Source organism: Leptodactylus fuscus, chromosome 1 (assembly GCF_031893055.1).
Source record: "Leptodactylus fuscus isolate aLepFus1 chromosome 1, aLepFus1.hap2, whole genome shotgun sequence".
Classification (NCBI taxonomy): domain Eukaryota; kingdom Metazoa; phylum Chordata; class Amphibia; order Anura; family Leptodactylidae; genus Leptodactylus; species Leptodactylus fuscus.
Window position 1 is genome coordinate 92910460 of NC_134265.1, and position 55391 is coordinate 92965850.

Sequence of the window (55391 nt, forward strand, 5' to 3'; positions counted from 1 at the left end):
GATTAAATGGTGTAATTATTATGTACAACTTGTCCTGCAAAAATTAAACGTTCATATGATCCTGTGAACCAAAAAATTAAACAGTATTTGTAAAGTGGAGAGGGAAGAAAGTTAAACAGAAAATCAATGTGGTTTAAGGGGTTAATTGACATCTTTTCCCAAGAACAGCAACACCCCCAATGCCCCCCCTACACCTGCTGCCCACAGGTAACATTCTGCTCCCCTCTGTATCCCTTAACATAATAATATCTGCACACGACGCATCGAGCTCACAACGCAACGTTATCTCTCCAGTATAAACCGCTGTGTGTGTTTCCAGCGCTGACCCCTAGGTGGCGATGCGGAAGGAAATCCAGCTCCACCCATCCATGTGGAGATTATCCCCGAGCACAGGGCTGTCACATGACCCGCTGGAGTTCAGGAGTCCTTGCAGTCCCGGCTCGCCCGCAGTCATGTCAGGCGGCGCTGGCTGCTGTGCTGGCTTCTGTGGCGAGGTCTACAGCTGTATATTTGACTACAATACCCCGCGGATTGCGCTTATTAAGAGCCGCAAGGTTGGACTTCTGAACAGAGTCATCCAGCTTGTTATCCTCGCCTATGTCATCGGGTATGGACTATTGTATATGTATTGTAGCTACTACTTGTAAGTCTTCACTGTGGACTCCAGCAGTCTTGTGAGGTGTCTGCGCTTCTCTTCTTACCATATGTTCAGTTACATGTCTGTCTATGTACTCAGGCAGGGCTCTACGTGCTGTGACTCTAGAACTATTACCTGTCAGGGCATGCTGGGAGTTGTAGTTTTACCACAGTTGTAGAGTCTGAAGATAACAGCATTTGCTGCGGGTTTTTTGAGCCAAAGCCAAGAATGGCTACAATACATTTATTATACATACATACATACATACATACATACATACATACATACATTTATTTATTTATTTTTTTTTGTGCATTGCTATTTACAGAAAGTCTGCAGAGGTTTTAGAAATTGCAGCATGTCCGCTTTCCATATTTTTCCGCAAGGTGTGGATGAGATTCGATGGAATTGCATTGACTGTAAAACGCCACATTTATTCAGTGTAAACGAACCCTAAGGCTAAGGCCCATGGGGCAATTTGCAGCGCTAAAGCGCTGCATGAAAAACCACGGCGGAAACACATTGCGGTCCTTCCTGCAGCGCTTTGAACAGTAAGCTCACTGAGTTTTCCTCTGCGGACTTTCTGTTACCATTATATCTACGGAAAAGCTGCTGGCATTTCTGTAGATATAATTGACATGCTGTGATTTCTAAAACCACGCCAGTTTTGGAAATCGCAGCATGTCCATGCTGTGGTTTGAAACACAAAGTGTGCATAGGATTTGCATGAAAAACGTCACAATTTTTCCCGTGGAGTTTCCGGCCCGCGGGGCCCCTATCTAAGAGTGGATTTACCAGAAGGGCAAAGCATAAGTGCTTCCGCTCTTGGCTTTAGCTTAAAACAAAATTAAAGATCTAGGAAAAAAAACAAAACTGTTTTTCTGAAACATGTGGCCTCACACCCAAACTAAGCTTGTATGTATAGAGTTAACTTATAAAAATGATGTCTAGGAGACTTCTCATGTCCCTGTATGTAGTTGCTAAAGTGGCAGCAGTATCTCATTATTTATAGCGATTTGCATAGCCCTATTTATCTGTGGTGGGATTTGCTTAGGGAGTATTGCATTATATTCTGTTATTTATATGTGAACAGTTACTAAGACAATAATCCATTTTATGACAAATCCTATTTACTTACAGATTTCTGTAAGGCGTACAAAGTTTTGATAGGAAAAATATTGTTGTACATGACGCTATTATTTCTATCAAAAAACAATCTGTGACAGAGGTTCCTATGCAGATCTGAACTGAGCCTACGTGTAGATTTAGTGCAAAATTAATTTGCTATCCTAAAATGGACCTTTCACCACCTCAACCAACTCCAGCTCTTTGAACCCTTTAAGAGGAGCGGATCCACAGATTCCAGCACATATAGAATTTTTTTTCTCTAACCCCCACCATTCCTTAGCAGTCAGTGCAGTTAGTTTTGGTACCTGATATGATAATTAGGATCTGTACTGTCAAGTGGGTTTTCTTGGGCAATGCATACAAAAGGGTATAATTCTGAGCTCTACCTCTATCTGCCTCTGATTGAGCAGTGTTAGAGTTCTGGATCACACCCCTCCCCACTCCCTTGTCTGCTCTGACCCAAGACCAACCTATTGAGAGTAGAGCAATTAAATAGAATATCCGACATCAAAACTAACTGCACCAATTGCCTGGGAATAGTAGGAGCTAGAGAAAAGATTCCCACTTCATTGGAATCCGTTGAGCAGTACCTTTTAAAGGATGCTGAGAACTAGAATTGATGGAGGTGGTGAAAACTCCTCTTTAAAACATTCAGAATCAACTGTTTAATCTCTATTTCCAGGTGGGTTTTTATCTGGGAAAAAGGCTATCAAGAGTTTGACAACGTAGTCAGCTCTGTAACATTGAAAGTGAAAGGAGTTGCAGCAACAAACACATCAGACCTTGGATTCAGGATCTGGGATGTTGCCGATTACATTATACCTGCTCAGGTGAGTTTTTTTTATAACGTGATCATAATGGCATAGATTTCCTAGCAACCGGAAAATACGTAAGCACTAAAAAGCCCACGAGTGCCACTCCCATTTTTATTACCACGATGGTAAAAAAAAAAGTTGTAACTTCTGTTTATGTAGCATTTAAATTGTGTTTCTAGTTCATACCATATTTTTCGGGCTATAAGACGCACCTAGGTTTTAGAGGAGGAAAATAGGGAAAAAAAATTTTGAAGCAAAAACTGGTAAAATATTTAATATATGGAAGTTGTAGTTTTGCAACAGCTGCAAGGCCACATTGACAGGTGACCCTGCAGCTGTACGGGGATGCATAGAGTGTTTTTTTTTTTTTTTGTGGGGCCAGAAGTACTTTTTAGTTATACCATTTTGGGGAATATCTATTTCTTAGATCACCTTTTATTGAAAAAAAAACCCTGGTGGTTTATGATATATGATTTTCTACTTTTATATATATATTCTAGGGACAGGAGGTGATTTAGAACTTTTATTTATTTCATATTTTTATTATATATTTTTAAAGCTTTTTATTTTTTTATTTTACTATTTTATTCCCCCCCCTCCGGGGGCTTGAACCTGCGGTCACTTGATTGCAAGTCCCATAGACGGCAATACAACTGTATTGCCGTCTATGGGACATTCTGTATATTAGTATTACGGCTGGTCCTAGGCCCAGCCGCAATACTAATATATAGCAGTGACAGGCCTGGGAGCCTCATTAGGCTCCCGGCTGTCACCTGAACAGGTCGGCTCCTGAGATATCGCCGCGCAGGAGCCAGCCTGCAACTTCACAGGTACGGGGCCGGTGGGGACCGGCCCCGGGGGAGAAGGGGCCACCGATACTGACCCGGCATCCGCTGTACTAGAGAGGCGGATGCCGGCGAGGGATAGACGCTGGCACAAGTGCCGGGGCCTGAGACATCGCTGCCCTGCCCTGCATGAAGCCAGCGGCGGGGGGACGGAGGAGCGGAATAGCATCGCCGCTGCTGGCTTCATGCAGGGCAGAGGAGCGCAGCGATGTCGCAGGCCCCGGCACCTGTGCCAGCGTCTATCACTTGCCGGCTTCCGCCTCTCTATTACAGCGGATGCCAGGCGCCACATTCGGACTATAAGACGCATTTGGGGGAAAAAATGTGCGTCTTATAGTCCAAAATACGGTAGGTACATACTGTACATCTTCTTATGTGTTCTAAAACTACTTCTTCTGAGCCACCCATTGACTACATATGTCCAGACAGTCCACTCTTAGCTATACATGGACATACCTGCACGTCATTGCAGAGTTAAGAAGCTGCAGAACATTGTGCTGCTGCAAAAGCAGGGAACTGGCTGTTACAATGGCTATACCTCCCATTAAAAGGCAGGGACGGTTTGTTACTGTAATGAAGAGAGAAAAAAAAGTTAAAAAATAAAAATCAGTAGCCATTTTGCCGTTTATAAAAAAAAAAAAAACTTGGGAAACAGATGTTTTCTTTTTTGTTTACATTTTCCTGGATATTTAAAATAAAAAAGCTGTATGTATCACCAAAAAATTACACAGAATAATGTTATAGTCCTCAAAATAGCATGTACAAAAAAATGCGCAAAACGGCCGATCCTGAAGTGATGAAAGTTCTATAGAGTGTTTAGACCACTATTTACACTGACCACACATTTTCAATACATAAAACAGATGTACAGGTCCATTTATACCAGCAGATGCAAGGACAGTGAAGCACTCATAGGCGATACAATATGTCCATGAGCACTAGGTTACTTTGGCCGTTTAGGGTAAGTTCACACAGGGTTTTTTGGTCCGAATTTTGACGCAGAATCCGCCTCAGAATCTGGCTCATAAAAATGCCTCCTATTGACTTCGATGAGAGCCGTTCACTTTTTTTTTTCCCATGAGCAGTTTCTTCCTGCTTGTGGAAAAAAGAAGCGAGCTGACCTATCTTGCCGCGGATTCTGCAGCGTGACACTCCCTCCCAACTAGGCCCTTTCATTTGGGCCTAATTCGGAGTGGAATGCCGCGACTGGATGCAGGTGCACTGCATAGGCATCCAGTCGCAGCTAGCCGTGGGAGGCATTTTTTGGTCTGGATTATGAGGCGGCAATATCCGGTCCAAAAAACACCATGTGATACTTAGAGTATAGAGACATAATATGGTGCTGGCTACATTCTACACTGTGCTTCTGGTGTTTTCACACATAGCGGCGGCCCTCAGTCAAAGAAAAGGTCTGTGTGAAGGCTGAATTTCCCAGACTTAACTCGGCCCGATAAATAGCAATATGTTATAACTAATTGGGATGCTGTGGCTCCACCGCACATGGCTCAGTTCAGTCTAGGTACTATGGTCCACACATGGAACTTTTCCACACAGGGTACTTGGTTCTGTGAAAGGGCCTTTAAACCTCTGTTGAGTGTTACCTTTAGTCTGTGAGCCGATTCATGTTGTTTGCAAGTTTTTCCAAATGGACCCATTGCAGTTTTAATGATAGCAATACTTGAGGCTTTGTTCAGACCCCTGGCTGCCATCAAGATGCATTGACACTGCCCAATTATAGCACAGGAGGTGATGCAAGGTGAAGTCAGGAACTCCTTAGATGCTTCGGTCAATGTTGACCAAAGCATCTAAGAGGATTAAACCCCTGCAGAGCTATCTTGAATTACAGTTGTGGCAGCAAGGTGTCAGCTCTATGCTTCAAATGATAGCTACTACTTATGCTCAGTAATCGTTTGATATAGTGCCGTATACCACTACTTGCCGTGAGGAATTACTAGCATCTCAAGCTAAAATAGAGCCGCCTACTGCCCTTTTTGGTTAATGGACATGCTCTATGTCTCCAGAGCCTGGGCAACTGCACCCCTTCAAGTTCCACTTGCTTTTCCCACAAAATTCTAGAGCATCAAAATACACTGCTCAAAAAAACTAAAGGGAACACTCAAATAACACATCCTACATCTGAATGAATGAAATATTCTCAATGAATACTTTGTTCTGTACAAAGTTGAATGCGATGACAACAAAATCACACAAAATTCATCAATGGAAACCAAATTTATTAACCAATAGAGGCCTAAATTTGGAGTGACCTGCAAAATTATGAGGCTCAGCAGTGTGTGTGGCCTCTACGTGCCTGTATGACCTCCCTACAACGCCTGGGCATGCTCCTGATGAGGTTGTGGATGGTCTCCTGAGGGATCTCCTCCCAGACCTGGACTAAAGCATCTGCCTACTCCTGGACAATCTGTGGTGCAACGTGACATTGGTGGATGGTGCAAGTCATGATGTTCCAGATGTGCTCAATCGGATTCAGGTTTGGGGAACGGGCGGGCCAGTCCATAGCTTCAATGCCTTCATCTTGCAGGAACTGCTGTCACACTCTAGCCACATGAGGTCCGGCATTGTCCTGCATTAGGAGGAACCCAGTGCCAACCGCACCAGCATATGGTCTCACAAGGGGTCTGAGGTTCTCATCTCGGCACCTAATGACAGTCAGGCTACCTCTGGTGAGCACATAGAGAGCTGTGCGTCCCTCCAAAGAAATGCCATCCCACACCATTACTGACCCACTGCCAAACCGGTCATGCTGAAGGATGTTGCAGGCAGCAGATCATTCTCCACACTATCTCCAGATTCTGTCACGTTCTCAGTGTGCACCTGCTTTCATCTGTGAAGTGCACAGGGCGCCAGTGGTGAAGTTTCCAATCCTGGTGTTATGTGGCGAATGCCAAGCATCCTGCACGGTGTTGGGCTGTGAGCACAATTCCCATCTGTGGACGTCGGGCCCTCATACCATCCTCATGGAGTCGGTTTCTATCCATTTGTGCAGACACATGCACATATTTTTGGCCTGATGAAGGTCATTTTGCAGGGCTCTGGAAGTGCTCCTCCTGTTCCTCCATGCACAAAGGCGGAGGTAGTGGTCCTGCTGCTGGGTTGTTGCCCTCCTACGGCCCCTCCACCTCTCCTGGTGTACTGGCCTGTCTCCTGGTAGCGCCTCCAGCCTCTGGACATTACGCTGACAGACACAGCAAATTTTCTTGCCACAGCTCGCATTGATGTGCCATCCTGTATGAGCTGCACTATACCTGAGCTACTTGTGTAGGTAGTAGAGTCCGTCTCATGCTACCACGAGTGTGAAAGCACAACCAACATTAAAAAGTAACCAAAACATCAGCCAGAAAGCATTGGTACTGAGATGTAGTTTGTGGTCCCCACCTGTAGAACCACTCCTTTATTGAGTGTGTCTCCATAATTACCAATAATTTCCATTTGTTGTCTAGTCCATTTGCACAACAGAATGTGAAATCGATGCTTGGAGTTACATTGTGTTGTTTAAGGGCTCGTTCACACGGAGTCTTTTGGCAGCGTATTTTGACGCGGAATCCGTCTCAAAATCCACTGCCAAAAATGGCTCCCATTGACTTCAATGGGAGCCGCTCGCTTCCATTTTCCACTAGCTAGTAGCGGAAAAAAGAAGCGAGATGCCCCTTTTTCCCATGGCTGATTAAGCCGTGGCATGAGGCTCCCTGCCGATTAGGCCCATTCATTTGGGCCTGATCCGGAGCGGAATTCCACAATGGGATGCCAGTGCACCGGAATGTTTACATGCAGAATTCATGTAACTCCATGTGAACTAGCCCTAAGTGTTTCCTTTATTTTTTTGAGCAGAGTATTATGAAGTAACCTCAGATTTTCAGAGCTCTGGAGTTGTAGTTGGTACCGACTCCAAATCGGCTTCAAAATAAAAATTTAAAAGTTCACCATTTTATAACTGGTGATATTGGTCATATAATTTTAATAAAACATAATCCTATCCTATCCTACTAATATTATAAATGTGAAAGTTTGTGTGTTTGTTCCTCAATCACACAAAAAAACGGCTGAACGGATTTGAATGAAATTTGGCACATAGTTTGTAACCTCGACTAAAACATAGACTAATTTTTTAACCCGGTAAATGACATGGCTTCACGACTGTTATGAATTTATGTTCATATACTATATTACACTGCTCTTATCTCAGCTTCTGAGAAAGCGTTTATCTCTCTGTGTAAACACACACTAACCTTCAGTGGTTTTTGTTCATGCACTTGCATTATTATCTGATGTGCTCCAGGCACTGCTGACACACTGACATGGGCAAACACCTTCAATCCAAATTGACAGTTTGCCAATTTTCAACATGCCTGGAAAAAGAAAATCTAATTTGTCGCAAACAAGGAGAGCTATGAAGGAGGCAGAAGTCACAGAGCTCTCTTCAAGCAGAACTGAGGGGGATCATCAACACCAACAACACGCTCATTTTATGGTGTCCCAGCGAGCTGCTGAGATACTGGAACAATCACAGGCCTAGCGTGAGAAATGCATTCAGCAGCAGGACATCTTGACAGCTGTTAAAACGCTGGAGCAGGCGGATCAGCAATACGTTCATTATATGGCATCCCAGCGAGCTGCTGAAATGCAAGAACAATCACAGGCGCGGTGTGAGGAACAAGGTCAGCAGCAGGACAGCTTGAGAGCTGTCGAAATGTCAGAGCAGGTAAACCATCGACGGCAGAAATTTGCTGAATATAGGTGGATCATCGACGCCAACAACCTGCAGACGAAGTCGCGGGCAGAGGCTAGTGTATCATTAATATTTAATATAAATATAACAGTAAATTTACTACTAAATATTATACATGGCTCATTTTCATATGAAAGAGTAACAGGTGTAAAAATAGAGGACTCAGATAAGGAAGTCTGATTTACCAACTATACAGCCCTGACTTCCTGATTAGATTGTCTAAATATACTAGCAGTTACCCGCAACTTCGTCTACAGGCCGAGACCTGTGTGCACTGAGCCAGCACACACAGCAGCAGAGGACAAAGACAAAGGTGAGTCATACTACACAGGGGGCCGATGTAGGGGGGGAACTGAAGCTGGGGAGACCGACCGGGGGACCCCCCCTCCCCCCCCCCCGCTGCACTGACCTGTATATGTTGAGTGGGGTGCAGCAGCCTCCTCCTTAGCCTCCGCAATGTGTGTAGGCAGCCTGGTATAGCTGCGGCTCCGGGACCCTGTGGGCGGCCGCCATGTTGTTCAGTGTGTCCCTGCTGAATCGACACGCCCACATTCAGCCCCCAGCCTATGGTACCGCAGCCCTGGCTCTATAGCCCGCCTGCAGCCTGCCATGCACCAATAGGAGGAGCATGGACAGACCAGCCCTGGCAGAATGCCAGCTTCTATAGCTGAGCCCAGAGGGGTCTTTGGAGGGTGACCCACATTTAAAGTAGCCTATTGTACCTTCCTGGGAAATATGTAGGTGTGTGTGAAATTTCACCAAAATCCGTTCAGCCGTTTGGCTGTGATTGAGGAACAAACATCCAAAAACACAAACTCACAAACATTCACCTTTATAATATTAATAGGATTTAATAAAAAAAAAAAAAAAAAAAAAAAAGTGAAGCGGCCAAATCCCCCATACACTTGTTGAGAGTTTGTACCAAGGTTGAAATGTCTGTCTTGTGTTCTAAAACAAACAAACAAACCTCAAAGGCTAGATCCCTATGGAGACTCCACTGCAGAATCTGCTTAAAATCAGCAGAGAGAAAAGTTCTGCAACCAGTGGAAATCCGGTGGACTATATTATAGTCTATGGGGCCAGCAGTAATATTTGTCATGCCATGCACACTATGGGTTTAAAGCATAACTAAACTTTTGGACAACTTGTGATTTTCTGGGAAGTATTTGTGTAATTAATACATTTTGTAATATACAATTTTTTTTCTTACTTTCTCCGAAGTATTTAGTCTATAAATGGGAAACAGGAACTACATGATGAGGAACTAAAATGCAAATTGTAGAACTTTTTATGAATCATGATAGTAGCCAATAGAATTTTGGTTTTCCTAATCTGGCATTGTCCGTTGTGTGCAGGCAAGAGATATGATGAATATCGTGTGGTTCTGCTTTTTTTTTTTTTCTTGAAAGTCTTGTATATCTCATTCAATCTAGTGTTTCTTTTATTTCCAGTTATTAAAATAGATGATCTTCTCAGTGACTCTGTGGACTAGTAGCTTTTCTAGAACATTCCTCATCCTTCTGTTGTAATAACAGAAGTTCATGCTCAGATCTTCTTAAAGGAAGTATTGTAATATATTTGTATATACATACATAACATTGCAGATGTTATCTTGACCAAGTGGTTCTCGTGTTATGAGTCTATGTACATTAGTTTTGTGTTTCGAACAAAGGTCGCACTAATTTTTTTCGAAAAGAGTAAAAAAATTTTTTATTGCTTTACAATAACAGAACAGTATTTCTTGCCACGGAGGAGTACAAAGTTCACAGCTTTGGAAATAAATGATATGTAGACCTATTAACGTTAAGAGGTTTTTTATTGAAGCAGAGAAACCATTACTATAACTGTGTTCCAGGTATAAATAGCAAATTTAGTGTTTTGGTTTTACAGTATTCACTTTGCGGTGAAAGGCATGTGCCATATTTTCTTTCGGTAGGCACGATCAAAATGATACCAAATTTATATCGTTTTGTCATGTTTTAATACTAAAACTTTGAAAAATGTAAAAAAAATATATATACCGTAATTTCTTTTATTTATTTTTTTTAACCATATTCTGACATCAGTAATGTTTGTTTCTGGTTATGGGGATGAGTAAGGGGTGTTTTTGTTTTTTGTTCGCCTCAGTGTTCACCATTTTATATTTTTATATTCTATATATTCTTTTTTGGATGGAGAGATACCCAATTTGTATTTTTTATTTGTGATCTAGGGAAAGGAGGATTTACATTTCTTATTTTTATTTAAAAAAAGGGGGGGTTATACTTTTTTTTTTTTTTTTTTTCTTTGTTCTATCCCCCACATGGGGCTTGAGCCTGCCTCCCAATACATTTTGTACCATAGACTGTAATACAACTATATTGCAATCTATGGCAGAGTGACTGTATAACTGTTGAAGCCGGCCACAAGCAGGCTCCCCTTCCCTCATCTCTTATGGGCCTCCTCATAGAGACTGGCGCTTCCTCAAACACAGGCTTCAGCATTGACTCCTGAGTACATGATGTCAACCAGGAGGCCGGAAGAAGACTGAGAGAGAAACGGACAGCACAAGAAGGTTTAGGGAGTAGGTGAGGGAAGGTGACACTGTAAATGTTTTTTGTTTTTTTTTCTTCCTTTTTTAACAGTCCCCCGGGCTTCCACCTATTACACTCTGGAGTTTGAAAGGCCTCCATAGCTTAATTTCACCTCCAGTTTGGGTGACGAATCCCCTCTCCCCCCCCCCCCCCCCCCAAAACCCTCCCAATTTTTTGTGTTCAAACAAAAACTTTTGGAAAATTTGGGTTGAATCCAGTTCAATCTAAAGCAGTTTTCTCTTCTCTATGTATGGCAAGCCTTCAGAAGGCTTCTAGCTGTCATACACAGCAGCATCCAAGAGCAGGTGTGTAAGCTGGGACCAGGAGGAAGGGGAGCTGGTGGAAAACCCGGCAGTTATGGTGCCCGCACTGCTTCTCAGTGGGTGTCATATTTAAAGCACCATACATCGTATTTGTACAATGTTTTTAAAAAAAAAAAAAAATCTATAATCCTTGTGGCATGGTAGTAATGCAGTTTTGTGAAAGTTAGCCTTAAAGGGTTTGCCTTCTACTAACAATTATCCCCTAGGCACAGGAGAATAACTTCAGATGTTACTGTTGGGAACACCAGCGAACATAAGAATGAGGTCCCTGAGTGCCCCATGCAATTGGAGTAGTGGTGCGCATGCCTGACACCTACTGTATTCACGACCTTCCAGTACTGTTAATTTGCACATCATCACTTCAATAAAACATATCAACAAGGACTCTCAGCACAACCAGGGTCTGACTGGCCACCGAAAAACCGATGGATCCAGCAGTGAACCCCTTGCCTTTGGTGGGCTTTACTGTACCCCCACTCCTTTTTTTTATTGGCCAGTGGAGGTCAGGTAGTAGGTGGCATAACAATTGCAGTTGCAGGAGGTGCGACCTTGATCAGAGTAACATGGGGCCTGCTGGAGATGTGAGGAGCCCTTCAGCAGCATGATTGTAATTGGGGAAAGCTTGGTTCCCCCACCGCTATACTTATTGGTAATGTAAAGGGGCCTGGCATTATGTGATGTCTGTACATGCCGGGCCTGTTTCCAATACTTGCTGGCCCAGGGGAGATGATTAAATATAACAAATATGTATACTTGCCTCTTCTGGGACTCTGACGGCTCTCAGCATCTTCTTTGGATCTCTTCTTCAAGCACCCCAGATGTCACTGCTGAGGTCTGTGATTAGGTCCCTGCAATCTAGTGGAGCATGCCAGTGTAATGGTGACGGCACAGGCCACGTGAACACTGAGGCCCATGCACAGGCCCCAGCAGTAATGACTATCGCCTGTGTTGTCTGACATGACACCAGTGTATAATAATAGTACTAAAACTAATCTGCGAACTGGACCTCATGAATATTCGTCGAATTTCTTGGGGTTTGCCTAAAGCGGCTTAAGGGGGAGTCTTGGGAGCATTTTATACTGTTTGAGGACACTGTGGGGAGCATATTATACTGTGTGGGGGCCTCCGTGGAAGAAATTGTACTGTGCAGAGCCCTAACATTATTTACATCACATGTGATGTTATTACAGGCTGCAATTACATTGCACGGTCACTATATATAATGAAAATCTGTGCAATGCAAATGGCAAAGTGGTGTAGGTGCTCATAATAGCATCACAGTCTCTTCAAACATTTGATTAGCAGGGGCCCTGGATGTTAGACCACCACTGATCTCTTAGGTCTTTTAGACTGTTAGGACCCTGCAGATCTGATGTTTCCCAGAGCACACAGCCCCCAGTATTGTTTCCATGCTGGGCGCTGCGCTGCTCACTCACCATATTCTTCACCGCAGTTGTGGTACTATAGTTAACAATTCCAGGAGCCACGCTGCTCACTTGCCATACATAGTGTAATGTGGGTTTAGGTAGTTCAGTGGTGCATCGTATGGTGGGTGTGCAGGATGGCATTGTTATTATCTGTAGTTGCGCTGTCAGTATAGCTGATCTGCAGGGGCCCTGGTGATGGGCCCCTAGAAACCATTCCACTGATGCCTGCAGATTGTAGTGTAATTTTGTGGTGACCAGTTCCCTGTAAGGTATAACTGGGGCAGTGATCTGGCTTTGCTAAGAGATACCTCTCCCTTGTAGTCAAAGCATTTAGTACAAGTGACCTTATTTTCCTAAGCCATATTTTACTACACTGTATCTGTTACAGGAAGAAAATGCCTTCTTTGTGATGACAAATGTAATCCTGACACCAAATCAAACACAGGGCCAATGTCCAGAGGTGAGTTGTACAGCGCTCTTTATTATATTGAACAATTTATTTTTATTTAAACTGTTCTTTAAAAATAAGTTGTCCTGCTGCTAGAACCCCAGCAACCAATAATCTGTAGTACCACAACATACAGTAAGTGTGATACAATGTCTGTTGAAAGACGGTCTGTTCCTATTACTTAAACACTTGTACATCATTATTTCTTGATTCTCAATTGTTTTGTTTTTTCTTTCCCCAGCTACCAGATACTTCCACAATATGTGTTTCCGACTACAACTGTACCCCAGGTTATGTAGGAACACACAGCAATGGTATGGCCTCATGTTGATGCTTTTGTTGTATATGTTTAAAACAACCTTTTCAGGTTCAAATGAAGTAGAACGCAGACATGCTAAGGGGGCGTTCACACTACCGTCTGTGTCCGACAGGTAGTGTCCGCTCCTAGTGTCCGTTCAAAACCTCGCACAGACATTAGGAGTGGACACTAGCTGTGTCCGTGACACTTGTCATTTATTTAAATGGTGATCGGGTGCGTTCTTTTGCACTCCGTGCCCTTCCTTCACTGTCCGCTTGTAAAGATGTCCGACTTTTCAAGCGGACAGAAAAAACCTACGTCAGGTTTTTCTATCCGCTTGAAAAGTCGGACATCTTTACATGCGGACAGTGAAGGAAGGGCACGGAGTGCAAAAGAACGCACCCGATCGCCATTTAAATGAATGACAAGTGTCACGGACACAGCTAGTGTCCACTCCTAATGTCTGTGCGAGGTTTTGAACGGACACTAGGAGCGGACACTACCTGTCGGACACTGACGGTAGTGTGAACGCCCCCTAAGAGGGGCCAGCTGTATTCTACCATCATGATGACCGCTTAGAGATGTACCTATATTTTTACAATTAACTTTAGTAATGTCGCCCATCTAGCCAGATTACTTGTCATGGAATTTCTGCTCAACTCTGACCTTGCAGGTCTACTAGCATGACTCAAATAATCAGAGGTTCCCCTTTCCTTAGACAGTGGATAGGAAATATATAGTGTTAGGGTAAAGCACTCTTGCAGAAAGACTTTCATCACACATACTAAACCCTGGACCTCTTGTATGTAAATTCTGTGCACTTTCATGGCAATTTACTTTTGAGCAAACACTATCTGGAATTTTAATTTCACCCTGCTTTCCCTACTTTGTTTCTATGCTACTAAATCCAATCCCCTTGCCCACTAGAGCCAATGCCATCTCTGCCTGCTGAGGAGAACAGTGTAATATGCTTACCTGTGTAATCTCATAAAGTAAAAATCCAATAAGTATATAGTCAGGCAGAGCTCCTATAGGCCAAACGTTGCATCTTAGAAAAACTAAACAAAAAAAATACTGCAATGAAAAAAAACATTCCCCCCACCGCCGATTAGAATAATTCTAAGTAACTTAAATGTGTCATAAAGAAATAGGGCAGATGGTTGGCAATATGGCTGCTGAATCTTAACCACACAAGGATTGTTTGTAGCCTGTTACTGTGAAAACATATAGTCAGCATAAACAAGGTGTAAATTCAAAACTACAAAAGATTATAGAATTAAGACTATTTGTAAACCGTGCCAGGTCCCACACCTCTTGGGGGCATTCAGTTTCCAAAATGAAACCAGACAGATTAAAGCACTCATGCACGGGTAATCGGAACTAGTGGGAGTTCAGATTTAGTAATTACTCGCCACTCTTTGGACTTTCCACCCCTTCCCTGCTTAGTCGCTGACAAGGCTATGTATGTGGGAGCAGAGACAAGGGACCTAAAATTGGTGAGTAATTACAAAATTACACCACGGGGGGTGGAGACGGGTAGAAGAGTCCTTTATACTGTACTAGCAGTTACCCTCGACTTCGTCTGCGGGTTGGCGGTGGTGCTGAACCGCTTATATTTCTTGTTCTCCCATGTCTGCCCCCAGTTTCTTGGCCCCCCATCTGTGCCTCCAGTTTCTTGTCCCCCCATCTCTGCCCCCAGTTTCTTGTCTCCCCATCTCTGCCCTCAGTTTCTTGTCCCTCCCTTCATCTGACCCCAGTTTCTTGTCCCTCCCTTCATCTGACCCCAGTTTCTTGTCCCTCCCTTCATCTGACCACAGTTTCTTGTCCCCCTATCTCTGCCCCCAGTTTCTTGGACCCCCATCTCTGCCCCCAGTTTGTTGTCCCTCCATCTCTGCATCCAGTTGCTTGTCCCCCCAGCTCTGCCTCCAGTTGCTTGTCCCCCCATCTCTGCCCCCAGTTTCTTGTCCCCCCATCTCTGCCCCCAGCTTCATGCTCCCCCGTCCCTCTCGCCGCTCGCTTGCTGCACATAGGTGTTGGGCGGCTGGCTGCATGTGGCGTATAGGAGGCAGAGCGAGGACCGGCGTCAGGTTGCTATGACAGCCGGAGCCTCGCGCTGCCTCCCTGGCCTGTCAGGCGTGCGGTTGTATTGTAGCCTAGGCAGGTAGACTGCAATACAGGCGCCGGTATTATACAGTGCATTGCCGAATACAGGCGCCTGTATTGCAGTGTACGTGCCATACACAGCCAACCACCCGACACCTATGTGCAGCGAGCGGAGAGAGCATCGGGGGAGCGTGGCAAGGTGAGTCCAACTATGCTGGGGCCGATGAAGGGTGGGGGGGACATGAAGCTGGGGTATGTGGTTGATCCCTGGGGACCCCGACGTAGGGACACGCCCCCCCCCCAACCCCCTGTACCCGCTGCACTTACCTGTGGTGCGTCGGCTGCAGCAGCCTCCTCCGTCCGCGAGCTGTGTAGGTGGGCTGGAACTGCTGCGGCGCCGGGACCATGTGAGCTGCCGCCAACTTCCTCAGTGTTTCCCTGCTGAATCGGCACGCCCACCTTCAGCCCCCAACCTATGGTGCCGCAGCCCTGGCTCCAGAGCCCGCCCACAGCCTGCCATGCACCAATAGGAGGTGCATGCACAGACCAGCGCTGGTGGAATGCTAGCTGCTACAGCCGAGCTGGAGGATTGTTTGGAGGGTCACGGTGGCGATTTGGGGTGAGTGACCCACATTTAAAGTAGCCTACTACCTTTTCCTGGCAAATATATATGTGTGTGTGTGTGCGCAAAATTTCCCCAAAATCCATTCAGCTATTTGGCTGTGATTGAGGAACAAACATCCAAACACACAAACCAACAAACATCCAAACTCACGAACTGTCACCATTATAATATTAATAGGATGAGTGCAATATATTGGTCCGCTATACTGAAAGGGAGCCTATTTTACTGTATGGGGGAATGTCAGTTATTGCTGCAGATTTCACCAATGGCTTTCATCCTTTACAAAAGCTTACAGTTATGGAGGATCTACAGCGATTCTACAGATGTGCCGCTGCAAAAAAAAAAAACCCAGCTATTTGTGTTTCTTGCTTTGGCAGGTTTTAGAGCAACATGATGCTGCTGTATGAGCTGGAAATGGCTCCCTTGTTGACCAAGGGTGCAAAGAAAAACCCTCTGAGCCAGCCATGTTTGCAAAGTTGCATAATTTTTCATTTTATAACAGAAATAAAAAGACCTTCTCTTTAAGTTGAATTGACAAGGGAAGAAAATAAACTAAGCAAAGGGTTATAAAGCCTGTGGTTGGTCTGGTCTGGACATATTTATAATGGTCATTTCTTACCATACTTTGCTTGTATCATGATTTTCTAATTGGAATTTATTCTGTTTGGGAATTGTTTAGAATAGTGTGTTTTTGTTTTTTGTTTTTTTTAAAAAGTGTCACTTGTGTTTCCTAGGAGTACAGACTGGACGCTGTGTGGCCTACAATAAATCAGTGAAGACATGTGAAGTAAAAGCATGGTGTCCAGTGGAAAATGATACATCTGTTCCCACGTGAGTGGTAAAATCCCTAGAGCTCATCTGACCTTATAAGTGTCATATATTCAGGATAATATATTCTGGATAACTACCTCGTGGACTTTTCTCTTGGAGTAAGGGCCCATTCACACAAATGTATTTAGGCTTTTTCACAACTACTGCTTCTATGATGTCCTGTGCTCATAGAATCATAGAGCTACATGGTAATTCTGAACCTTTACTGCATAAATCTGTATGATAATGTAAGTTGAAGACACACAAGAGCAGGATGAAATATATGACCACTATTCAGACTGTATTTCTCGTCCTGTATATGCCCGGGTAGCTGTTTCTAATATGGAAGCCTGTTAGTCTGTACTTCATGCTGCTCATAGGTAAGACAGTATGGATCTACTAACAGATTCCATGTAAAATGCATAAATCTACTAATATCATGTTGTTTTGTTATTTTGTAAGGACAATGTTTGGTTATTCTCTTGTGATATCCGGCTTTTTTTGTTCTTATATACATTTGATAAATGCTCCTTTTTCAGACCTGCTTTTCTTGGGGCTGCAGAAAATTTCACTGTACTTATAAAGAATAACATCTGGTACCCCAAATTCAATTTCTCCAAGTAAGTACTTAATACATTAAGATACAGAAAATAACACTACAAGAGAGGGATAGAGATTTTAGTTTTTGAAGTCCCATTCGTACATTGTTGTTGCAAGAGAGATTTTAAAACTTGCAATAATATACAAAATAATATACAACCAGATCAGCGATTGTGATAATTCTTTTCAGAAACCCTTATCACAATGTATTACCTGATACTACCTTGTGCTCCATGGAATTATTATGGCTTTGCTCCATACATTTTTTTTTATTAAAACAAAGACAATATTTCAATGTCATCTGAACTGATTTATTCTGTAATATGAGCTTGAAATATAATAGTACTCTACTGTATATGCCCAGAATTTTACTACTTAAAAAAGATAACCCCTGCCCATATACCATATTAGGACATATGGATGCCATAGAGGGCCAAGTGTCTCTGAGGTGAAACTAATGATTGCTTAAGTGGTTCTCATATTAAGAGATAAGATAAGATAATCCTTTAATAGTCCCACAGTGGAGAAATTTCAGTATGTTTCAGCTGCATAGTAATACAGATACATGGTAATACACAGTAAATATTACAGAAGTAGTAGACACACACATATGCTGAGAAAGATATACTAGGAGTCCATAGCAGCTTAGGAACAGAGAAGAAAGGAGGAGGACATTCATAATCATTAGTTCTCTGTGCGGAGTGATCTTTGCTTGGTCTGATGTAGATTATACAGCCTGGTCGCGGTTGGAAGGAAGGACTTGCGATAGCGCTCCTTCTCACACTTGGGGTGAAGCAGACGGTCACTTACAGTGCTGCCAAGTCCCATCAGGGTCCCATACATGGGGTGGGATTTGTTCTCCCGCATGGAGGTCACCACAGACAGTATCCTTCTGTCACCCACCACCTGTACTGGGTCCAAGGGGCTCCCCAGGACAGAGCTGGCCCTCCTGATCAGCCTGTCAAGTCTATTTCTGTCCCTGGTTGATATACTGCTCCCCCAGCAGGCTACACCGAAAAAGATGGCTGAGGCAACCACAGAGGAGGCCCTAAGAAGTGGCCCCTGGACTCCGAAGGCCCTCAGCCTCCTGAGCAGGTAGAGTCTGCTGTGGCCCTTTCTGTGCAGCGCCTCCAGGTGATCAGCCCAGTCTAGTTTATTATTGAGGAGCACACCCAGATACTTATAGGTCCTAACTATCTCAATGCATGTCCCCTGGATCTCCACCGGGGTCGGAGCACCTCTCCGTTTACTAAAGTCCACCACCATCTCCTTGGTCTTCCCATCATTAATCCTGAGCTGGTTCTGCTGGCACCATTCAACAAAATCCCGATTTAAGTCTCTGTATTCCCTATCGTTGCCATCAGTGATAAGGCCGACTATAGCAGAGTCATTGGAGTACTTCTGTAAGTAACAGCTGGAGGAGTTGTGCCTAAAGTCAGCAGTGTACAGTGTGAAGAGAAATGGGGCAAGAACTGTACCATGTGGTGCCCCCATACTACAGATCACAGTGTCAGACACACAGTCCTGGGCTCTCACATACTGAGGGCAGTTTGTCAAGTAGTCTAGGATCCAGTTGGACAGGTGATGATCCACTCCACCAAGGTTCAGCTTCTCCCTCAGTAGCCCTGGCTGAATGGTGTTGAACGCACTGGAGAAATCAAAGAACATTATTCTCACAGTGTTCCCTGGTTTCTCCAGGTGAGAGAGAGCTCTATGAAGAAGGTGGATGATGGCGTCATCTACCCCAATGCCCGGCCGGTAGGCAAACTGGAGGGGGTCCAGAGCGGAGCTCACTAGGGGGCGTAGGTGTGTCAGGACCAGTCTCTCTAGGACCTTCATCAGGTGGGATGTCAGTGCTACGGGTCGGTAGTCATTGTAGTCCATCGGGTTGGGTTTCTTTGGGACTGGTACCACACAAGATGTTTTCCACAGTTGAGGTACCACTCCCAGCTTTAGACTCATATTGTACATGTGCGTAATAATACCACATAGCTGGTCACTGCACATTTTAAGAACTCTTGCGCTTATCCCATCGGGTCCGCCGGCCTTGTCTGCCTTAATTCTCTTAATTTCCCGACATACCAGAGACTCCTTGAGGATCAGACATTCGGATTGCGATTTACTGCCAGTCGGTGGGGGTTGGGTCTTGGTGTGTGAGGGGAAGGGGGTTGCTTGTGAGGGGGGAGTTGGTTTGGAGTCGAATCTATTGAAGAATAGATTAAGCTCATTAAGCCACTTCCTGTCTCCTTCAATCTGATGAGCTGCCATTTGTTGTTGTTTGTGTCCGGATATCACCTTCAGGCTGTCCCAGACCTTTGAGACTCTACCGTCCCCCATCTGTAGTTCCATCTTCCGCCTGTAGTTGGCTTTCCCTTCTCTGATCAGTTGTCTTAGTTGTCTAAGTAGGTCCATGACTAGGGTTGAGCGATCGTGTTCGCATTCTGAGTGGAGTGTATACTCGGTGTGAAGGCTCCGCTGCGGTTCCATAGAAATAAATGGAAGCAGCCGACACACAGCCTTAACCCCCTGCACGCCGGCTGCGTCCATTCATTCTAATGGGAGACTAGCTAACATCTCTAGTAGCTACTCACCTGCAGAGATGGCTGGTCCGGTGCCCGGTGTTCTCGTTCTTAATCGCCTCGCTGCCCCCGCTTCCCAGGTTAGTGTTAAAGAGCTAGGAAGAAGGCGGGGCTTGCAGCTTAGGAGAGTGTGGGCGGGGAGATGTGACGTCTCCCCTCCCAGTACCTGCCCACACTCTCCTAACCTGGGAGGCAGGGGGCAGCGAGGAGAAGAAGAACGAGAACATCGGGCACCGGACCAGCCATCTCTGCAGGTAAGTGGACACCAGGGGGGACTAAGTAGCCAGAGGATTAAAAAAAAATCCTCTGACTACTTAGTGATTTAAAAAAAATCACTACACAGCGTGGATTCTAACAATTAAAGCGTTCAATTGTTAGATTCCATGCTGTATATTGAATAGGATTGTTTTTAAAATCCGATCTCCAATCAGTAAAAAAAAAAAATCCCATTGACTTGCATTGGGATCGAGTTCGAATGAAAAATGATCGGAAGTCGGATTTCAAAATCGATCCTGAAAAGTCAAGATCGGCTCAACCCTATCTATGATGTCATCGAAGGTTTTTAAAGTTTTTTCCAAGCTTATTAATATCCTGTCTTTAGCACAAGTGATCAATTGACAATTGAAAGGGTGTTAGACCTGGGATCTTAGCAAAGAGCTGTTTGAGGTGACTGCAACGTTTGGGTGAGCATTGCAGTCTCTTTATAGTCACTCAAACATACTGGTGTACGTTGTATAGTGTCTGTTCTTGGTATTGCAGCTCAGCTCATTTACTTGAATGGGTTGGAGCTGAGAACAGGCCAAATGGCTGACCTTCGTGGTTTTGGACCCTTACTGATCTAGAGAGGCCTCGTCAATTTACAAAGCCAAAAAAAAACCTTCTATGAGAGTGAGTTATCAGAAAAGTTATGTAGAAAATATTGGCAAAAAGTCCAGCACTCAGGAGTCCAATGTGGATTTATAAATAAAATGTGTATTCATTTATATATGAAAGACATTCCTGTGTCTCATGTGATGTGCAATTCTTCAATCAGCTTCTACTTTCGCCTAAATGCAGATGGGAGGTACCATTTTTTTGGCCCCTTTTTTTTAGTGTATATATACGTGACATCGTTTGTGAATCTTTATGCCATGACTAAGGTGCCATAAGCATCGAAACGCGTCGGTCATGCGGTAATCCACCTCTGCATTTGGACTCACGCTTTGTTACTTTTACTTATGGAGTATCGCTCCAACACAATGAAAGTGAAGTTTTATTTATAATTCCACATTGGACTCCTGAGTGCTGGACTTTTTGCCAGTATTTTCTACATACTCGTGGTCTCAGCCGGAGGAGATTCTGTTCCGCGCACTCCCAGTAAGGAATCCTTATATACACCAGTTTTTTTCTACGTTATATCATGAACTGTAAGTGACCAGTTTTTTCTTCGTTTCATGAAAAAGACTTTATTAGTGGGCTGAGTGCTGTATATATTTTATCAGAAAATTTCCAACTTTATTTCTTTATCAAGCTTCCCCCCGCCCATTGTGACTACTGCTTAGGTTAATTTGCAAATAGCTTTTAAGGCTTTAAAACATTTATAACTTTATTCACTTTGCTGCAACAGAAAAATTACAATGGGCACCAATGGAAAGGGAGTTACTTCATCCTGTACATGATGTCTTGTAGTTCACATATATTTCAGTTGTTATGCAATTCAGTTTTATTTTAATTATATCATAGGCGAAACATTTTACCAAACATCAGTGCAGAGTATCTGAAAACCTGCTTGTATGATCGGGTGAACCATCCATTCTGTCCTATATTCCGTTTGGGAAGTATCGTGACGGAGGCTGGAGAATCCTTCCAGGAGATGGCTGTATTGGTATGTGCAGGGTGTCATGTTGGAAGCTTTTAAAACAATGCTTTATAATAACTAAAGTGACTTACAGTCTTAAAACAATCATAATTTGACATATTATATTGTCATTTTGTTAATCCAGTATTTAGGAAAGAGTAATAAAAACTGCAATGCATCAGAGTTGGGGCTGAGTTTGCAGCAGGATACAGTTGGCTGAGGCTCAGAATGACATCTGAGTGTCCGCTAAGTACATTTCATTGTGTACTTACCTCTATGGCAGCTTCCAATCTGTTCTGTCCCAATTAAATGGAGCAGAATAGGACCTGCTCTGTTTTCGTTGGAACAGACCATGGGATTCCCCCTCGGATGGCGCACTCTGGTGTGCCCATACACCTGAGCTAATAACTTACAAGGACAGCTGTTGGTTCAGATCAGACACTGTGTATCCACCTAAGGGCCTCACTCAGCTTCACACCACTCTGTAGACACACAACCAAGATCAGTATACCTGTTGCAGTGATCAAGCCTTGGTGTGAACATCATGCATAAATATAAGGGGCGAAGTCTCCTCAAAATATCACAGAAGGACTTGGTGGTCTAAGAGGCAGTTATTGTTCACAGAACGATGCATATTCTTAAAAGATTGTAAATAAAGCTAGAATTCATGATAAGAATGGACAGAGCGTGGGTATGTTGTTCGCCTGAGGCTTTGTCATTGAAACGGATACACTGATCACAGATCTGCATTGCGTATATGCAATGTTATTTTCAGTGTTATTTGTGGCTGCACTAGGGCCATTTCTGCAAATGCTACACAGAAAATTTGCACAGTAGATATGAAAGTTATTTTTCTCAACTCCGTTTAGAAGCAGCAATAAAATTGTATGTGTATTTTAATAAATGTTATGAAAATTAGCACCCATGGCATACCCAAAGGATTGATGTGTGTATATATATATATATATATATATATATATATATATATATATATATATATATATATATATATTTTTTTTTAATTATTTTTTTTATTTCCACAGTGAGTGAATTCCCTTTTGAAAAGTTAAGCTCACCCCATACAAGAACATCCCTTGGTTTATTTGTAAAGCTTGCTGTATTAACTTTACAATGAATTGTTTTTAAAGGGTGGCGTTATGGGAGTTCAGATTAGTTGGAACTGTGACCTGGACAAGAAGCATAAATACTGCGTTCCAAAGTACTCGTTTCGACGTTTGGACAATAGAGATTTGGATCACAATGTTTCTCCCGGATACAATTTCAGGTAAGCAAACACGAAACTGCATATTACAGTCAAGTAGTTGTTCCTTTTATGAGACTTCTAATATTGTTTTATTAACCCATTAACACCCTATGAGGAGGAATATATATATATATATATATATATATATATATATATATATATATATATTTGTTTTTATGTTATCTAAATTATATATTATTGTGTGGCACAAGGGTCTTTCCTCTTATTACATTTTATTACAGGGGAAACGGGCAAAATTACTGGCAGTTTTGTGTGTTCCCATTAATATGGCCTAAATATACCAGTTTATTCCTTCACTAGTCCTTCATCTAGGACAAACTCTGAAGTCTTATTTCAGCAGCTATGTTACTTTTCGCTTTTGTACTTTTGGGAACAGGTGGTTAGGCTTTACTTGGTAGCATTGGGGTATTTCACTGGTATGAAATGACTATATTTTATGTCTCAAGAATTAGCTTTTTCTTATAGAACCCTCTTGTAGTACAGTTAGGGCCAGAAATATTTGGACAGTGACACAAGTTTTGTTATTTTAGCTGTTTACTAAAACATGTTCAGAAATACAATTATATATATAATATGGGCTGAAAGTGCACACTGAGAGTTTCCACATCCAAATCGGAGAAAGGGTTTAGGAATCATAGCTCTGTAATGCATAGCCTCCTCTTTTTCAAGGGACCAAAAGTAATTGGACAATGGACTCTAAGGGCTGCAATTAACTCTGAAGGCGTCTCCCTCGTAAACCTGTAATCAATGAAGTAGTTAAAAGGTCTGGGGTTGAGTCCAGGTGTGTGGTTTTGCATTTGGAAGCTGTTGCTGTGACCAGACAACATGCAGTCAAAGGAACTCTCAATTGAGGTGAAGCAGAACATCCTGAGACTGAAAAAAAAAGAAAAAATCCATCAGAGAGATAGCAGACATGCTTGGAGTAGCAAAATCAACAGTCGGGTACATTCTAAGAAAAAAGGAATTGACTGGTGAGCTTGGGAACTCAAAAAGGCCTGGGCGTCCACGGATGACAACAGTGGTGGATGATCGCCGCATACTTTCTTTGGTCAAGAAGAACCCGTTCACAACATCAACTGAAGTCCAGAACACTCTCAGTGAAGTAGGTGTATCTGTCTCTAAGTCAACAGTAAAGAGAAGACTCCATGAAAGTAAATACAAAGGGTTCACATCTAGATGCAAACCATTCATCAATTCCAAAAATAGACAGGCCAGAGTTAAATTTGCTGAAAAACACCTCAAGAAGCCAGCTCAGTTCTGGAAAAGTATTCTATGGACAGATGAGACAAAGATCAACCTGTACCAGAATGATGGGAAGAAAAAAGTTTGGAGAAGAAAGGGAACGGCACATGATCCAAGGCACACCACATCCTCTGTAAAACATGGTGGAGGCAACGTGATGGCATGGGCATGCATGGCTTTCAATGGCACTGGGTCACTTGTGTTTATTGATGACATAACAGCAGACAAGAGTAGCCGGATGAATTCTGAAGTGTACCGGGATATACTTTCAGCCCAGATTCAGCCAAATGCTGCCAAGTTGATCGGACGGCGCTTCATAGTACAGATGGACAATGACCCCAAGCATACAGCCAAAGCTACCCAGGAGTTCATGAGTGCAAAAAAGTGGAACATTCTGCAATGGCCAAGTCAATCACCAGATCTTAACCCAATTGAGCATGCATTTCACTTGCTCAAATCCAGACTTAAGGCGGAAAGACCCACAAACAAGCAAGACCTGAAGGCTGCGGCTGTAAAGGCCTGGCAAAGCATTAAGAAGGAGGAAACCCAGCGTTTGGTGATGTCCATGGGTTCCAGACTTAAGGCAGTGATTGCCTCCAAAGGATTCGCAACAAAATATTGAAAATAAAAATATTTTGTTTGGGTTATGTTTATTTGTCCAATTACTTTTGAGCTCCTAAAATGTGGAGTGTTTGTAAAGAAATGTGTACAATTCCTACATTTTCTATCAGATATTTTTGTTAAACCCTTCAAATTAAACGTTACAATCTGCACTTGAATTCTGTTGTAGAGGTTTCATTTCAAAACCAATGTGGTGGCATGCAGAGCCCAACTCGCGAAAATTGTGTCACTGTCCAAATATTTCTGGCCCTAACTGTATGTATGCAGCATTTCTTAATCCATGTCTATAAATGGGTAAAAGGCAGGGCTGATGATGAAGAGACAAAAATTTTGAAAGGCAAGTCACTGGTAGTGAGTGAGTGATGTACAGTATTACACATTATGTAGTATTATGTATTCTGTATAATACAGACACATGAATCCATGATGCCAACACTGCAATACATAACTGTCATACAAGGTTTGTTTTGTTTGCATGTGTGAGTGTTTTCATAGTCTCATTATTTCACTTATACTGAAATTGGAACTCAAAATAGCCCAAATAACCTCTTTGCATTTCTGTATATTCAGATTACAGGTGGCATGATATGTTTGATATGGTTTATGTGCTATCAACGCTTCAATATATATTTTTGATATAACAGGGTTAAGTATTCTTTACATATAAAACTATTCATTGGGAGTATTTCAGTCTGTCTTAATATTTATAGCCCAATTTGCATATATTTAATTTTAAGTTTCTGTATGAGTATAATTAACATCGTACCCTAATATTACATTCATTCATGAAAAGCTTTCCATTGTCGTGGGTGTTAATCTGCCTTATATTTCTAATTCATTACTAACATTAATACAGGTTGTGTTTCAATGTTTTGCCCATTCTAGAGCTAAACGAAAATATTAGTAAATTAAAATCAAATTTGAAAACCAGGTACTAATCTATAGGGCACGATCTTCCAAAAGGTGGCGCTTAGAACAAATTCCTCTTATACCAATGAGGTCTTATTTGCATATTCCTCACCCAGAATTCTTAACAGGGCAGGCATGGGCTATTGAGTCCCGGTACCGACCCTCCCTAATGAGACATTACCTCTTCTGTCTTGTATATATTAAGTATATTAGCCAAAGAATTGATCTGTAGAGGAGTCAACTTATACAATACTTAAAAATCTTAAGCATTTAGTTTTATTGGGATGAATTTATTCTGACTTATTCTGCCACATTGTAATTTCTCCCACTGATACTAGTGTGCACAAACAAAAGCTTGTTCATCTATCTATCTATCTATCTATCTATCTATCTATCTATCTATCTATCTATCTCTTAGTACACTTCACTTTCTTTCTCTTTTTTTTTTAGGTATGCCAAATATTTCAAGGATTCCAACAATGTGGAATCAAGGAATCTCATGAAAATTTATGGAATTCGCTTTGATATCCTGGTTTTTGGAACTGTAAGTTGAATGTGTATATTCCTATATGTTAAAGGTTGTTTCTTTTCATTTCTTGGACAACGTATGCAGGCTACACACCATGTTTGGCTGCACTATGTTGAATACACATCTTGAGTTGCCAAAAGGAGTGACTTGTAATATATACAGTGTTGGCCAAAAGTATTGGCACCCCTGCAATTCTGTCAGATAATACTCAGTTTCTTCCAGAAAATGATTGCAATCACAAATTCTTTGGTATTATTATCTTCATTTAATTTGTCTTCAATGGAAAACCACAAAAAGAATTGTCAAAAAGCCAAATTGGATATAATTCCACAGCAAACATAAAAAGGGGGTGGACAAAAGTATTGGCACTGTTTGAAAAATCATGTTATGCTTCTCTAATTTGTATAATTAGCAGCACCTGTTACTTACCTGAGGCACCTAACAGGTGGTGGCAATGACTAAATCACACTTGCAGCCAGATGAAATGGATTAAAGTTGAGTCAACCTCTGTCCTGTGTCCTTGTGTGTACCACATTGAGCATGGAGAAAAGAAAGAAGACCAAAGAATTGTCTGAGGACTTGAGAAGCAAAATTGTGAGGAAGCATGAGAAATCTCAAGGCTACAAGTCCATCTCCAAAGACCTGAATGTTCCTGTGTCTACTGTGCGCAGTGTCATCAATAAGTTTAAAGCCCATGGCACTGTGGATAACCTCCCTAAATGTGGACGGAAAAGAAAAATTGACAAGAGATTTCAACCCAAGATTGTGCGGATGGTGGATAAAGAACCTCGACTAACATCCAAACAAGTTCAAGCTGCCCTTCAAGCTGTTCAAGTGTCAACCCGTACTATCTGTCAGCGTCTGAATGAAAAGGGACTGTATGGTAGGATACCCAGGAAGACCCCACTTCTTACCCAGAGACATAAAAAAGCCAGGCTGGAGTTTGCCAAAACTTACCTGAGAAAGCCAAAAACGTTTTGGAAGAATGTTCTCTGGTCAGATGAGACAAAAGTAGAGCTTTTTGGGAAAAGGCATCAACATAGAGTTTACAGGAAAAAAAAGGCCTTCAAAGAGAAGATCACGATCCCTACAGTCAAACATGGCGGAGGTTCCTTGTTGTTTTGGGTCTGCTTTGCTGCCTCTTGCACTGGACTGCTTGACTGTGTGCATGGCATTATGAAGTCTGAAGACTACCAACAAATTTTGCAGCATAATGTAGGACCCAGTGTGAGAAAGCTGGGTCTGCCTCAGAGGTCATGGGTCTTCCAGCAGGACAATGACCCAAAACACACTTCAAAAATCACTAGAAAATGGTTTGAGAGAAAGCACTGGAGACTTGTAAAGTGGCCAGCAATGAGTCCAGCCCTGAATCCCATAGAACACCTGTGGAGAGATCTCTTGATGGCAGTTTGGAGAAGGCCCCCTTCACATCTCAGGGACCTGGAGCAGTTTGCCAAAGAAGAATGGTCTAAAATTCCAGCAGAGCCTTGTAAGAAACGCATTGATGGTTACCGGAAGCGATTGTTTGCAGTTATTTTGTCTAAAGGTTGTGCTACCAAGTATTAGACTGAGGGTGCCAATACTTTTATCCAGACCATTTTTGGAGTTTTGTGTAAAATGATCAATGATTTTACTTTTTTTTTCTCATTCTCTCTTGTGTTTTCATTGCAAGCAAAATAAATGAAGATATTAATACCAAAGAGATTGTGCTTGCAATCATTTTCTGGAAGAAAATGAGTATTATCTGACAGAATTGCAGGGGTGCCAATACTTTTGGCTAACACTGTGATATATATATATATATATATATATATATATATATATATATATATATATATATATATATATATAGGGTCTGCTTTTTTTTTTTAAATATAGCAATGGGGACCGTATATACTCTAGTATAAGCCAACCCAAATATAAGCCGAGGCCCCTAATTTTACCACAAAAAACTGGGAAAACTTATTAACTCGCGTATAAGCCTAGGGGGAGGAAATGCAGCAGCTACTGGAAAATTTCAAAAATTAAAATAGATACCAGTAAAATTACATTAACTACCGTATATACTCGAGTATAAGCCGAGACCCCTAATTTTACCACAAAAAACTGGGAAAACTTATTGACTCGAGTATAAGCCGAGGGGGGCTTTTTCAGCACAAAAACTGGGCTGAAAATTTTGGCTTATACTCGAGTATATACGGTAATCACTGCTCTTTACATTAAAAATGAATTGATAGGGCTGTAAATGCAGATACATATAGGACAGGTATAGGACACATATAGGACCTGCTCCATAAGTTGAAGCTCTTCAATTTGGCCCGGACACACAGCCGCAAAAGCGACGGCATGTATGTGTACGGGCCCATTGAAATGTAATAGTCCATAATTTTATCCACCATTACAGATACAAAGTCTGGTCATGTGTATTACAGTTTAGTAACTCCATGTGCCTCAGGGTAATAGCAGTTAACCCCATCATGTCCCTCACATTAACTCCCTGTGTGTCTCACATAAGGGTTACTGATATGTGAGAGACATGGAGGTAATAATTATTACATTATACATTATTAAGGCACTTTATTATTACCTCCATGTATCTCACATATTAGTAACCCGTATATGGGGCACACAGGGGTTAATGTGAGGGACATGATGGGGTTAACTGCTATTAATGTGAGGCACATGGAGTTATTAAAACTAAATTAATAACCCCAAATGCCTGACATTAATAGGAATTGTAACCCCAGTATGTACCTGTGTGTGTTACTTTCACTTTACTGTTATGAGCTCTCCTTGATGCAGGAACCTGCCATCTCCTGGGCTTTCATCTCTCCTGCTAGAGAAGGGGGGAGTGTCCTATATCATTACTGTAGCAACCACTGAAAGACACTCCCCTTCACTTAATTTATGCAAGTCCTTTGCTGCATGACTTGAGTATAAGCCAAGGGAGGCTTTTTCAGAATAAAAACTGCTGAAAAAGTCGGCTTATACTCGAGTATATACGGTACATTTTATTTTAACAATATGTGATTACAAACCCTAAAATTTCAATATTGCCTTGGCTGGCTGAAGAGTTTTCCAGAATGATCTACCCCTGCTTATCTCATAGTTTACTTGATGTTATGCTTAGAGCTGGAACAAAGGAAGAGAAAAAAGAAGTAAATTCCAGTATACTCATGATTCAGTGTTTGGTCATACTATCAGTGTCCGAAGCATAACTTGAAAACCTAGGTCCTGTACACTGTTATATCTGATATATTATGTATGCACTGTTAGTTGTTAATTTAGAGCTGTTTTTGGACTTTGCATTATTAGACACTACAAGGTACTATTATTACTTTATGGTATTTACTTATAGGGAGAGATCTGTCAAACTAAGCCAGGTGTTCAGAGAGTGGCTTAGTTGTTTTTTTTTTTGTTTTTTTTTTGCTTGTTTTTTTTTTTTTTGTAGCAAATATTAATATGCCTAAAGTGAGAGGTGACATTTTGAACCAATTATATAGTGGTAAGGTAGGTAGATCTCAAATATAATTTTGAGCATGTTAATCCTGTATGTTAATTCGTTCATGACCTTGCCAAAACTTTGCACACTTTTTAACTATAACAAATTATGCATGATATAGCCCCAAAGGTAATTTACCAACAACCCCCTACTGTCTGAAACTATTGCAACAGAGGTCAATCCCAAAAATTGTATAGGATGTAGCCCAAGTCTGTAGTAGGTCAAAACAGGAAGACATTGGCAAGTCTGGAAGAAACGTGATAACACTTTTACAACTTATAACCAGGCTTTTGCAGGCAGCTTGACACTGAGGAGCTACATAGAGATCCGTTCTGAGCAGTCTTCTCATTATCTTGACAGGCAGGATGACAGTAAAAGGTGATGTCTCTATTATAAAGCAAGAAGCATATTCACTAATTGTAGTAGGTGACTGTTTTATTTTCCCCATTCCAGATCAACAACCTCTGCACAGTTTACACAGGATGCCTAAAAAAATATTACAAAGAAGCCAATGAATATTTCTAGTTTATGATGTTTTATGTGTCTGCTGTTGCATAAATCTTTAAACAGCTGTTCATGCAGCCAAGATGGCTGCCACCATAACCTTGTATAAAAAACCTACAATAATCAAATAACATGATAGAAAAAAAGTAATGTTTCAAAAAAAAAAACAAAACCTGTAGGTGGCCCATTCTCTTTAAAGGGATATTGCTATCTTAAGAAAATAGGGGATGATTTACAGTGTGGTTCCGACGACTCGGACTTCCCTGAAAGGTGATTTGGACAGTCTGAAAGGACCCCAGAGTATAATAATAATAATTATTGATGAACACCCAAAAGTTTGGGTTCTGTTGATATTTTTTTTTTTTTTTTGCTACAAACACCATATGGGCCAGTATGGGACATTATACTGTATGGAGGAGCCACTATTGGATATTACATTGACAAGCAAAAGCATGTATTGAACTGTTGACTTTCAGGCTCCATATCTCTCCATCCACTACAGCGAAAGTGAGACTACCATCATTTTATAGACAATCATCTTGGCTATCTCATACATAACTTGCTAAATAGTTGCAAGTCAAATTTATGTCATGTAACTGCATTGTTACTGTTCTACCCCTAAAAATATACCTTTTTAATTTAGCAAATTCACTTTTGGCTTTCAACACTGCTTGAATCCTTCTGGGTGTGCTCTCGATCAGATTCAAGCTTGTGTTGATCGAAATCTAACCCCAGTTCTTTTCTACACGTTCCCAATGTTGGTGCATATTGGATGACTCACTTGGGTACAAATACAGCTTTTTCTTCAACTCTACCTAGAAATGTTCTATTGGGTTGAGGCTGTGGGGGCCAATCCAGCTCCTCGTATTCATTGCCATTGTTCCATTTCTTCACTAATCTTGACGTATGCTTTCGGGTCATTCATTTGCTGGAACACTAGGTCGTCCTTTTCAGACCCATAGTACTCAAGGGAACAAAGTAACTCTTCTTGTAGGATACTCACATATAGCTTAGCATTGTAAGTCTAATTTCTCTGCATTTTTCAAGCAGATTTATGGACGGAATTCCCAAACCGCATGTGAGTGCTGGTGTGAATCCAGCTTTATTAGCACAGCTATCATGTATATGTACATAAGACACAGAATCCACTCTTTTATCTACTCCCCTCTCTATACAAAGACCTCTGCCCATATCACGCAGCATGCCTCTCCTCTCACATACAAGCATATGGAGTCTGCTCCAGGCCATTGTGTCTATGGCCTATGCGCCTCCTACAGGAAACGGGAAGTCACAGAGTGTTTTAGGCTTATTTGGAAAACATGAAGTTGCAATAATTTTAGGATATTTCTTTAGCTATAGCTATTATGTTGGAAAATTAAAAACCTCACCAAAAATTCTTAAAAAATATCTTTACCCTAAAAACATGATTTATACAATAGTTCATTTCCTGGTTAAACATTCCCTTTAAAGCATTGCCTCAGTCTAATCTTAGTTTTATTTTGCAGCCAAGTAAAATGTACAGTGAGATTATCCAGTACTGAGAATAAACTGTGATCATATGAAGGCAAACAATGGGCGTCTGTATACTAGTGGGATAAGTAAACACACTGTCATGTTACAGCAGACTATTGGCCATAGTATTGCTCTTGACATTTTGTGTGTTTGTCTTCCTAGGCAGGGAAGTTCGACATCATTCCAACCATGATTAATATTGGGTCCGGTGTTGCCTTGCTTGGTGTGGTGAGTAAATAAATGCTATATACAGTAATGAAGTTCAATGTAATATTACATTTTTTTCTCAACTAATATTAATTATAATTTATTTAGTTTGTGAATTGGATACCAGCAAGTGCCATAAGCTACAAAAACAATGGACTCCCTCCATAGGGACAAAGCAGCTCAGCACTTTTCTCCTATATCCTGACTCAAATGCAGTTAAAAATCAGATGTGAAGCCAAATCTGCACTAAACAAACCCAGCAATACTTATATATCCAATGAGACATATCCTGATGTTCACCTATTACTTTCACATGGAAGTATTCAATATCATTGTGTCTAAGCAAATACAAATGGTGGCATCGCAATACACAGGGGGTGCAGATCTTTCCATTGTAGTTTTTCTGTCTTCATGCTTCTCCTGATTTTAGATTACAACTACTGATGCAAAACACTGATCATAATACTGCCATGTGTAAGAGGTCTTGTAGTGACTGGAAATCTGCCTCAGCCGCTTTTGACAAGTGTATTTAGCTAACTGTACACATGTAGTAAATGTTGGCTGATCATCTTATATGTATGGAGCCTCCTGACTCTTCCCTAGCAACAGATAATGGGGCAGAGAAGCATCAGGCTTCTGGATTTCAACATACCTGTACTCAGGGGAAATAGACGTCTCTGGCAGCAGCTTAACAGTGGATTTATCCCCTCTCCTTGAGAACACTGCACATGGAGCTATGCATTAGACTGCCAGCTATATAATGTGTACGGCCTGCCTTATTGTAGTTGTCTTACAGATCAAAAAGCCAAGACAGCTCTTGCATTGTAAAAAGGCACAATTTGTGGTACAAAACCAAGCTATAAAATTTTTGTGAGACCAAGTGTACATTTCTCTCACTTTAACACTTTAGTTGGGGAATTGCAGCCTGTATTTCCCCTGCCCATCCGCAATAAATACAATATCTAGACAGAAGAGGACTCTCATTATACTCATGCCATGTTCAGCATGTCACATTAGTATAACTTTCTATGCTAACAATTATCTATTTAAAAAAAACAACAAAAAACTTCTGACATGTCATAGTGTTAAACAAACATGTTGATTGACGTGACTTGTCAAAAGTTTAAGTAGTCTTATAGGCTGGGGCCCCACATTGCGAATACGCAGCGTTTAGACTATGACGAAAATGCTGTGTATTACAGTGTCTGCAAAGTGGATGAGATTCTGGTTAATCCCATCCATGCATTGCAGGAAAAAACCCTCACCACAAATGCTGCAATTTCAAAAACCTTTACATTTGTGTAAATCGCAGCATGTCAATTATACCTACAGAACTGCTGGTGGTTTCTGTATCGGTATAATAGGGACAGAAGGTCCGCAGAAGAAAACTCTGCAGACTTTCTGTGAAAAGCACTGCAGAAAACAATGCTATGCGCTTTTTAGCTGCGGCTCGCTAAGTGGGGCCTTGGCCTAAAGGGGTTTTCCCATGAACAGAACCAGATTTAAATTTGAAGATAAGTTAAAGTTAAACATTATTACAAATAAATTAGATGGATATATTGTATACACCAAAACCCAGCCATGATTTCCTTATGGTTGGATTATCTTCTTCTGCATACCCTGTCCCTGTCTGATAACCTGACCACAATAAGGAAAGTCATGGACTATAGACAGTTCCTGCATTCGTGGTCATATCTGATGGCAGCCTATGAAGACAAAAGATGATCACCACTAAGATTAGAGAATATCTTTAAAACTCTGCAAAATTTTTAAATATTTATGTTTGCAAAAACATTTTAACTTTTAATTATCTAGCAATCTAAATACGGTTCTGTCCATGGTAATATACCCCTTTAAAAAAATCACATGCATGCCTGTAGTGTATAATCCCAGCTTTTAGTAGGATTACATTCTCATACTATGCTTTCCTTTTAGGCTACGGTGCTGTGTGATATTGTTGTATTTCATTTCTTCAAGAAAAGATATTATTACAGAGAAAAGAAATATAAACATGTGGAAGATTATGAGGAATTGGTAAGACATTCATTGCTTATTTATGTGCTACCTTAGAATTCCACCTTAAAACAAAATTAGAACGTGAGTAGCCTGTGAAAATATAAGGCTAGGTTCATATCTGTGCTGTGCTCTCCATCGTTCAGGTCCGCAGTGGGACCCAAATGACTGAGAGCTCGACCGCCAAAACAGGGGTTACCCGTGGACACAGGCCAACCCCATAGACTATAATGGTGTCTTTTTAAACTGAAACCAGCAGACTTTTTTTTTTTTTTCCCTCTGTGCAGGACTTTTCTCACTGGCGGTTTCTGCAGCAGAGTCTCCAACAGAGACTCAGGCGCAGATATGAACTTTGCCTAAGGCTTTTTTTTTTTGTAATTCAAATTTGTCCCTTAAAAATGAAGGGATGGTCCAACAGAGAACAAGATATTTCTGGCACTCAAGATGGATGTTTTTTTTATGCGTTTATTGCAAGCATCCAGAGTTATACATATATAAACGTTTCAGTCCAAAAGACCTTCATCAGTTATAACGGATGCAGCAAGGGTAGATGTATGGAAAAAGGTCCAGTGGCCCAGGGATGATCCAACAGTAGGTGTTCAGACATCACAAGAACATTATAAAGACCTCCCGTATGCCTCGTCATTCTCTATTAGCATGGCTTCTGTGTCTTGCCTAAAAAGCGAAAAGTCCTGTACTGGAGGACTTGTCTGAATCAGGACATGCACCCACTCTATTAGGCGGAAAATTTGGCATATAAAGATATTGGGAGGGGGGCTATTAAAAGCTGAAGAGACAGCATACAATAGTGCAGTGTGCAGTCATCTTTCCCCAGAGAATAACCTGGATTGGTAATAAAGTAGCACAGACTATAAAAGTAATCTAAAGACTGTCCAAATGTATTATTATAATTATTTTTTACGTTACATATACAATGTTTTTGTTTTAAGGTGGACTTTTTTTTTTTTTTTTTATCAGCTATGTTGTTGTATTAAGGGTGATTAATATGACTAAATAGTAATATGACCCTGTTCAGTCCTCTTATATGGACATCTAATGTCTTTGCTTCACCTACCTGATATTGTACGTTTCCTCACTAAAATCTAAACTCTTACATCCATGCACCTTTCAGGGTATAGAGGGGTGTGAATTTGCTTTTTTTTCCCCCCTTGCTGTGGAGATTGATGGTATTACGGTTCCCACAGAAGGATACAGTCCCTCAGTGTACTCAGATTTGTGATAGGTAATAAGACAACACGCTGGCAATTGGAGCCTCTGCGGCAGTATAGTCACCTCTAACACCAACCCTCAGCAGAAGACTGATGGACTTCACTGCAATCCAATTGGGTTCATGCAGCCCTGTTTAGATATGACTGCAATGGATCTTACCGCTTGTTGTGCCGTCCATAGTGAAGACAAACTACAACACAGATATGAACAGGCTAACTTCCAAATATTCTTTTCTGACAGTTTTTGATGGTCAGAATAGTGTAATATATGCTTTAATGTTCTATCCATTATTGAAAGGGAATCTAGCACCTCCCCCAAACATATTCATCTGTCACCACCATGTAGATTTTTACTTTTGTGGATTTGGAGAAAAACTGCATTGTAGTGATATAGAAGTTATGCAGTTGGTGCACTGAGGGCAGGCCTTCATCTCCATGGTGCTGCTCAGATCCGTACCATCTATTGCTGGCACCACCCTGTACAGTGGACGTTGATCCTTCCACTGCTGCAATGTTACTCCTCCTACTTTAACTGTAAGAGTGCTCTGGGAGCTGAAGGCCCGCCCCTAGTGCACCAACTGTCTCATTTGCATTAGAAGTCAAGGTTGTTTTACTTCCAAATCAACAAAAGTGATATACATAACCAAGATATGATGTTTCTGACTGTAATATGGTGTGTAATGGGGTGGTAACAGTTGAATATACTTGGAGGGGAAGTGAAAGACTCTCCTATAAAGAAAATAAATATAGCTGAACTCTGAAGCCTGACACACCATTTGCCATTCATTAATATACATGTTAGTGCTATATAGATATACTAAGCAGATGATAAAATGTGAGCCTTGATCTGTTATGGATCCTGGAGAAACAGAAGCCATGGCACTTGAGTAAGCTTATGCATGGACCAAACCTAAATCCCAGTACAATATATATATATATATATATATATATATATATATATATACATACTGAGCTTCTTTTTCCACAATGTGTGGATGGGATTCGCTAGATTCCCATCCACTTTGAAGGGACTGTAAAACGCCTCATTTTTTTCCCCCCGCAGTGTTTCTGCAGTGGCCAAACCAAGGCGTTTATCCCGTGTGAATTTGCAGCCTGATAAAGGAGTAGCAGAGCTCAACATTTCATCATGAATAACCTTACTGCCTCTCTCCCATAGGATCCCCCTTTTTGTGTGATGTTAGGCGTTTACTATGCTATTTATATCATTATACAATGTATATGGCAGACAAGTTCATAACATTTCTGGGTATGTAAACATACACTGGTTTTCATTGCAGGGTGATAATGGAACATATGGATCAAATCCTTAACCCAAGGAGTAATAACACACATTTAGTTAGTCACTCTGAAAGACAACAGGGACATGTCTCCTTCCAATGTTGGCTTTGTCATAAATGAGGTGGACACTGGGCCCTGGAAATCCTCAACAAAACATTCCATATTGACTGTCATCCTTGTTCTTATGGAGCAAGCAGGGTGATGCTGCTGTCTTGTTGTGTGCACGAACACCAATAACTAAATCTTGTAAGGGATCTACCTGGTTTTGTGCTTAATATATGTATATATCTTTGTGTTATGGTTGCCTTTGGACTTCATTGCACATAGTCCTTGAAAATTTCAGATCTACACTATTGAATGTACCATAAATTATTATACAGACTATGACGAGATATGTTTTTTAGTTGTTGCTGTTTAATATTGATGGATTTCAAATCCTAACACATTATTTTTACTTGCATATCTTTTTTTTCTTTTTGAACACTCTACTAGAACCTATAGAAATGTCACATATGGGGACACTATTCCTGAAAAGTTGATCTAAAATGTGTGATTATGTTTAAAGAAATCACTATAAGTAGCTCTATATTGCAAATGTCTTTAAGGCGCTGTTCACATGAATATCAGAAACACATTGCTTTTAGTTGAGTTAATCGATTTTTGGGCTTTTTGTTTTTTAACAGCCTGTACATGTCCTATTTCTGGCTATTTTTCATGGATCCCTCAAAGACTCTAGTCTGTGAGGGATCCATGAAAAGGAGTGTCTACTGATGCAAAATGGCTCTGAAAAATTGACAGTTTCTTCCATTTTCACAGAATTATTTTAAAGGGATTCTACCATTAAAACATTTTTTTTTGTGACGACAAGACGTGGGAATAGCCTTTAGAAAGGCTATTCGTCTCTTACCTTTAGACATGGTCTCCGCCGCACCGTTCCTCAGAAATACCGTTTTTTACCGGTATGCAAATGAGTTCTCCCACAGCGATGGGGGTGGGCCCCAGCGATGAGGGCGTCCCCACCACTGCCAGAGAACTGTCTCCAAGTGCCGCCGCCTCCTTCGTCCGCTGCGTCATCTTCAATGTCTTCTGGCGCAGGCTCGTAACTTCTAGCAGAGCAGACTGCGCAGGTGCACAGGTCACGGGAAAATGGCCCCTTGCACAGTATTGTTAGCGGCCATTTTCCCGTGGCCTGCGCAGTCTGCTCTGCTCGGTTACGAGCCTGCGCCGGAAGAAGACATTGAACATGACGCGGCGGACGAAGAAGGAGGCGGCGCTTGGAGACACCTCTCTGGCAGCTGTGGGGACACCCTCATTGCTGTTTGAGCGCTGGGGCCGCCCCCATCGCTGCAGGAGAACTCATTTGCATATCGGTAAAAACCGGTATTTCTGAGGAACGGCGCGGCGGAGACCATGTCTAAAGGTAAGAGAAGAATAGCCTTTCTAAAGGCTATTCCGACGTCTTATCCACAAAAAAAAAAGTTTTAATGGTAGAATCCCTTTAAGCACAGTTATATACAACAATATCCTGGCTATTGCTGCTATCTTTGTAAACTTTACAGTCCAGTGATTGTATATACTGTATTTCAGTAACTATTTACATAGTCACTTTGGCACTATCTGCTGGTAGCATGTTATAGAGCAGGAGGAGCAGAGCAGATTGATAACCCAGAATCCACCACAGACAATAGGTGATAGTCACTGCTCACTGCACCTCCCTTCATACTGGTCACAGAGCGTACCCTTAGCACTCCGCCATAAATGTTAAGTTTTCTGTAGGGCTTCTGATGTCCATGTGTTTCAAAGCTCAAGCAAGCTTCATATATTAATGTGAAGAAAATGGAATGTAAAAAAAATACTGTAAAAAAAGAAATCAATGTATAGATTTTGAATGTAAAGGGACATAAGCATATAGTACCCGGTGATCATTAGCAGAATGCAGGTTACTATAACCGCTATGGAATTAATACATTAATACAGTTTAACTCTGATCAGTAAAGCTTAAGAATTTAATATATTTAATTATTCACAATAAGGGAAATTTACTATTGGAAATAGTTGTGGCACATCTAGCATGTGTTATAGAGTTCTGGACTGGCATGGATCTCCATTGTGGCATGTGGTTGTATGCCTGAATTGTTAAGAAGCTAGAACTGCTCAATAATCTAGATACCTCTGGCACCAACTGGGAAATTGCTGAAGACTGGCGCACAGAATGTCAGTCTTAATAAATTCCCCCCAACTTTCCAACTTGCATACAGTCGTGTGAATTTTCCATTGAATAAGAAGTTCATGTCAGGGAGTGTTCACACTTTTGTCCGTGTCTGCCTGCCAGGTTTCCGTCCTATTCTCTGGGAAAACTGCATAGGGGATGGCTTCCAAGCGGACAGTTTTAAAGCAAACCGCTGGTGTCCATATGCAGCCTCTCCACAGGGAAACAGTTTTTGGTTTTTTTTGGTTTTTTTTAAACGGACACAAAGTCCTGCATGTCACACTTGCGCCTGTGTCCACCCGCCGGACAATGTGGGAACAACTACCTGTAGACAACAACTACCTGTTTTTGCCTCATACAAAATTTCCTTTTATTACCTCTTTGTTCTATGTAACAAATACGATACACTTTAGTTGAGGTTTCTAGCTTCTATTATGTTAACGTCATTTTCCACCATAGACAGATGTCGAAGGATCCCAGAGTTATAACCAGGATGGCAAAAGGAAAACAAAAAGACATCATTTCTATGTGGTTGGAAATTCACCTTCTATAAGAACATGCAGAATATTTGTTCAGCTTCCTTAAACACAAGCATTGATGTAATGAGGGAAAATATTTGTATTTTTGTATTAAAAATTAAGCATTTATATATATGGTGGTTGTGTGCAATTTTTTGTTGAGCTTTGTCAGTTTATCCTGTGTGAAAAACCGTCAAAATCTGAAAGTCACTGAAATCTATGGATTGCCATTCAATATTTGATCATCCTGTATATGGCGTGCATTGGTTGATAAAGTTGGTGACCATATACATGTGACTTACATCAGCTGAAACTCCAATTTTGGCCATGTAAATGCTGCAAATGTTTATTACCGATAGACCAACGGCAGTTGTATGAGACAAACAACAACGTATGAGATGTTCATCCACTTTAGGCCAAGCATGGGGGGGGGGGGGCTTGCTGTATTTTTCTAAGGTGAATGATCAGCCTCAGTCATTGTCCCCAAATACTGACTTGGAAACTGACACTCGTAATTTCAAAAATAAATAAATAAGTAAAAAGGTTCCATTTTGTAACTCCCTATTTGTTATCCCCTTACCTTTCTTCTAACAGGCTATTTTATATAGCAAGATACATTTTGTGGATTTGGCGATCATGGGCTGCTGCAGAAAGTTTGTTCCGATATCACTGCCTTCAACATGCCTGTGAAACTTTTAATTCTTGACAGAAAAAAAACATTCTCTGGCCCTGAAATTTAGGAGGCGTTCACACTACCATCGGTGACAGTCATTAGTGTCAGTTGCTATTTTCTGTTATGATTTTAAGAACTGACACTAGCTGGACTGTCACATCTGTTGAAATTTCCTTTGATTTCAATAGGATTTTATCTTGTCAGTTAGTGACCATTAGTGTCCATTATACACCCAATCTGTCACATGTCTGTTTTTTTTTGTTTTTGTTTTTTTTTGCGGACAAAAAATCCTACATGCAGGACTTTTGTGTCCGGTAAAAAAAAAAAAACGGATCGTTTATTTTGTAACATTGAAGTCTATGGCTAATGGACTTATAAAGAATAGTAATTGATAGCCATCAGCTACTGTCATTTTGTGTCTGTTTTTGTGCACTTGCTCAGAAAGCAGAAACAAAAAAAAAGGACAGATGAGATTGATGCTAATTAGAGATGAGCGAACACTAAAATGTTCGAGGTTCGAAATTCGATTCGAACAGCCGCTCACTGTTCGAGTGTTCAAATGGGTTTCGAACCCCATTATAGTCTATGGGGAACATAAACTCGTTAAGGGGGAAACCCAAATTCGTGTCTGGAGGGTCACCAAGTCCACTATGACACCCCAGGAAATGATACCAACACCCTGGAATGACACTGGGACAGCAGGGGAAGCATGTCTGGGGGCATAAAAGTCACTTTATTTCATGGAAATCCCTGTCAGTTTGCGATTTTCGCAAGCTAACTTTTCCCCATAGAAATGCATTGGCCAGTGCTGATTGGCCAGAGTACGGAACTCGACCAATCAGCGCTGGCTCTGCTGGAGGAGGCGGAGTCTAAGATAGCTCCACACCAGTCTCCATTCAGGTCCGACCTTAGACTCCGCCTCCTCCGGCAGAGCCAGCGCTGATTGGCCGAAGGCTGGCCAATGCATTCCTATGCGAATGCAGACTTAGCAGTGCTGAGTCAGTTTTGCTCAACTACACATCTGATGCACACTCGGCACTGCTACATCAGATGTAGCAATCTGATGTAGCAGAGCCGAGGGTGCACTAGAACCCCTGTGCAAACTCAGTTCACGCTAATAGAATGCATTGGCCAGCGCTGATTGGCCAATGTATTCTATTAGCCTGATGAAGTAGAGCTGAATGTGTGTGCTAAGCACACACATTCAGCACTGCTTCATCACGCCAATACAATGCATTAGCCAGTGCTGATTGGCCAGAGTACGGAATTCGGCCAATCAGCGCTGGCCAATGCATCCCTATGGGAAAAAGTTTATCTCACAAAAATCACAATTACACACCCGATAGAGCCCCAAAAAGTTATTTTTAATAACATTCCCCCCTAAATAAAGGTTATCCCTAGCTATCCCTGCCTGTACAGCTATCCCTGTCTCATAGTCACAAAGTTCACATTCTCATATGACCCGGATTTGAAATCCACTATTCGTCTAAAATGGAGGTCACCTGATTTCGGCAGCCAATGACTTTTTCCAATTTTTTTCAATGCCCCCGGTGTCGTAGTTCCTGTCCCACCTCCCCTGCGCTGTTATTGGTGCAAAAAAGGCGCCAGGGAAGGTGGGAGGGGAATCGAATTTTGGCGCACTTTACCACGTGGTGTTCGATTCGATTCGAACATGGCGAACACCCTGATATCCGATCGAACATGTGATCGATAGAACACTGTTCGCTCATCTCTAATGCTAATGTGTCCGTTTTTTTTGTAACTAACCCATTAAATGGATCAGTTTAAAAAGACAGACACATTAACATCAGTTAGTGTCCGTTAATGTCTGTTATGATAGTTATCTGTTTTTTGTTTAGTTTTTCTTTACTGACACCATCATAATGGCATCGAACGGTTGTGTGAAACCTGCCTGAGGCCGGGCCCCCATGGGCCGGAATCACCATGGGAAAAATCGTTGTGTTTTACAGTAATTGTAAAGTGGATAGGATTCATCTGAATCCCATGCCAACTTTGCAATTAAAATCATAGCGTGGACACACTCTGATTTCCAAAACCGGCAGATTTCCCGTAGATATAATTGTAATAGAAAGTCCGCGGAGGAAAATTCCACAAACTTTCTGTTCAAAGCGCTGCGGGAAGAACCGCAATGCGTTCCCGCCGGGTTTTTCCCACAGCGCTTTATAGCTGTGTATCGTCCCGTGGGGCCTGAAAGATTGAAGGAACATTTAGTTTGCATCAATAATGCCCGTGGTATTGACAAAGTTTTAAAAAAAAAAAAACAAAAAAAAACAAAGATTTAAATAAATGAACAAAAACATTCTTTAACAAAATTCGTCCATGCTCTGTATTGAGAGCCTTGTGATTTTTAAAACATGTAATGTTTAATTCCAAAATTGTCTGAGTCACTTCATAATATATATTTAAGGTCCAAAACGTCTGCTGTAATTCCTTATAGTGCCAAATGTTAAAATTCTGGCCCCCTGCAGAGTTGACTCTTTAAAAAAAAAAAAAAAAAAATGTTGAGGGTTTTCCAAGTAGATGTGCAGTTGTTCAATGGAAGGAGTGTCATTTTAACAAAAAAAAAACCCGACCCATTTATTTACCCGCTGTTTACTGGCTTTGACACGGCACCTTGAAAGTATACAGAGGGGAAAGACTAGAACATATGGGGGAATAAACTGGTAAGTAAGTGTTAATTTTATCACATTTTTGCACCTTGAGAGTTTGTCTCCCTTGTCTAGCACGTCTAACTTTCTGCAGCTACAGGTGTTTTTTTTTTTTCCTAAATAAACTGTTCCTTACATCAGCTTTTTTTTTGCATTTACATTTTTGTATGGTATATGGTTGTATCCTCAGAAAAAAATGAAATATAGATGGGCTCCCCCTAGTGGCAGATACAATGAAACACAGTAAGGATGTGCAGGTCAGCCCCATGTGAGTTCTCTTTGCATCCGAATTCTTTTATGTTCAGTACCTGTTCAGTACCTGTTTTTTGTTGTAAAATTACATTACTATCTTTTGTACAGATTATTGATATTATGGTCAAAGAAATATGACATCAGAGATCCAGTAAAATCATACCTCTCAACTTTTGAAGAACCGAAAGAGGGACAAAAAAACGTGTGTTCACTCTGCCCATTCTCATTAATTTTTCATGTGCCCGCACACAGTATAATCCTCCTACAGTCACCCGTAAATTATGTCCCCCCCTCTATCTCTCCCCCAGTTTCATATACACCCTTCATCTGCCCCCAGATTCATGTCCCTCCATCTCTGCCCCCAGATTCATGTCCCCTCCATCTCTGCCCCTAGATTCATGTCCCCTCCATCTCTGCCCCCAGATTCATGTCTCCACATCTCTGCCCCCAGTGTCATGCTGTCCTCTCCATCTCTGCGCCCAGTGTCATGCCGTCCTCTCCTTCATCTGCCCCCAGTTTCACGTTCCACCTCAGTGTACACATTACACTTACCATCTCCACGCTCCCCCGCCGCTCTCTCCGCGCCTCTTTCTTTCTCTCTCGCACACAGTTGTAGACGCGATGTGACGTCATCACATCGCGTCTACACAGCCAGTAGCCTGCGTGCAAGGGCGAAGCAAGGAGCTGAACTGTGACAGCTCCTTGCTTTAGCCGCGTATGTGTTCAACTCAGATCTGTGTCCTCTGGACGCAGATCTGAGTTGAAATCTGGACATACCTCCCTCCAACCGGGACCGCGGGACACGTCACCCAAATCGTGAATGTCCCGCGGAAATCAGGACGGTTGGGAGGTATGGTAAAATGACAGATTGTTGAGTTTACATTACTTATGTCCATGTTGGAGAACCTATGGTACTCGTGCTAGAAGAAGCATTCAGAACCCTCTCTGCTGGTATGCTCGCTGATACCCTGATCACTTTCCAGCTGGGAATCTGGTACAGGAGTACGTGTTAGTGAGTGGTCGCTTCTTTCAGCTGTATGTGCAATGGAGATAGAACTGAAAACTGTCAGTGTAGGCCACAGGACCACAGCTTCCACTGAATGCAGAATGTGACCTCTGACCCAATGCAGGTGTGATGACATTCATCAGCACCTGCAGTCATAGGCGGACACTACTTACCTACTGTTCGTGAGACTGCAGGTTAGTAGTATATAATACGATGTGTGTGTGTGGGGGGGGGAGGCTACTGTGGACCATATGTGGCTGTTTACGTGAAAAGGGCCCAGATCGTCGATTTAATTTGTCACTTTAATTCTAACGAAATCTGCACCAAAAGTGTACAAATTCTTAAGTCTCAACAAATTTGTAAACTTGACATATTTTTAAATAAAATTTTTGCATAAAACAAAATTGTGATTTTTTTTTTTTTACCCAAATATGTTTTGGACTATTTTCTCTATAATTAGTATCGACGATCTGGGCCCTTTTCACGTAAACAGCCACATATAAAATTTGGTGGGGGGCTTACTTATGGAGCACTAGCATCTGCCCGTGACTTCGTCTGCGGGTTGGTGTTGGCGCTGAGCCGCTTATATTTATCCAATTGCTGTTGTGGATGATCCACCTGCTCCCACGTCTCGGCTCTGCGATATGGCAGCATATGTATGGAATACTCAGTAGTATGTACATCTCTGCACATGGAGAACGTACTCAGCTGTGCTACAGCGCTGCCTAAGCTCTGCTCCATCTGGCCATTTGGATTATAGGGGTGTTTTTATGTCAGTGTCTGAGCAGCTTCTGTGGTGGAAATGGCTGAACGGATGTTGCAGAAATTTGCCATAGTTTGATCAGCCTGCTCCCGCGTCTCGGCTCTGCTATATCACTGCATATGTGTAGGATACCCAGCTGCATGTACATGTTTGCATATGGAGAGCCTACTGAGCTGTGCTACAGCGCTGTGTAAGCTCTGCTACATCAGGCAATTGTGATTACGGGGGTTTTGTTATGTGACTGAGCAGCTTCTGTGTTACAAAGGGCTGAACGGATGTTGCTGAAATGTGCCAAAGTTCTCCCCCCTCCCCATCAGAGGCAGAACAACACATTCCCCGTCGTACTCACTGAAACTCTAGACCCGATATACTCCTCTTGCCCACACACAGCCTACATGTTCTGTAGTCTCCTGATCTTCCATGAGACTCCATTTTCTTCAGCTTTCACACTGTCCAACTTCATCCTATATAGCTCCACCCACTGTCTAGCATGATCCTATCCTAGAATGGCTCAAGGATCTGTGATGTCAACACAGGTTCTTTAGTATTGTGTGAACCTAAATTCCTTCACTGCGGCCTTGTAGTGACGTCATTTACTGGGATAAAAAGTAGCCTATGTTTTAATTGGGGTTCCTATCTATGTATGTGGCAAATTTCATGCAAATCCGTTCAGCCGTTTTTGCGTGATTGAGGAACAAACATGCAAACACACAAACTTTCATATTTATAATATAATAATAGTAGGATATAATACTGTGTGGGGGCCATTGTGGAGTGCGTTGTCCTGTTTGTGGGGGCCACTCTGGAGCATATAATACAGCATGGGGACCACTGTGGAGCAGATTGTACAGTGTGGGGGCCACTGTGGGGCAGATTATACTGTGTGGGGGCCCTTCACTATTTATATCACACAGTATCTGTTTTATAGTAGACGTGATATTAGTACAGGTTGTAATAACATTGCACGGTCACTATAAAACTAATAGAGATTACATTTAGTTTTATTCAATCTCTATGCCACATAGTTTTTTGATTGGTTGTCACTATAAAACAGATCCTGTGCAATGTACATAGTGAACATTCATTGTTCAAAGTTATGCCAAATACAAACAACTTTGTACTGAAAAGGTAAGTTTGCATTGTTGAAAGCTCTGTAAAGCCCCATTTACATGATTGTATTTTGCGGGTCTGTAGTTGTCTGCAATTGTGGATCCACACAGTATTAAGGTTAAATTGCCGTGTTGGCACTTTCGATTAATTTAGTGGGTTTTAGGTTGCAGATGGTTCGCCATCACTGACTTCTGGTATAGCTGTATGTTAGGTACTTGCCTCTGTGGCTACCTCTCAGCAACTTCCTATATTGACTGACATGTGCTGATCAGCAATCTCATATTGAATGGCAGTTAACAGGGTCGGATAAGAGATGGAGGGGGCCCCATAACTTATCCTATCCTCATAATAATAATAATAATAATAATATATAACTAGCTGGTACCCGCGACTTCGTCTGCGGTGATTGTAGAAGTGGGTATATACAGGTGCGGGTAAGGTTTTCGTAGTGTGTATAAGGTATGGGATATGAAATGTAACTTTGTATCTTGTTTTTGCTGTAATTCAGAGAATACGCGAGACTTTTGCGTTGAAGCTAATTTGTATTTCAGCTGCTATACGGTGTTGGTATAAACTGTACATAGTGTCTTTGGGACAGAGGTATTTGAAGTTAATATACTTCGATATACAACATTGTATGATTTGGTATTTTCTGCCAGTAGTGTGTTGACATTTTTTTGTTTGTAAAAGTTGCCATATTCTGACAGCAGTCATGTTTTTATTTGTCTGTGTCGGGGGATGTGTTTTTTTGCGGGGCCGGGTGTAGTTTGTAGTTGTTGCATTTTCGGGAAATGCTATTGGTTTGATCACTTTTGATTGATATTTGTATGATAATGAAAATAGTGAAAAAACAGCGGTTTTGGACTTTTCAGTATGTTTGCCGCTACGGCGTTAAGCATCCAGGCAAAATATTTGTATAGCTTTGTAGAGCGGGCGATTTCGGACACAGGGATACCTAACATGTATGTGTTTCACAGTATTTAACTACTTTTATATGTGTTCTAGGGGAACTGGGGTGATTTGAATTTGTAATACTTTTTATTTTTCATTTTATTTATTTTCCCTTTTTTTTTGTTTTTGCATTTATTAGACTGCCTAGGGGTATTGACATGGGTGGGCGGTGTCGGAGATTGTCAGAGCGATGGGGGTCGGCAAACATGGCTGTTCCGGAGTGTTAAAGAGAGTCTCCTGGAGTATCGTTAAGGTGAGGGGCAAAGTGGTAAAGTATGTATGTATATGTGATTGTGTGGGGTTAGGGGCGAGGCTGTAGAGGGCAATATGAATTTTGGGACTTGCTATGGTCCAAAGTGTGTGAGATTGCAGAGATGGTGGTGTGAGTTTGGGTTTTGTGGGGGTCCTGGCACAAACGTATGTGTGCTATTGTGACGAAAAGTAGCCTATTGCGCAATCGGGTGTATTAACTGTTTGTGGAAACTTTCAGCCAAATTGGTTGAGCGGGTTTTGCGTGATTGAGGAACAAACATCCAAACATCCAAACCCACAAACTCACATATTAATAGGAATATGTATACATATATATATATATTTTAATGTGAAAGTTTGGATGTTTGTTACTCAATCACACCAAAACAGCTGAACGGATTTGAATAAAATTTGGCACATAGATAATTTGTAACCTTGATTAACATACAGGCTACTTTTTATCCCAGTAAATGACATGGCTTCACGACTGTTATGAATTTATGTTCACACTAGCAGTACCCGCGACTTCGCCACAGAACCCTGACCCCCTGCGCGACCCACCTGGAGCGCCGCGCAGGCTTTTTCCTTTGCCTTGTGTCCACAGCGGGCCCTTCCTACACCTGTGGGCCTATGGACCCCAGGCCCCACCCTGCGGCCCGCTAGATCTCTTTTCCTCCTCTCCCTCCTGGCGCCCGCCACCCCCCTTTCTCCCTACCCGTTCCCCCATGTGCTCACTCCTTCCTCCTACCCTGTGCCCCTTTGCCCCCAGGCAGGTGCCCCCTTTCCGCCCCCTTCCTCCGTCTTACCTATCCTGTGCCCCCTTTTTCCCCCTCCAGGCCCTGCCGACCGTGTGGCCCCTTTCCCTCTACCAACCTGTGGCCCCGGCCTCACCACACCCCGGGCTTCCTGGGCACCAACGTTATAGGGGTGCCTATGCAAGCCATGTGGCCCCATGCCATCTGTGGGGGCAGTGGCGGCCCTGTCCCCGTCCCCCTGCCAGGGGCCTCCGAATGTACCTGCCCAGGCCCCCCTTTCCCGCTTCTCCCTGACCGGCAACCTCCTCACCCCCAACACCCCATTCATCTTCCTTCTCAAAGTCCCCCGACTCACCTGTCATCACAAGCCTTCTCGCGCGGGCAAATGAGAGGGTAGACTGGCCTGCCTACATCCCCGACGGAGTTGTAGTGTCCCGAGACCCCGCAGCCGCTGCGGGACAGCTGGCCGAGACGGCGTTCCAGAGCACGGTGCAAGCGACCCCCTGCCCGGCTGCGGCAGAGCACTGCGGGCCCGTGGTGAGGCTACACAGGCGGGGCAGCACTTGTCGCTGCCCCAAAGTACGAGCGCTTGTTTAGGACACCATGTTCGTGTGGACGGCGGGTGGCCGATAGCTCTGCCCACATAGAGAAGCAGCACCCAACCAGGTGAGCTGCTAAAAGGGCTGGGATGACGTCATCCCAGGTCCTACAGTGAATTCAACAGTGAAAAGCACCGGTCACGGGAGTGAATTGTGGTGGTGTACGGGAATTCCATGTAGCCTATCAGTCAATCCAGGACCCAAGGTATGTATGTGCGCAATTTGAGACAAATCCGTTCGCCCGTGTAGGTGTGATTTGAGGAACAAACAGCCAAACCCACAAACATCCAAACCCACATACTTTCACCTTTACAATATTAGGATACACTGCTCTTAATTCTGCACTGCAGCTTAATTCAAGTTCTGATAAAGCCAGGTCTGTTATCTATCTGTGTAAACACTCCGCTAACCCTCAGTCTATTGTGTACATGCATTTGCATTTTATCTGATCTGCTCCAGGCAGTGCTGACACACTGGATGGGAAAACACCTTTAATCCAAATTGTTAGTTCGCTACTTTTAAACATGCCTGGAAAAAGAAAATCTAATTTGTCGCAAAATTCTAAAACAACGAGAGCTATGAAGGTAGCCAGAAGTCAACAGAGTTCTCCTCAAGTGGAGCGGAAGGGGATCATTGACGCCAATAACACACTCTATATGGTGTCCCAGTGAGCTGCTGAGATGCTGGAAAAATCATAGGCATGGCTTGAGGAACAAGTGCAGCAGCAGGCCAGCTTTAGAGCTGAAATGCCAGAGCAGGCAAACCATTGACTGCAGCAATTTGCTGAATATAGATCAACAACACCAACAACACGCAGTTGAAGTGAAATTAGAGGAAAACTCTGGTAAAACCTGAAGCTGTTTCTCATGTACTAAAGAAATCTTTCACACATTGGCCTCTTTCAGACGTTCATGATAGAGCCACATTTTATGGTCTTTATTATGTACATAATTTCTGTTACAACCACAGATCTAAGTAGATCTCTATGATGCTGATACACTAATTCAGAGCATTTCATTTGGGGTTGACATTTGTGGACATAATATGGACTGTTTTCAGGGTTGCTGACACCTGAGACCACCACCTTTAGGATAGATCAAAAGTTCCGTTCTAGTGCCAAATGTAGACCACGTTGCTCCAATGTGGGGTGACTGGGGTGAGGACGCCATGCTATGAATTGTGATGGGAATTTTTGCTGGTTCCTGGTATTTACAGCTGCACAGGCCTCTGCTCTGTTCTCTCTTTCAGCCATCTGAGGCTACACTGAGGGCCTGCTCCGGTGAGTAGACGTCAGAGGTGCACTCTGCTCAGCTGTAGAGGAAACACGATTTTATAAATTGCACTATACTCAAGCTTACCGACTCCTACTTTTATTTTTTAATATCTGTTTTACTCTTTTTGACTATGCAATAATGTAATAGGATATGTGCTAATTGCGATATGTTTTCCGGTACTGTTACTTCCTTTGTAAATACAGATAATATCTTTGTTTTACTTCATAAACATATCTTATATTTCTGATCTTACAGCTGTGCTTTTTTTTTTTTTTTTTCCTCCTTCTTCTCATGGAGTGTTAAGAAATTCACTTTGGTTTGTCACACCAACTGCTGAACCAGAAATGTGCTTGGAATATTAAAGGGGTAGCACCCTCTATAGGAGTAGCACCCTGTATAAGTTTAGTTGCTCACCATTGTCCTTCAGAGCAGTTACCACATAATAACACTTAACTCATTGATGTTTCATTTCACAGATGCAGAGATTTTATTTATAGCAGGCCCCCAGTCTCTCCTTGGAGGGAGCGGGCCTTTCTTTTATTTATATGTATAGCCTGTGCAGTCAGTGTTACCAATTAGTCCTGTATGTTGTTGGATGAAATGTGTATCAGGAGTGTAGTAGGGCCTTGGAATTTGGGTCCTAATATGTATACATATTCCCACAATATAAACACTTTAAATCCTGACCATAAATCCACCCCCCCCCCCCCCCAATCCTGACCATTGAGTCACTATAAGTCCATATTTGCATGAGGTGGTTGATATTAACACAGTACAGGCAGTCAGGGGTTATCCATTTTTCTAATATTGATGGCCTGTTGCTAATATAGGACAGTAGTTTTAGTGTTGCTCCTAGCAGATCTATCTAGGTACAGCTAATCTGTATGTCCCAGCTTTCACCTTCAGATTTGAACTTGCTATTCCATCCTAAAGATAGGCCATACATATTAATAGGATAACCCATTTGCAGTCCTACTAGCAGCTACTAAATGCAGGCAATCTTTATGTGCAGAGATAGTGGATGGGTGCAATTGATGGAGGGAGATAAACTGCTGTCAGATGAGAGTGGGAGAGGATTTCTTCCCTTTCAGTACATATGCCTGTCAGGTGAGATCACACAGTCGCTCAGCTGCTCAAATGCAGCTATCTTATATTCACGACTTCCTTTACTTTCCAAACTTTCCTAATAACATTGCACACTTAGGCCAGGTTCACACAGGAGTTTTTTTGGACTGGATTTTTACACAGAGGCTGCATCAAATCTGGTCCAAAAAATGGCTAGCTGCGACTGCGCTGCACTGGCATCTAGTCGCGGCATTCCACCTCGGATTAGGCCCAAATGAATGGGCCTAGCCAGGAGGAAGTGTCACACCGCAGAATTCAATGGGAAGCGTTTTTTTTTTTTTTAATGCGGATTCCGCGTCAAAATCCAGACCGAAAACCCCCATGTGAACCCAGCTTTACATTGCTTGTTTGGTGGGTTACTAAATGCAGTGGTCACTTGGTATGTGTCTTTCCATATAAATTTGGATACACATTGCAGTATAGCTATAAGAACTGTATTACAATTCCATACAAGACTCAACCTTACCTTTTTGAAATATCTGTCTTGAATTTCTTTGTCTACATGCAGATACATCCATAAAATCAAAAGAGAATAGCCTGGAAATTTTGGTCTTAAAAGGGTTTGTCTAGGTAACAATGGACAACCAGTTTAAGTTACCCTGCACAGTCCAATCATCTTGGTCCTGTGGAGATGTGTGGCAGAAGTCCGAGCCACTTGTGACCGCTGAGGCTAATCAGAACTTGGGAACAGACCCTTAAGAAGCCGCCAGAGCAGGAGGTCCGGGATGTGCTGGGAGGACACCCAGAGCATTGGGGTCAGGACAGTATTTTTTTTTTTTATTAATAGGTTTCCTATGGTTACCTATCACACTCTAGATCAGGGGTAGGGAACCTTTGGCTCTCCAGCTGCTGTGAAACTACAACTCCCAGCATGCTCCATTCACTTCCATGGGAGTTCCCAAAACAGCAGAGCCAGTATGCATGCTGGGAGTTGTAGTTTTGCAACAGCTGGAGAGCCGTACGTTCCCTACCCCTGCTCTAGATACATACTGACAGGGAATTTAGATTCAGAGCCCTGTATGGGGCAGTGAGTGAATGTCTGTGAAGTGCTGTGGAATACAATGGTGTTATATGAGCAAGAGAAAGAAATAATACATGGATCAAAAGATGTGGACTACAATTATAGATAAAGGTGTGCAAGGTTCATATACACAAAACTTAGGAATTTTATGAGCATATGCTCTTAAGGCAAAAAATAGACCACAAAGCTGGAGGACTGGACACACATAAAACATATTCTTGCATGCAAATTTACTAAAAACGTTCTTTTCAACACTCTCCCAGTCACTTCCGTAAAGTTCTTACAAACATTGGTCTTTATTAGAGATGAGCGAACAGTGTTCTATCGAACTCATGTTCGATCGGATATTAGGCTGTTCGGCATGTTCGAATCGAATCGAACACCGCGTGGTAAAGTGCGCCATTACTCGATTCCCCTCCCACCTTCCCTGGCGCCTTTTTTGCTCCAATAACAGCGCAGGGTAGGTGGGACAGGAACTACGACACCGGTGACGTTGAGAAAAGTAGGCAAAACCCATTGGCTGCCGAAAACATGTGACCTCTAATTTAAAAGAACAGCGCCGCCCAGGTTCGCGTCATTCTGAGCTTGCAATTCACCGAGGACGGAGGTTTCCGTCCAGCTAGCTAGGGCTTAGATTCTGGGTAGGCAGGGACAGGCTAGGATAGGAAGGAGAAGACAACCACAACAGCTCTTGTAAGAGCTAAATTCCAGGGAGAAGCTTGTCAGTGTAACGTGGCACTGACGGGCTCAATCGCCGCAACCCAGCTTTCCCAGGATCCTGAATGGAATACACTGTCAGTGTATTCCCGTATACCCGATATATACCCCCGATACCCGTTCCAACGGTGTGCCCCCCCACCTTCACCCCAGAAATACCCTGCAAGTCCCCTAGCAATAGAATTGGGGCTATATACACCCACTATTTTTGCTACTGCCATATAGTGCCATTGTCTCACTGGGAATTCAAAGAATATATTGGGCTTACATATAACTTCAATTCCAGGGAGAAGCTTGTCAGTGTAACGTGGCACTGACGGGCTCAATCGCCGCAACCCAGCTTTCCCAGGATCCTGAATGGAACACACTGACAGTGTATTCCCGTATACCCCATATATACACCCCAAATCACCGTTCCAACGGTGTGCCCCCCCACCTTCACCTCAGAAATACCCTGCAAGTCCCCTAGCAATAGAATTGGGGCTATATACACCCACAATCTTTGCTACTGGTATATAGTGCCATTGTCTGACTGGGAATTCAAAGAATATATTGGGGTTACGTGCACCCACAATTTTTACTACTGGTATACAGTGCCATTGTCTGACTGGGAATTCAAAGAATATATTGGGGTTACGTGCACCCACAATTTTTACTACTGGTATACAGTGCCAGTTTCTGACTGGGAATTCAAAGAATATATTGGGGTTACAAATACCCTCATTTCTTGCTACTGCCATATAGTGCCAGTTTCTGACTGGTAATTCAAAGAATATATTGGGGTTACGTGCACCCACAATTTTTACTACTGGTATACAGTGCCATTGTCTGACTGGGAATTCAAAGAATATATTGGGGTTATAAATACCCTCATTTCTTGCTACTGCCATATAGTGCCAGTTTCTGACTGGGAATTCAAAGAATATATTGGGGTTACGTGCACCCACAATTTTTACTACTGGTATACAGTGCCATTGTCTGACTGGGAATTCAAAGAATATATTGGGGTTATAAATACCCTCATTTCTTGCTACTGGTATATAGTGCCATTGTCTGACTGGGAATTCAAAGAATATATTGGGGTTACGTGCACCCACAATTTTTACTACTGGTATACAGTGCCATTGTCTGACTGAGAATTCAAAGAATATATTGGGGTTATAAATACCCTCATTTCTTGCTACTGCCATATAGTGCCAGTTTCTGACTGGGAATTCAAAGAATATATTGGGGTTACGTGCACCCACAATTTTTACTACTGGTATACAGTGCCATTGTCTGACTGGGAATTCAAAGAATATATTGGGGTTATAAATACCCTCATTTCTTGCTACTGGTATATAGTGCCATTGTCTGACTGGGAATTCAAAGAATATATTGGGGTTACGTGCACCCACAATTTTTACTACTGGTATACAGTGCCATTGTCTGACTGAGAATTCAAAGAATATATTGGGGTTATAAATACCCTCATTTCTTGCTACTGCCATATAGTGCCAGTTTCTGACTGGGAATTCAAAGAATATATTGGGGTTACGTGCACCCACAATTTTTACTACTGGTATACAGTGCCATTGTCTGACTGGGAATTCAAAGAATATATTGGGGTTATAAATACCCTCATTTCTTGCTACTGGTATATAGTGCCATTGTCTGACTGGGAATTCAAAGAATATATTGGGGTTACGTGCACCCACAATTTTTACTACTGGTATACAGTGCCAGTTTCTGACTGGGAATTCAAAGAATATATTGGGGTTACAAATACCCTCATTTCTTGCTACTGCCATATAGTGCCAGTTTCTGACTGGTAATTCAAAGAATATATTGGGGTTACGTGCACCCACAATTTTTACTACTGGTATACAGTGCCATTGTCTGACTGGGAATTCAAAGAATATATTGGGGTTATAAATACCCTCATTTCTTGCTACTGGTATATAGTGCCATTGTCTGACTGGGAATTCAAAGAATATATTGGGGTTACGTGCACCCACAATTTTTACTACTGGTATACAGTGCCATTGTCTGACTGGGAATTCAAAGAATATATTGGGGTTACGTGCACCCACAATTTTTACTACTGGTATATAGTGCCATTGTCTGAATGGGAATTCAAAGAATACATTGGGGTTATAAATACCCTCATTTCTTGCTACTGGTATATAGTGCCAGTTTCTGACTGGGAATTCAAAGAATATATTGGGGTTACAAATACCCTCATTTCTTGCTACTGCCATATAGTGCCAGTTTCTGACTGGTAATTCAAAGAATATATTGGGGTTACGTGCACCCACAATTTTTACTACTGGTATACAGTGCCAGTTTCTGACTGGGAATTCAAAGAATATATTGGGGTTACAAATACCCTCATTTCTTGCTACTGCCATATAGTGCCAGTTTCTGACTGGTAATTCAAAGAATATATTGGGGTTACGTGCACCCACAATTTTTACTACTGGTATACAGTGCCATTGTCTGACTGGGAATTCAAAGAATATATTGGGGTTATAAATACCCTCATTTCTTGCTACTGGTATATAGTGCCATTGTCTGACTGGGAATTCAAAGAATATATTGGGGTTACGTGCACCCACAATTTTTACTACTGGTATACAGTGCCATTGTCTGACTGGGAATTCAAAGAATATATTGGGGTTACGTGCACCCACAATTTTTACTACTGGTATATAATGCCATTGTCTGACTGGGAATTCAAAGAATATATTGGGGTTACGTGCACCCACAATTTTTACTACTGGTATACAGTGCCATTGTCTGACTGGGAATTCAAAGAATATATTGGGGTTACGTGCACCCACAATTTTTACTACTGGTATATAGTGCCAT

General features: G+C 42.1%; 1 protein-coding gene across 1 annotated transcript; it reads left to right on the forward strand.

Annotated features, from left to right (window-relative positions):
- The first annotated feature begins 452 nt into the window (after nt 1-452).
- P2RX4 (purinergic receptor P2X 4) lies at nt 453-37580 on the forward strand. The gene is made up of 12 exons (XM_075273729.1): nt 453-607; nt 2448-2595; nt 12884-12955; nt 13185-13257; nt 16704-16800; nt 17319-17399; nt 21681-21822; nt 22944-23080; nt 26303-26396; nt 32062-32127; nt 34042-34140; nt 36647-37580. The coding sequence occupies exons 1-12, from the start codon at nt 453-455 to the stop codon at nt 36677-36679; spliced, it is 1197 nt and encodes a 398-aa protein (XP_075129830.1). The 3' UTR covers nt 36680-37580.
- Nucleotides 37581-55391: the final 17811 nt, after the last annotated feature.

Excerpts from the sequence above, each read along its gene's own strand:
- P2RX4 (XM_075273729.1), top strand. The coding sequence starts at position 453 with ATGTCAGGCGGCGCTGGCTGCTGTGCTGGCTTCTGTGGCGAGGTCTAC. Across the intron at positions 12,956-13,184 it reads CACAGGGCCAATGTCCAGAG|CTACCAGATACTTCCACAAT; the intron begins GTGAGTTGTACA and ends TTCTTTCCCCAG. Across the intron at positions 13,258-16,703 it reads TGTAGGAACACACAGCAATG|GAGTACAGACTGGACGCTGT; the intron begins GTATGGCCTCAT and ends TGTGTTTCCTAG.